Genomic DNA, 72,089 nt, shown 5'->3' on the forward strand with positions numbered 1-72,089 from the left:
TTTATGATCTTTCCTTCCTCTGAATCCAAAGAAAACTTTGCCCAGATCTGTGGCAAATTACAATCTATGTCCAACACGCAGTTTGTTCTCTTTTTTAATCACTATTTCTAATATGGAGAGATAATTTCCCTACAGAGTTCCCATCTTTTCTATTTTGGCAAACTTATCTATTGAGGAATTTTTAGGAAAACAGATTTTGGAAGGTTCAGAGGAAGGAGAGGTTGGTTCTTATAAATCAAAATTCTATAGATGAAGTAAGTCCAAGAGGAATGAAAAAGTCTCCCAAGAAAGAAATCTAGAAGACACAAACATAAACCTTTCTACTAAGGAGGAAAAGGTGTGTGTATGTGAGTGTGGGAGGTGTATAAAAAGACTGATATAGTCTGAAATAAAAACTAACCTCCTCCCACTCTTCATCTTTTGAAGTATAAAGGAAGAAAGGGAAAAAAGGAACATGGGTAGATATAAAGGGAACAGCACAATTTCTTTTTATTTATTTATTCTTCTATTATTTTTGGTGATGTAATTAAGTGACTTGCCCAGAACACTAATTCAATGCTGGTTGAATTGTGAAATGATCCATCCATTCTGGAGAGCAATCGGCTATTTATGGCCAAAAGGCTATAAAATTGTGCATACCCTTTGATTCAGTAGTTCCATTACTGGGTCTGTATCCCAAGAAAATCATAAAAGGAGGAAAGGGATCCACATGTGCAAAAATGTTTGTAGCAGCTCTTTTTGTGGTAACAAATTAGGGTGAACAAGTTGTAGTACATGAATGTAATGGAATATTATTGTTCATTAAAAAAAAAAAAAGGATGAAAAAGATGATTATAGAAAGACCTAGAAATATTTACTTAAACTGATGCTGAAGGAAACAAGCAAAACCAGGAATACATTGTACACAATAATATGTGATAATCTACTATGAAAGGCTTGGTTCTTCTCAGTAGTTCAGTGATCCAAAGTAATCCCAAGAGACTTGGGACAGAAAATGCCAGAACTAAGAAAAAAGAACTAAGAAGACTGAATGTAAATCAACACATGTTATGTTCACTTCTTTTTTCTGTTTTTTAAATCTTTCCCATGGTTTTTCCCTTTTGCCTCTGATTTTTCTCTCCCAACATAATTTATAAAACAAAATATTATTAAAAATTAAAAATAAACTAAAAAAAAGGTGGAAAAGTGACTTGCCCAGGCTCATCACAATTTCAAAAAGAATTGATTTTTCTTCTATCTCGAGTATCTAAGAAATAAGGATTCTATTTCCTATGGTTAACAATATACTAATGAGATAAAGGTTGCTAAACTTGGAGTGAGATAATAATGAAGCAAACTACCTACCTTTTGGCAGAGATGTAGTAATGTTCTCAAAGTACAGAATGTGTGTGTGTGTGTGTGTGTGTGTATATGCATATATGTAGACATTCACATATATATTACACAACACACACATACACCTTACTACAAACATACATATTTGAAACAGATATTTGAAGCATAGGCTATGTCCTATCTATGCAGGAGTTTATTTCAATTGTCTATGTATATTTGTAGCAGGGATTTTGTTTTTGTTCTTCTTTTTAATGGAGATTGGGAGATAAGTTTTTGTGGGGAGTAGTTTTTGTTCATAAATAAAGAAAAGTGGAATTGAAGCCATACATCCACTACTTTCTAGCCAGTTGTGACCTTAAATAAATAAACTTCTCTAAGATCCATGAAATAGTGATATTAATTTCTTCCTTACCTTCTTCACATGATTATTGAATATAGGATGCCTTTATGCATCTATAAACTTTAATGGCTTAAATTTGTATATAACAATCCTATTATAGGTCTCAAATGTTGTAATGCGGTTTAAGGCTATTTATTAAAGCTTTAGTATAAGCTATTTTTAGGCAGGGTGAAATTCTCCATATGCCCAGGAGATGGGGCCCTCGGTCAAACTACAGTATTAGTTCTGAAAAATCTATTCCAAAAGAAATTCATAGAATGTTAGAATTGGAAGGCAGTCTAAAGGTCATTTTCAATCAATTCAATAAACATTTATTAAGCAGTCATGCACTTTACAGATGAAAAGTCCTAAAGACTTTCCTAAAGAATGCTTTTCTCTACTCATTCATATCTAAATCGAACAAAAGGAAAAAAAAGAACTGATAAGTGGCAAGAAGTAAAGACAAATAGGCCCTTTTTTGAGGGATTCTGAATATCACTCTGGGGGCACAAATCTTGAAGACTGACAGGTTTCTAATTAATAGAAGAAGGCACAGCTTCATTTACTGATAATAGCTGATATGGGATGATAGAAAAAGAAACAGGCAGCAAGAGGAATTTGAGTAGGGGAAGATCAGTCAGGAAGGCTTTTCTTGGAAAAGTGAGATTTGGATTTGATTTGAGAAAAAGAACCTGTGTGAAGACATAAAAGTAAGAGATGGGATGTCCAGTGTGAGGACCAGCAATAAGGCCGGTGTATGGAATGCACAAAGGGATATTAATGTGTAATAAATCTGAAAAAGTAGTTTGGATTCTACCTTTAAATATCAAAGGTTATAAACACCCAAGATAGGAGTTTGTATTTGATCTTAGGTGCAACAGGAAACCACTGGAACTTAAAGGGCAGTAGAATGATGTAATCAGAACTGGGCTTAAGGAATATAGTTTTAGCAGCTATGTGGAGGATGAATCAGAAAGGGAAAGACTTGGGGCAGAGAAATTGTTTAAAAGATTATTGCAATAGTCTAGTGCTGGGGGTGTTAAACTTGCTGCCCAGAGGAAGCTGAACCAGGTTAAACTATAATTGAGAAATATTTAACAAAATAAGTCAAAATATAATACAGTGAAGATAATGTTAGTTTTGGTTTCCTAAATCAATATCTGGCTTTCAGGGATCTGTTTCTATCTGAAATTTGACATCACTGGTCTAGGCAAAAGTTACTGAGGGCATGAACTTGGATGGTGACCAGATGAGTGAAGAGGAGGATACAAGAGATGCTGTCATGTTAAAATAGACAAGATTTGGCAACTGAATAGAGGAGATAAAGTAAGGAATCAAGGATGTGTTTAAGGTTATGAAGCTGGATGACTACAATCATAACGGGAAGGATAATGAATTATACTTTGGACACATTGAAATTGATATATCTACATGGAATCCAGTTGGAAACATCCAATAGGCGGTTGTTATTTTGAGGTAGGAGCTCAATAAAGATAGATAGATAGATAGATCTTGAAGTCATCTGCATAGGGATGATAATTAAACCCATGTGAGCTGGTGATGTCACTGAGAAAGAATGTTGAGAGAGAAAAGTAGCCATCCCCAGACAGATTCTTGGGTTATGGACCCACTTAGGGAGTAGAACATGGATGGTGATTCAGAGAAAGGAAATTGAGAAGTCACCAGGAAGGAAGAGAAGGTAAAGGACATAGTGTCTACTGTGTGCTAGGCACTAAGCTAAGTACTTTATAAATATTATTTAGTGTGATCTTCACAACGACCTTGGAAATAGATGTCATTATTATTCCCATTTTACAGTTGAGGAAATTGAGGCAAACAGAGGTTTTGATTTTCCCAGGGTCATAAAGTTATTAAGTGTTGAAATTTGGATTTGAACTCAGCTCTCCCTGACTCAAGACCCAGTCCTGTAGCCATTGTGCCACTTAGGAAGAGAATTAAGAGTGTTTTGCAGACATTAAAAGAGGAGAGTGGTCAACAGCATCAAATGCCCCTGTGTTGAAGACTGAGAAAAAGGTCATTAGATTTGGCAATGAAGATATCTTTGGTAACTTTAAAGAGAACAATTTTCACTGAGATATAAGATCAGAAGCCAGATTGACAAGGATTGAGGAGTTAGAGAAAAGGAAGAGGGGTTTCTTTGGGTTCAACTTTGAATAGGAAAAGCATGATAGCTTAAGTGTCCAAAGAACAATTTTTAAAGATAGAGGAGAGACCTGGACATATTTATAGGAAGCAAAAGATAAAAGCTCCAGAAAGGCAGATTTTGGCTGGATACAAGGAATAATGTTTCACATTTATTTTAAATTTATGGAATAAAACAAGGATTTCCATATTAGAAACAAAAAGATGATTGCACATGAAATTGGAACTCTATTGTATATAATTTACTATTCCTTTTAAATATATGATAATCAGGTAAATTTTCTTTTCTCCTTTTTTTCTTCCTTTTCCTTCCCCCCTCCCAAGATGGCCACCATTAGACACACAAAACACACACAACACACACATACCATATATATGTGTGTACATATATATATACATATATATATGTACACACATATATATGTAAAATTATTCTGAACATACTTTTATCATACTTTTTCTCAGGTCTTTCTCTACATACTGATAGCATTTTTAAAATCTGTCCTTTATAGTTAATTTGGATATCTATAATAGTCAAAGTCATTCTTAAGACAAAATTGCTGTTATTGTATACAATATTCTCTTAGTTCTGCTCATTTCACCCTTCAATACTTCATGCAAATCTTTATATGTTTTTCTAACGTCATTGAGCTCATCATTTCTTATATCTCAGTAGTATTCTAACATGGTCATTTAACTCCCCCAATTGATGGGCATCCCTGAAAAGTCTAGTTCTTTGCCACCACAAAGAGAGCTGTATAAACATTTCAGAACATTCAAGAGGGGCAGCTAGATGATGCAATGGATAGAACGCTAGTCCTAGAGGCAGTTGGACCCCAGTTGAAATGTGGCGTCAGATACAACACTTATACTAGCTGTGTTGCCTGGTGAAAAAAAAAAAAAGCCTTGTAGAATCCTCCTCTCCTCCCAGTAGTTTACCATATTAGTTTTAAACTTAGTAAGGATATCTGATCAGTCTTACCCACTTCAGACCAGAATTCCTGAATTCAAGTGGTCCATCAGCCTTAGCCTTCTGGGTATCAGGCATGCTACTGTCCCTGAAGCTGTTTAGATAATATTTAAAATTATACCCAGACTTTCCCCAGGACAGGTCGTAGGCAACATTGTGAAGTAGGTAGAGTTTCACTTTCCAGATTCCAGCCTTCCTTTTTGTGCCCCTTTTTCTCTAAAGCACCCACTTCTTTGTATGCTCATGAACCTCTGTTTCTCTCAACCTTCTTTCCCCCATGTTTTTAGCAAATGATTTCATATTAGTATGAATGAGTTCAAGACAAAGTTTCTTCCAAGGGACTGGCAATTTTAAGACTAATCCTAGATTTAGGAATAGCCTTTCATCTGATGAACTTATTTTTAATATTAGAGAATAGATGGAAAATTTTGATGTCAGCTGGAAGGCCTTTCAAAACAACTCCAAAGCATACAAAGAAACTAACCATTTCCTTCACAAGACCTGATCCTTCTAAAGGAAACAGTCAAAGACACAGATTTCTGTAACTACTCCTAGAAATTACCAACTCTCAGTCTTCTAAGGGAGACAGCAGATGGATGGAAGGCCACCATGATCGATGATGACCAGGAAGTAGAAACCATTCAGAATTTCCAAACTAACCAGTGCCCTCAAGGAAAAAGATTAATTCCTTCTGACTTAATGGGTTGCTTTTCCAAGACTTTCAATAAAATAAATCAAAGACACTAGTTTTCAATTTTAAGTACAGTACCATCTGTCCTAACCTATTTCCATGCTCATATTTATTTCCTCCGTGGTGATAGTTAAGAATTGTAAAAGGCATTTCATGGCCACAAACTAAATGTTATTTTGGTGCCCAGCTCCACCCTGAATTAATTATACAGTTTTCCCTCCCGCCATTATTTAGTTATTATAAATTATTGATAAATTAAATTTGCAACTTACACTTAAAAAAATAAAATTAGTGAAAAAGGGACAAACAGAAAGCTTCTATTAAAAATTTGCAACATGACATAACAAGCTAAATATTCATCTTTGAAATTTTCAGTTAAAAAACCTATCAATATAGAATACAAAAGACATATTAATAGATGAAATAATATTACTCTTTGGAGTGATTCCCAGAACCTTCCTTACAACATGGAGAATTGAGTCTCTGGCTTATGTTCTATTGTCTGGAAGGCTTTGGCCTAAAAGGATCCCTCAGGAAGCAGTTTCTTATTCTGCAATCATTCTTAAGTGTTCTATAACTCCAGAAAAGTTTTAGTTTCAGGAAATCCACAACAAAGAAATCCATTCTTTGTTAGTTAATTTTATTGGGTGGTACAAGAAAGACATAGAAGATAGAATTCTAGCATGTCTATTACTAGATTACTTCAACCTGTGGCAACTAGTATCCCCCCAACTTCTTATAGCACCTTACAGAGGAAATAGGAAGATCTTGGAAGAGAATATCAAGGATGCAACTGTTGTTGATTTTGTGACATAGAGTTATCATTGTCAGATACTTTGGTATTCCCTATGCCCAAGACTTTATGTAGTTAGTAGCAGAGCTCAGCACAGAAGACTTTCCCATGAACACTCACATGGAAGGGGAACGCAAATGAAGGAAAGAAACTGAGACAACATATTTCTTCCCCCAAAGCTATATTACCTTCTCAAGATAAAAATAACACCTGTCACTCTAACTTTCCTTCCTTTGAAGGTCACCCCTTCTGCAATCTCATAATGAATCAGATTACAACCAATAGTAGTCCAGAAGCTCTCGCGTTCTCTAGTGCCTACAAACAGCTTCATCAAAGGAAGGAAAAGCCTGGCACCCTTCCTCCATGGGACTATTGGCAGGAACTGCCTTCTTCTTGCCCTCACATATCAATTGCTCTGCATCTGCTCCTTCCCTTGATTGTGGTAATCCTTTGAAATGCTTGAAGGAAAAGTGCCAAACAAAAACAAGATATGGTCATCTAGGTTTTTGTCTTCTTCTTGAGTTCTGCTATCTGTCAATTGAGGGGCTAGTAATATTAGATTGGACATTTAAAAAAATAGACCAACCCCATTCATCCCATTTTTCTTCCCTTTTCTTCTCATTCTTTTCCTTCTTAAGTTTTCCTAAAGTACAAGAAAAAAAAATCATACCATATCTTAACTCAACAAACTTCAGTGGTTCCCTGCTACTTTCAGGATCAAATACAAAATGCTTTGTTTGACATTTAAAGCCCTTTATAACCTAATCCCCCCTCCAACTTTTCCAAGTTTCTTACATTTGCCTTTTTTTGTTTGTAATTTGTTTCTTTCTCATGATTTTTTCTTTTTTGCCTGATTTTTCTTGTACAACATAAGAAAGATAAAAATATGTTTTAAAAGACTGCACATATTTGACCTGTATCAGATTGCTTGCTGTCTTAGTTAAGGGAGGGAGAGAGAAAAATTTGGAACACAAAGTCTTACAAAAACGAATGTTGAAAACTTATCTTTACATATATTAAAATACTATTAATTTTTAAAGAATAATAAGTCTCTTTCCTTATCAAAGACCTAAAAACAGGTATGTCCTCCAGAAATATTTTCTTCTCCTGGCTAGTCATGCCCAGTTCTTTAAACTGTTTCTCACATGTTATGATCTGAGGTCCCTTCATTATCTGATTACTTCCTTTGGACATCAAGTTATGCCCTTCTTAAAGTAGAGCCCAGAAAAGATACTAACAATTATAAGCATGTTATTTTTCTGCCCAATCAATCTTCATTAGCTCCTTGTTGCTTTAGAATACTTTAAGCCATTCATCATTTAACACTGGTTTACTTTTCTAGACTTATTTCACTTTACCCTCCTTTTCCTATCTTTCTTAGAATCCTTAGTTGTTTGTGTTTTTTTTTTTTTTTTGTTTTTGTTTTTTTTTTCCCCACAGTTCACATAATGGTACACAGAGCCACCTTTCATATGAGGCTTTTCCTAATCCCCAACCTGGCAGCATCCCACCCTAAATAGTCATATGTTTTATGTGTACACATATACACATATACATATACAGACATAGATTGATGGATCAAGAGATAGATGGATGGATAGATAGTATCTGCTAGTAGGTGTACATGTTGTTTCTTCTGATTAGTTGGTTGGTTATTTTCTTTCATTCTTGAAGAGGACCAAAGTGATATTATGTTGGAGTCAAGGTGCTGTACCACAAGTGAGGTACAAATAGGCCACATGAATATTTAGAGTGGAGATGTCTCTAAACTTGTACATCTCACATTTCTTTTGAGCTACTGAAATGATTGGCTCCATAGAAAGAATCCTAGTGTGGCAAACCGTCTTCTGATCACCCTGGTACCTCCATTATTTGTTTATCCTTAGAATGTGATAGAACATAAGTTCTTTGATGGCAGGAGCTATTTTATTTCTTAAGTGGAGTTTATATCTGAAGTCCTTCCATTTCTATTTCCTCTGAGGAGGGAGCACAAAAGAGATATTGTCACAAACAACACTTAAAATGGATCTGTGATCTTATTCATTTGGATGTTCTCAAGACACTCAGGCTTTTTCATCCTCTTGGGACTCTTGTCAGTCTCCTATAAATTGAACATTCCTGGAGGGATGCCTCATGGATAGCTTAAAAAAAAAAAAAATTCTAAAAATCCAGATTTTAGATTTTGGGGAGGAAGGAGTAAATTCAGAAATTTTTAGAATTTCCTGAGGAGAAAACTGGGATCTCAGACGAAGTGATTTGCCTGTAGAAATTTGCAACCATTTAGTTGCAAAATTGGGATTGGAACCCAGTTATCCTGATTTTTAGCTCAGGGGTCTTTTTCTTCAATGCCATATGCATTGTTTTCCTAAAGCAAAGAAAAAATGGGAGGGGGGCTAGAGGAGGGAACTGGAATGGCAGGCTCGGAATCTTCTGGGGCTGTATGGAAAGAAGTGGTTAAGGATCTAGATGATTTAATCCAGTTTTAAGAAAAGGGTTTTACAGTGAGCAATTACAGAGCGGTTAAGGAATTAATCACTAATGGGTCATTAACTCTTACTACCATTGTACAGTTAACAAGCTGAGGCCGGATTATTAGAGCCGGCACCCAATTAAGGAGAAGACATTCACAACAAAGCGAACCATTGGCCTCTTGAAATGTTCGGGCGAGCCAGCTTGGAGGAGGGCAGGGTCCCTGGTTCCCACGTAGGGTTATTAACTGCTCCATGCTCTCAGGGGCCGCCTCCCAATTCACCCTCCAGAACTGACGAGGAAAGGGTGAGGGAGGGGGAGCGGAGATTTACTTAATATCATTATCTTCGACACAAGGTGGGGAAAGACTTTATCTCTCCCCCTTTGCTTTTCCTGGGACTTGGCTCCTCATTATGTAATAAGATTTCTGTTGAGAAAAAAAGTGTGTAGAAACAAGTCGGTGGGGCAGGGACTATAGACTGAGGCTCGAACTGGTTACAAACAGCTGCCGAACAGGGTTTCCTCCTTTTCTTGGTCCTCCTCTCCCCAAGTGATATGATTGTGTTTACTCGGTAGTAACTCGAGGAGAAAAGGGGGTGAGCATGAGTCGTTGAGGAGGATGGAGGGGTGAGGATGTAGCTCCTCTGATTGTCTCCGCCCTCTGCTGCCTTCATTTTTGCCAGACAGAGATGCCCCGGCTGTTTTTCAACTAACAGAAGAACCTCAGACCGGGTGTTTGGGAGTAGGTGGATGGAATTTGGATAAAAGCTTTTCCATATCCCACATCTCCTTTCCCCATGAATAAACTAGATTCGGAGGGAAAAAAAAAAAGACTATCAGATACTACGAGCTTTCCCTTCTTCGAGGTTTTTCCTCCTTGCCACTCTCATTATTCCCAAGTGCCTAATCAATAAACTCAAAAAAAAAAAAAAAAAAAAAAAAATCCTGATCTATAATGTCGAGACTTCCAGACTAAATCACTGAAATCCATTTCCAACCATCCTACCCCTCTCTACCCTTCCTCCTAGGAGCCTACCTAATTAAAACAAAACAAAACCCTAGATCTTCCTTCTCTGGCCTGAACGCAGGTGGAAGATTTTGAAGAAGGATCCAGGAGACAAGACAGAATAGTTCTCTTCGAATCTCGATTAGAAAACTTGTTCGGGCAGTTGGCCGGCAAACCAAAGCAGAAAGGGTCAGCCTGCTTAGCGGGGGAGGAGAACTGCCTCCAACCGGCCCTTAGCTGACGCAAGGGGGACTCAGAAGCAGCTGTTTATTAGGAAGAGTTTGGAGTCGCTGCTGGTGGGACTCTCTTTGTCCCGCTTCACTGAGCCCGCTGGGATTCTCAAAACTCAAGGCTCCAGCCTCCTAAACAGGCCAGCGACTGGAGCACTCGGTTTTTCCATGCCTAAAAGTGGGTTTGGCCCAGAAGCGAGAGTTTTGGAGGCAGATGACGCCTGAGATGCCCTCGGGAAGATTATTGTCTCCGCAGCTATTGGGGGTGGGGAAGGACTCCAAAAGGGAGAGTCATTGGTCTAGACTGAGTGTTCAGCAGTCTATAAGAAGAGGGGATCCCAGCACCAGCGGAGAAGCAAAATTAGTTCCTTGTAGACTGTGTGACCCCAGAATGTCATAAGGGGGAGGTGTAGAGGAAGCTATTGAAATTGAGAAGAAAAAAAAAAAAAAAGTTGAAGTCAGTCTCCTCCCCAGCAAAGAGTTAGGAGAGGGAAGGGAATAAGATTTTTTAGGATTCATCTAAATAAAATCCACATAACTGACTCTTTCTACCTGAATTGGTGGCTCAGGGAAAGGAACCCCTTCTGCATTTAATCTTTAGCCAGGCTACCCTAATCTTTTCCCTCTACACCCGTCTTACTCTTTCAGTTCCGCTTTGTGCTTGCTTTTCTCCTCTCCCCCCCTTCCCCACCCCCTTTCCTCACAGGAAAAATTCTTACTCTCCTTTGCCTAGCCTCATCCTTCTACTTCTTCCGGGAAGCCTTTTCAAACAACCTTACAGTAGAAGTGGTCTCTATGCAATTTGGAACTATGCCCAAAGGACTTTCAAACTTTCATACCCTTTGATCCAGCAGTGTCTCTACTAGATCTATATCCCAAAGAGATGAAAAAGGGAAAAGAATATTTGTAGCAGCTTTTTTTTTTTTTTTTTTTTTTTTTTTTTTTTTTTTTTTTTTGTGGTGGCAAGGAACTGGAAATTGAGTGGATGCCCATCAGTTGGAGAATGGTTGAATAAGTTATGGTATGTGAATGTAATGGAATATTATTGTCCTATAAGAAACAATCAGCAGGATGATTTCAGAAAGGCCTGTAAAGACTTACATAAACTGATGCTAAGTGAAGTGAGTAGAACCAAGTTCTTTGGACCTTTGTACTTTATGCATTATACACATCAACAGGACTTGGCTCTTTTCAACAATGAGGTAATTCAATCCAATTCCAATAGATGGAGAGAGCCATCTGCACCCAGAAAGAGGACTGTGGGGACTGATGTGGCTCAAAACAGTTTTTTCACCTTTTTGTTGTTGTTTGCTTGCTTTTTTGTTTTCTTTCTCATTTTTTTCCTTTTTGATTTGATTTTTCTTGTGCAGCATTATAAATATGGAAATATGTTACAGAAGAATTGTACACATATGTTTAACATATATTGGATCACTTGCTGTCTAGGGACAGAGGAAGGGGATAAGGGAGTAAGAAGCATTTGGATACAAGGTTTTGCAAGGATGAATGTCAAAAACTATCTCTGCATGTATTTTAAAGATTAAAAGCTATTATTAAAAAAAAAAAAGTGGTCTCTCTCCCTTCTCTGGACATTGATAATCACAACATCACTTATTTCACACTATTTACTGTCTTTTATTTAAAATCACTTCTTCAGGTCTTCTTTCTCCAACCAGGCTGTCTACTTTTTGGGGGATGCCCTCATTCTTGTCTCTACACATGTTTATTACCAAATTTATAATTAATTTATGAAAACAAAATGGTAGAGTCAAATCCTTCAAGAACAAGTTTATTGATGACTGTGCTGAAGCAAACAGATTCTATAATGTGAGAATAGGGATGCTTATTCTTCTTAGGGATGGCATGGTAAAGTGATTAGAATTGGAGTGTGTGTGTGTGTGTGTGTGTGTGTGTGTGTGTGTGTGTGTGTGTGTGTGTGTTGCTGGAAAAGCACAGATTGGTCCTTCTCCAGTGTTTGAGTGATATTTCTGAGGAAAGGGTTTAAGGGTAGAGGAGGAATCAGAATAAGTTTGATTTCAAAGATTTTTTTTTTTTTGGTTGGCCTTGAAGTCTAGAAGATATAGAAGAGAAGAGAATTCATTATAGACTTGGGGAATGACCAGTGCAGACTATAGGAAATGTCTGTGTAGAGTGAACAGTACAAAAGTCAATTTGATTGAACAGTAGTATATGGAAGTGAAGTCATCAATGAGTAATATGGCTAGAAAGGTAGGTTGGGGCCAGGTGATGATAATTGGTGGTAATGATTGAGTTTCTTCTAATTTGATCACCTGATTTTATGCCAATTCCCTGAGATGATTTTGTTTCTTCTTAACAATAATGTCTTGATAGAGAAGGTCTTGGAGGAGGACATAGTTTAAAAAATAAAAAAAGGTGCCTCTAAAACTAGTACTCCACAATAAAGTCAAAAGAAAGTTCATTTCTAATTCAATTACCATCAGGTTCTGACAGTCCAACAGCTATAATATTTCTTCCATCCATTTCTCCTCTTTATTTGTATGTTAGGATGGATTCTTGAAAAACCTATTAACAGTTCTTTCTTTTTCCATTTCTTCTCCACACACCCTCCAATCTATTTTTTGTTACTACGTGACACACAAATGCTTGTTTTCTTTCCTTTTGTAATAAAAAAATTTTTTAAAGAGGAAAGACAACAAGATGAGTCAATAGTCTAACAATATGAGCAATATTTTATACTCATGCAATAGAGAAATGGTGGTATATTTTCTTTCTAAGCTTCTCAGACATTTAATTATACAATATTTAGCCACTTGCTGTTCTGAGGTTTCACTCCTCCTGTTTTTATTATTATGGTCATTGTGCATTTTGTTTTCACTTCACTCTTAGAGCAGTTCATGTCTTTCCATGTTTGTCTATAGCCTTAAAAATTAATCATTTCTTACAGCAAAGTGATGTTCTATTAAATTCATGTATCACATTTTATTCAGTCATTCTGTAATTGATAGGTATCAACCTTGCTTTCAGTTCTTTGCTGCTACAATAAGTGCTGCTATGAATACTTTGATGTATATGGGACCTTTCCATCTTTGACCTCCTTGGTGTATGTGCTTAGTATGATATCAGTTACTTACTTTTGTGCCTGGGAGTTATGGAACACTACATTTATTAATTAAAAATTAATAACACTGTGTGAGGCACTAGGGAAGATTCCATGTTCAGGTATAATGTAATCTTTGTTCTCGTAGAACATATCTGGTAGAGGAGTACAGTGAGCATGAATAGGGCATGACACTTTACAAGTAGGAAATGATAAAGAAGTAAACAATGTCATTAGTAGGAAAGGACATAATTAAAAACATGAATAAGTGAAAATAAAGATAGATAGTGTTGTGTAGTGAGAACAAGAAATCAATGAAAAACCCAAGTATTCCACTTGTGTCTTCATGCTGTCAAGAGAAAGAAAGGAAGGTTTCATGCAGTTTGGATGAATCTCTGTTAGCAAACCTATGGGAAGGCATAGATAATAATTTCGCAGGATAAGCAGACATAAATGGATTGTGATCTGCATCCCTGGAGAGAACACCCATGTCAATAAGATCTATGTAAGCATTAATTATTTCTCATGTCCAGACATAAATGTTACCACATGTTGATGTCTCCTTCTACTTATTTCACACAATAAAATTCTAGATATGACTTTTTTTTGTCCTGCTTACTCCCTTTCTCTTTTCCCCTCTCTCTTTCTTCCTCCCCACTCCAATTCTCATTAGGGTGAAATTGATTACAGAAATATGGGGTCAAAGACCAGAAGATCTTACTTCAGAGTTATCTGGTACTGTGAGAGTCACCCCATCTTCTCTTATGACTTCCTGGAGATCCTCCTTCAGTAGAAGTCACATCTGCTTCAAATTCTGGCAAATGATAATCATGTGACCTAGGTAGGTGACTGTACTGGAGGAATCTATTTTCTCCTTTCTTCCTCAAGCCTACATCCTATATGTTTTCATAATGAGATAGCTCATAGGCAGCCTCATATTTAAAACTTCCTAAGGATAGACTAGAGAAATTTCATGTTCTCTTGAAAGGCTCAATATTTTGTGTTTGTGGAAGTGAAAGCTTTCATCTCTGAACCCCGGGCTTCTATTTGCTTACCTGGATTTTGCAGACAGTACTGATTCTTGCTTCAACCCAGTCTCAAAAACTTGCTTGCAATAAAGTACCAGCCTAGGAATCAGGAAGATCTGAATCCAGTGTAAGTAAACACTTACTAGCTATGTAACTCTGGGCAAGTCACTTACCCTGATTGATTAAAAACAAAAATAACTTATATCAAGCCCAAGCTAGCCCTAGATATACAATATCTGAGCTGAAGACTCTAAAGTATTTTCTATTCCTGTTGATTGTAGCTTGGCTTTTTACTAATTGAAGTATAACATTTTTCACATTGTTATCCACTTTGATCTTATATTTACCTCCTCTGAAGATTACTCCCAAGAGGGCTGCATCTCTCTAGGTGAGAAACGACTAACCATAGATCCCAAGAGAAATTTCTTATTCTTTAGATTGACATTCAAAGCCCTCAGCAATCTAATCTTAATTTTCTTTTCTTACCTTATCTGTAGCATGTAGCTTGGAATCAAAAGGAATGGAGATCTAAGGTGTGTCAGAGTTTTATCAATTACTATTTGGGTGTGACCTTCTGAATCTGAACCTATATTCATTTATAAAATAGGTACAGTAATGCTTATGTTACTTCATTGGATTTAGAATTGGGTTAAAACTCCATTTATTCTACTTTCTCATTTTAAGGATTTCACTTTCAACAAACTTTTGTTTAGCATCTATTTTGTGCAAAATACTTATTGTTCTAAGCATTAAGTACACTAAGATAACAATTCCTACCACCAAGCAACTTCCTATTTTGTTGTTCAGGTGTTTTTAAGTTTTTCCACTCTTCTGACCCCCTTTTTTTGTTTTGTTTTTGTTTTTGTTTTTTTGTTTTTTCCAGTGGAAGGGGATGTTTCTTGACAAAGATGCTGAAGTGCTTTGCCATTTCCTTCTCCAGCTCATTTTACAGATGAAGAAACTGAGGTTACATAAGATTAAATGGTTTGCCCTGGGTTATACAGCCAGTAAATATCTGAGGCTAGATTTCAAATCAGGAAGATGAGTTTTCTTGATTCTAAGCCCATTCTGTCACCTAACTGTCTTTAATTATTAGGAATAACAATAGCTGACATTTATATAGCACTTTTAGAAATTCATAAAATTCTTTATATATATGATCTAATTTGATCTTCATAAAAACCCTATGAGGTCGATAGGTTCTACAAGTGGTCTCATCTGGCTTGTGATTTCATAAGTATAGAGATGAAACTCCTTTTACTAATGCAGACCTGAAATTGCCCTTCAATTTTAGAGTTACCTGTGGCACTCAGAGGATAAATTACTTTCCTGGATCATACAAGCCAGTTTAATATGTCAGAGGAAGGGCTCTAACTCTTGTTAACTTAGAGACACACCCTGTAGCCACATTATTTCCATGTCCATCCGTGATAAAATTAAGACTCAGAAACCTACCATAATCACTCATCTCATAAGACAGCATTTAAACCCACATCTTGTGCATCCAAGCCCAGCACTCTCCATTACACTGTGATGCCTCCACATAAAGAAGCTGAGACCCAAAGTCACAGTGCTTCAAAGCTATGGATTCTGATTCCAAATTCACCCCCAAATCTCACTGCTTTGTGGGATTGTTGTGAGAATTAGACACGATAATATATTTAAAACCACTCTGTAATTATAAAGTGTAACATAAATGTAAAAAATTTACTACCTCTTTTATATCATGGCAAACTGTATTGTAATAATTCTTGGAACATTCCAACTCTGTGCTCTTGGTCATACTGTTTCTTACCATAGAATGCCTTTCCCCATTTTTTATGTTAAAATCTACCTATTCTTCAAGATCCAGTTCATATTCCACCTCATCTACAAAGCTTTCTCTGATTCCTCTAGGAGAAAGTTATCTTTGTCTCTCAAATCTCATAGCATTTTGTTGGGATTGTACCTCTATTATGACATGTGATGGATCCTACCTTGTAAAGGGCTTTACCTATATATCTTATTTTTCCTACTAGATTGTAAGATATTTGAGGGCAGGGACCCTATCTTATTCATCTCTGTATTCCAGTCATTGTTTAACAAATGAATAGACTTTTAGTAAGCCCATAATAGATATTTAGAGAAAGAAAGGAAGGAAATCGAAAGCATATTAAAGAGTTTAGAAAAGCAGGAAAAGAAAGTGGGGAAAAGATGCCAAAGGGGAGAGAGAAAAGGATGCAGGCAGAGTGATAAGAAATGAGAAAGAGGGAAAAGGAAAAAAGAGAAAAGGAAGATGCCAGTGACACATATGTAAGAAGTAGTGGAAATAGAAGGAAGGAGAGTATTAAAATGTGATAAAATACATAATAATACTATATCTATAGTTGGATTGGGAATTTTTAGAGGGCAGGGCTGGCTTTTTACCTTTCTTTGTTATCTCCAGCACTCAATATAGTGCCTGGAAAATAGAAAGCACTTAATAATTGCTAGTCAACTGACTGAGGTAGTGGGAGAGATGCAAAGAAAATAAACTGAAATTAAAAATATATCTATTTAAAATATTGTTCCTTAACTTTTCATAACACTTTTCTGAACAAAAACTCACATCACAGAATAACATCAGACATTTGGAGCTCAGAGACCATCTAGTTTAACCTTGTTTTACAGATAAAGATAAGGAAGCTGAGGTCAGGGAAAGCCAAGTGAAGATCAAATAGCTAGTCAGTCAGTAACAGAGCCAAGATTTGGTCTCAGATTCTTTGATTTCAGACTAATGCTCTTCTTACTACATTATTTAGTCTCTTCAAATATTTATTGAACCTGTGTTATGTACAAAAGACTGAATGTGATGCTCAGTTCTCCAACACTCTGACCCCTGTCCTGAAGCAGCTCACAATTTAGAAAATAAAACAAAACCTAAAATAAATATATACAATTAAAGGCCCTAGGTGATAAGTACCATCTTAGTGAAATAGATAAGGGTTTCATCCCTTCTTTATACTCAGGATCTCTATTAGAACACTGGTACCATCTTTCCTATTCTTCCTACCTCAAACAAATCTCAGGAATAGGCTATTGGCTTCTCCTTCCCAATTCCAAGGTTATTTCTCCCTTTCCTATTTTGACTAGCCAAGTAGTTAGTGTGCAGAGGATAAAAACAGTAGAATTGGAGGCAGAATGATCTGAGTTCAAATCCTATCTCAGACAATTACTATACATATAACCTTGACATCTCTTATTGAAGTTTCTTCATCTGGAAATTGAGGGAGTTAAATGATGGTCTTCAAGTCCCCTTTCAGTCCTACATTTATGATCTTGGGAATTGATGGAATATCATTTTAAATAAGAGAGTATGAAGAAATAGCATCATTATCAGATTCCCCCTATATGAAGAGATGCAGACTTCCAAAGGGAAGAGCATACTCCTAGGATATGCTTTAAGAACATTTACTGGGGAAAATGATGGATAAGATGGAGAGGAAGAGGGACAAAAGGAACCAGAGAAAGGTAGATGCGTCAGAGAAGTTTATGCTGCTTTGTCTTGTGGCAACATCTGTTTCCCATGATGCCTGTCATCTGGTTCTAGAGACAATGCAAGATTAGTAACATCTCTTCTGCATTTAAGATGAATGAGACTGCTCCAATGACTTGTTTTTTTCCTGTAAGCTTCCATCTCAGCCAGAACTCTCAGTAGGCCTCTTTAGTACCAACTGGCTGGGCTTATTTTGAAGCACTAAAGTAAAACTAGAATTATATAAATAATTAGCAAGTTCTCAGATATGGGTAACAGATAAATTCATTATGTACTTAGGACTAGAAGGGATCTTAGAAAGCAACTAAATAATATCAAAGATTTGTAGCTGGAAGAGGCCATAGGACGATCTTAGATGAGGAAATTGAGGTGCAGAGATATGAAATGACTTATTCAAGATCACATAGATAGTAAATGGCAGAATAAAGATTTAAAACCAGCCTCCCAACACCAAATTCAAAACTTTACCTCATCATGTTGCCCAAGCCCTTCATTTGACAGATGGGGAAAATGAGACTCCAACAGTCATTCGAATAATATCAAAGATGAAACACAGGTCCTTTGACTCTTTAAAACAATGCTCCCCCCCCCCCATACCATGCTTCCTTTATGTAAAAGCAGTTATTTGTTTTTGAGTTTCTGTGTCACCCAATTCACAATTCCTATGGATCTTCTCAATGCTACCCTCATATGGTAAACATATATCCGTATCATATCTCCAAGACTACACTTTAATGTTTTCTTACTCATCTTTGCTTCTCCAACATCACTTATCATGATTCTTTGCATAGAATAGGCTTATTAAATGAAGAAATGGATATCTCTGTGTTACACTGACTGGAACCAGGTACTGAGAAAAAGAAGATGGCCTCTGTTTAGATTCATAGCAAAAGCAGTCATTAGTTTAACTTGTTATATACACAAGTGAATGGAATGACAGGCAAAAACTCTTCGTGGAATCAATGCATAGTGTCTGGCAGGAAGCCTGGGTAGGAAGAGGAAGGAGAAAAGGTTCTTCCAAAAGAAGATACAATACCACAGAATCCCCATCTGAGATGCTAACTGATGCTAACTCCTACCAAGGGAGAAAATTCAAGGAGTCTGACAGTGCATGTTTTGAATATAGTGCTGGGGGATGTGCTATTAGAACCAACTCAGAAATGGATATAACCAAGACTTACTTCATTTGCTCTCACAGAGGTAGCCAGGACACCTTCTAGTTAATGTAATATAATGTAAAGGTCATCAAAGGCAGCAATTAGGCAAAGAAGTATAGATAATAAATGAATTGTGAGTTTGCCTGAAGATAAATTCTTCTTGTACTCCTTTCCCTGGGCTCTCATAGGAAGAGGGAGGAGGAAAGGAATTAGTTTCTGTGGCCCTTTAGGAATTAGGGAGCTGGGGAGAAGAGCAGCAGTTTGCTTCCTCAAGAGCCAAATCATTGGATGGTTTCTGGAATTCCCACTAGACTGATCAGAAAAATCTAGGGTCTTCAGCACTGTCAAAACATCCTAATTCAACTTCTTTAGATTTTGCCAGATTCTCACCATCCTTTTCTCCACAAATTATAGTCTCCCAAACCTCACTTTCAACCTCATACAACCCAGTAAAATCACAGAAAGTAGTTTTTAATTCTCTCCAATGATGTTTAGAAACTATTCTATGTATAAACAACTTCTTAAAACCTACTTTCCTGGTTCTGCCCTTCTGCTTCTCCCCCCAGCCTTACTGCTTGCCCCAGTCAATGTAATCTTGCAGAGAAGTCAGCCACTGGTAATGCAGAGAACTGGTGAAGAAGGAAAAAAAAGCCCCAGTGCTCGCTGCAACTTTCCAACTCTTTGGTGGATTGGTTGAGACCTCTAGAAGTCAGTAAATGCCAGGGTCAGTGTTGGGGATTGAATGAGTTCAAAATACCTTATTTCCCTCCAGCTACTTAAGAGAAGAAGATCAGCGTTTGCTTGCTTGTTGTTGAATTAGTGGAAAAAGATAGAATGGTTCCAAATAGCTTTCAGTTATTTCTTCTGCAGAGACTTGGAGGATTTCCATCAACTCCATTCCATATGATTAGTATCCCCTTGGGACAATGAGTGTGCTCTAACACTTTCCAGTCTGGAAGCAGTCCGGTTTCCTGAGGCCGAAGTAGAATCCTTGCTTGGAGGACAAGTGACAGGAGAGAATAGTCAAAGGGAAGGAACATCCTTATAACTTCGTATCCTCTCCATCAGCTTAGGGGATCCAGCCACGAAATGAGTTTGAAGTGTGTTAGGGAAAAGCAGCTCGATGTTTCATATGGGAGGAAAGGCTACAGCCTGAGCCCCTGTGGGGTCAAGAGGAGAGAGAAGAAGGCGGTGACCTCATATGGTCTGCCAAGGCTTGCCAATGGACTGGATGTGCTCCTTGGCCTTCATACGCAGCGCTGCGATGCTGGTATTACGGGGGTCTGCTTCCTCCAGGGAAAATTTGTCCACAAAGTTAGCTCCGCACTGGTAAGGAGGAGGCGGGGGAGGCCCTAGTGGCTGCAAGCTGTGCCCTAGAGGAGGGAGTTCAGGAAGGGTGGTGGGGGCGTGTAGCTGGCTGGGAGGCTCTGCGGGGAGGTCACGAAGCCGGGCAGGCTCTGTAAGGAGGTGCCGCCGCCGCCCGGCAGTGGTGGACTCAGCCACGATTCCAGCTGAAGGGTCGCCCCGCCACCGCCGCCACCGCCTCCCACGCCTCCCCCAGCTGCGGCAGCGCAGCGGCTGGCGGAGAGCGGTTGAAGGAGAGGATGGGGGAGTCTTGTAGTTTCATCGAAGTCACTTCGAGCTTCTCCTGCCTCCTCCACTTGGCCCTCCTGTTCTGAAACCACACCTGCGGACACACAACGCGCCAGTATGGTCAGAGAAGGTAGAACCCGTACCGCGCACTGCTCCAGTGCCTCCCAGCCATAATTTCCCGAAATGCTGGCGAAATGTGTTATTCTCTTGTTTATTCTATATTCTAACGATACCAATTTTTGTGTAGTCCCGCTAAGATCCTTTTCGTTTTAGGATGATAGCTTCTAGGGTAGGAAGGAGGCTTAGAGATAATCTAATCCAAGGAGACTAGTAACGTTTTTCTGGCAGTCTAGAGAAAACGAGGAATCCCTTCTCACATTAAAGTTTTTCGATGCAAAAAATAAAACCTATTGATTACAAAAGAAACCCCTTCTAATTAAAATGGATACACACACACACACACACACACACATATATATATGTGTGTATATATATATACATATACACACACACACACACACACACACACACACAAATAAATGCTCACAGATCCTTGAATCTGTGGACCAGATCCATAATTTACTGAGAAAAGAATTTAGGCCTGGGGAAATTAAGTGCTTTGCCTAAGAAAATATAAGGTCACAAAGGTAGTAAATAAGGTTTGGCGGGAGAGAGAGAGAGGGTTAAGATCTTCCCACTGCAAATCTAACTTTTTTCACCATAATTTTCATTCTCTTTTATTCCTCCCCTTTCTTTCCCCTCAATAACCATTTCTTCTTTTATCTTCTTCCCCCCACACTTCTTCCATATGCCGTGTCCTCTCTTCCTCCTTTTCCCCAGCTAATCTCAATCATTTTTCTTCTAGGTTTAGTTCTTATTTTTCCCCTTGTCAAGCTACTTGCCCAAACTTTATGTTACTGAACATGGTAGTCAGCGTGAGGTAACACACACCACACCGTATATACAATATGTATATACTTAAGTGCATGTACATGCACAGATAATTTCAACTCTAACCAAGGATCTGGAAATTAACACAAAGTGACTTTTAAAAATATAGAAGAAGGGCCAAGTGTGAAACTTTGTTCCTGAGAGTTTTGATTGTCCTAAGAATAAACAAAAAAGTCCCATTTAACCCAGAAATAAATTGAAAATCAAGAAAATCATTAGAGAGAAAGGATGGTTAATTGGGAGTCACTACAAAAAAAAAAAGGACATCAGGACTTGGGGTGGGGGAGAGATGAGACACAGCTGAGACTAAGCACAGAAGAGGCAGCTAAGTAAATCTAAAACTAAGTTTACACTGAGATAGCACAGCAAAAGAACACATCTGCATTTAAAGTAGACAAAGAGAGAACATTTCTCTCTCTCTCCTCCATGATGCTTTAAGATCTTGGGACATCTTTGTTTCCTGGGAACTCCAAAACATAACAGATTTTGCCTCCCTCAAACCTTTCAGACATTCATTTCCCTAGAAATAGCAAAAAGGAATAATACCTTTTTTTGGAACTTGGCTTTCCTCCACACATACAGTATCTTTGCCATTGCCTCAATTCCCTTTACCCTTAATAAATAGAATCAGAGGGTCAGGAAAAGGAATTCAAAGTTTCCAGGTTACCAGGAGGAAACATTGGGATGATACTTCCCTTGGGAAGTTCAGTAAAGTTTCTACAAGTAGGCGAATCCTGTCCATTTCTTCTCTTCCTGATCCTTTCCCTCCCATCCCTTGTCTCTTTTCCCTCTTTTTCTCATCAAGCCACTCTCATTCTATACTTCTGACCACACACACACACACACACACACACACACACACACACACACACAAATGAAATCAGTTTAGGCCTTATCTATGCTTTGGTACCCTGAACTGACCTCAATGCATACTTTTAGGTAACAAGCAGACATTGTGAGGTCCTTTTAAATGACTACAAACTAATATTCTAACCACTTGCAGGCATTTTGCCTAAACTCCAGTTTACCTGTTTTATTTACAAGGAAAAAATTAAATATTTTAAAGCAACTTGGTCTCCTTTACAGAAAGGTACTTGGTGTACTTGGACACCTAGAATCCCAAATGTTAAAATTCAATGAAATTGTTTCCCAATTTCTCCTCTTCAGGTTTGACTTAAACCCACACAATTTGGAAACCCTCCCAGATTTTTCACAGATGACTAGCAAATATATAAGGCTTTTAAATATTTTAATGATGGGGATTAAAGATAATTCAGCTCTAATTAAATAAAAAAAAAAAGTGCCATACAATGAAAAGAAAAGCTCTCTGCACTGGGAATTGGAAGGATTTGAAACAGACATGGCAAAGCAATATTCTTAAACAAAATCCCACTTTATGTCTCAACTGAGAAGTGCAATTGAGAAGAATATGACCCAATTTCAAAGTAGAATTTTTGACGGCAAGACTGACCAAATAATCAAGGGAGGATGTATCCAAGTTGAGGCTTGATTTATACTATAATTTAATTATCCTGAATGGGTTTGTGTTTCCTCTAGCTGTGGAAGCCTTCCCCAATTCCCATTACACCACACTCTCAAGCCTTTAAGGGCCATAAGGTGGAGAATGTGTATATTAGAACTCTAATTTAGACACAATTTCCAATCTCTCTCTCTCTCTCTCTCTCTTTCCCCCTCTCTCCTTCCCTCTCTTCCTCTTTTCTTCTCCCTCTCTCAGTCTCTCAGTGTGTGTGTGTGTGTGTGTGTGTGTGTGTGTGTGTGTGTGTGTGTTTCTTCTGAAGTACGGAGGCCAACGAAGACACCTTCTACCAAAGTTTTTAGCTGAGAGGTGAAAGGATTTCACGTCTAGTTGCCGCGATAGTTAGCTCGAGAAAAGAAAACCTCAAAAGTTCAATATAGTTCATAAACCCATTCTACCGCCCGCCACCCACTTTCAGCCCGGATCAGGAATCTATGCATCCTTGGGCACCTAAGGTGAGCCCCTCCTACTCTCCTCAGGTACAATGAGTTCGGACTAATCCCCCACTGTACCTGGACTCGGACCTCTGGCAGGTTGACCTTGACTGCCAGCTCCTCGCGGCTGTAGACGTCTGGGTAGTGGGACTTCTCAAAGGCCCTCTCTAGCTCATGCAACTGGTAGGTGGTGAAAGTAGTGCGATTTCGGCGATGTTTCTTCTTGGGCTGTTCCTCGTCTGATAGTTTCCCATCGCTGGGGGTGTGGCAAGCGGGCAGCTCCGGGCTTAGACATTCTTCCCCCGGCTCCTTAGGACCATAGGAGCAAGCATCTGGGGGTGGGGTGGGGGTGGGGTGGTAAAAGAAACCCGTTCCGTTAGTTACTATGTTCAAGGCACTTCCTTGCTCACCTCCTTCTTTCCTTTCTTTCTTCCCTCCCCATGGCTCCAATCGGCCTCTTCCCCTCTGAATTTTGGGTTCCAAGGCTGTCTAATGGAGGTTTTGGGAGAGTATGTTGCCTAAGGGGTCTTTTCAGTTTTCCTGGGAAGGGAGTTTCTTAACCCCTCTCTCAGAGCTCCCAACCCCAACCACACATCTGGACTCTACCTTTTTGTTTAAAAAGCCCCTTAAGATCTCGACAACTAAAAGAGTCTAATGAACATTCCTCCGAAGAAAGTGCCGCTCTGAGCTTCGGATAACACAGCCTTCTTTTCTCCTTTGGGCTCCCTCTAAAGCAACCTTGATGGCCCTGGGATCAGAATTTCAACTTTCACTCACTCACCTACGAACTCCTCCGGCTGGGCCTGGCCCAGAGGCAGCATCGGACCAGGGAGCTGGGGCGGCGGCGGGGGAGGCGGCGGCGGCGGCGGCGGCGCCTCTGCCTCGCTCGGCGCTCTGGGTAAGCTGAGGCGGGCTCCTGTCCTCTTATCCTGATCCTTGGAAGCACGGGAACTTCTGTCTGCAGGGAAGGAGCCGAGGAGCCCATCGTCCTTGGTAAATCCCAATATGGCTTCGATGCTGTGTAGCCGCGAGGGATTGGCGGTGGGACTCCGGACCAGGTGTCCAGAAAGGGAGAAGCTCCCGTCTGCCATGGTCAGAGCGGAGCCTGGCAGGTGCATGAGGAGCAGGAAAGATCCGGGGAGTGGCCGGGGTGTACGGGGGTAGGGATGGGGAAAGAACGGGAGAGAGAAAAGGAAGAGGACCGCTCTCTTTTTCTTTTTGCTCCTTCAAAAGGGAGAGAAGCTTTCTTTCCCGTTTGAACAATCAAAATTAAGAAGATCCCAAACTAACTTTAAAAGGTGCTGTGGGGCGGGAGACAACACTTGCCTCTTTCTCCCGCCGAGTAAGTAGTGTTCCTTAGCCTTGTAAGTTCCCTCCTTTTCTTCGCAAGAGCCAAGAAGAACCAACTCCTCTCCTACGCCAGTAGCAGCAAATGCCCTCTGTCTCAGGGTCTCTCCCCCCCCCACCTCCAGCTCCTCCTTCTCGCTCACCCCGGGGCGCCAGTTCTCTCCCCCATCTCCGTCCCCCAGCCCTCCAGCTCCTCCCTCCCCAGCTGGGTTGGTCTTGTTCTCTCTGAACCCTTCCCCCCGGCAAGCTCTGTCCGAGCTGAGCCTCTAGGATCATCGCTCTGTCACTGGGATGGAACGGGGAAATGGAGAAAAGCCTAGAAGATTTCAGATTCCCCTAAGATTTAGAAGGCTTCCCCTTCCCTAGATAGCGCCCTCCACTTCCCCCTAACCCCTCCATGAGCCCTAAGTTGCAGATGGAAGTGGAAGGAGTGCTCCCTTTGCTATATCTCCCTTGCTTGTTCTCTTTCTCGGGACCGGCAGGAATTTGTCCCTGGACTTTGCCGTCCCTAGGTTGCCTTCATCTCGCCCACTCTCAGGAGTCAGAGCAGTTAGAGGCCTGCGAAGCCTATGAGGATCTTGCCGGAACAGGCTGGGTGAGCCTCGGAAGAGACGGGGGTGGGGGGGATGGAGGGGAGGCGTCTTTCCAACTTCGGAGAGTGAAGGTGAACGAAATACAGAGAAAGCCACTCGAAACTACATCCTCTGAAATGTCTCTTCTGATTTCTATGAGTCCCACGTCCTGGGCACCGGAATTGAACGTATGTTTTGAGCTAATCCTGCAAGTTCCTCTCCGATTTGAGATTCAGCAGGACCTCCTCCCCCAACTCTTTCCCCAGGAGAAGGTGGGACTTTCTGCACCCCCTCCAAAGTGGGAGAAAAGCTGGGGGAACCCACCTTTCTTTGGGCCTTTGTAGTAAGAGTGGGAATCCTTTTCAGAATAAATTGTGGGGCAACACCAACTACTTTTCTGAGTCACCAGATGATTGATTTACTTCTGTTATATTCCTCTGAAGTTCTCCCAAACCTGCCAAAATCATCTTCTTGTGCAATCTATAGGGAAAGGGCAGAGGGAGACTTTGCTACACGTTTGGGGAACATCCCTGATATTAACCTTCCCTATTTTTTTCAAATTTTTGGTATCTTGGATCCATTCAAAATCTTCGAATTGATTCTAGCAGGAAAGGATGCAGAACTTCCTAATGTAGTGTCCCAAGACTTCCAAATGCAGTCTCTCCTCCATGGGGACTCTTGATTCTTCAAGCCCAATCTAGCTCCCATAAATAGAAAGGTGTGTGTGTGTGTGTGTGTGTGTGTGTGTGTGTGTGTGTGTGTGTGTGTGTTTCTGTGTGTGCTTGCTCTGTAAGTCCAAACTGGAAGTTGCTTTTGTAGAGATTGATACCTGTTAGAAATCAGAGACCTGAGCCTTGGAGCATAAAAAAGCTTTTAAAAGGTGAACAATTTCAAGAAAAAGATTTTCAAAATCTTTTGTAATTTGGTTTCTCATTGATGTTGATTTACCTCTTTCTCTCATCATTTAGTAAATTTTTTCAAGCTTCCACTCTGTTGTAAGTGGCCATAGTTAGGATCTTAGAGTACAAACAATAAGTTAGGGCCAATGACATAGAAGAGCTTAAACTGTAGACAAGCAGAATCATGAATCTGGAAGGAAACCTTAGAGATAATCTATTTTTTCATGTCCTCCCTTCCCCCCATCTCTCTCATACACTCATGTTACAGATGAGAAACTGGATCCCAAGAGAAGAGAATACACTTGCTCTAGGTCACAGTGGAATAATTAAGTCAGAATTAGAAACTCAGTTTCTCCTGACTGGTAGAGTCCAGCCTTTTCCTGCAACACTATATACAATACCTAATCATAAGTATCAAAATGAAATCTCAATATACATCTGATTTACCTGGATTCAAGTTTGTTGCAAACAGATTATTAAAATAAACTTTTGAATTCATTAGGTGAGATTTCACCTTTGAAGTCATGGAATATTTTTAATTTTCAAGAAAAAATTAAATCAATTCCCCCCCCCTGAGGCTGGAGTTAAGTGACTTGCCCAGGGTCACATAGCTAGGAAGTGTTAAGTGTCTGAGACCAGATTTGAACTCAGGTCCTCCTGAATTCAAGGCTGGTGCTCTATCCACTGTGCCGCCTAGCTGCCCCTTCAATCCTTTTTTAAAAAAAGATTAAAATAGAGGCTCTGGAACTTTCTTAAAATTTTTACCTCAAAGAAGTAGAAATTTCCATCTTTAGATAAATTTGGTTTTAATATACTAATATATTACTGATTTAAAATCTCGAACAAGTTGTTATTAGTCCAGCCTTTGCCTCAGTGCCTACTCTTGATTCTTATTAGCACGGTCACTTCACTTTTCAGGGCCTCAGGCAACCCTCTATGGCTGCAAGTTATAAAGGAGTTGCCAGTTGATGAAATCACAGGTGTCCAAAAATATTAATACCCATTATAGCAAATAAGAACATATCCTTTAACTCTACCCAGACTGAATTATTGAACACAAAAAATTAAGGCTAATGTAAGCTTAGTTCCCCTAAAAACTGTGATAAAAGATCATAGATGTAGAACTCTATCCAGAATATATAGATCCAATGCCTACCATAGTTCCTAAAATATAATAGGCACTTTTTAAAGGGCTTACTGATTGATTGAGAGAATCCTATGCAAATGGGATATATAGAATCTTAGAGGTAATAAGGACCTTAGTGATATCAGTTCAAATTCCCTATTTTACAAATAAGAAAACCAAGATTCAGGATATTGAATTGATTCTTCCAGACTTTAAAAGTTGGTTGAAGGCAGAGCCAATACTAAAATTCAGACCTCCTGACTTCAAGCCCATTGGTCTGTCTCCTGCATATAATCTACACTAAGATGAAGTAGTCTTGTTACAGTACTCTACATCTTTGTATTCCATGATGGACTCAGAAATTCTGGAACAAAAATTATCATAAGGGAGAATTTTGTGCATTAGGACATTCTTGTCAAGACCATCCAATACGATTTAAGTGTACCTACCAACTATACAGAAAAGGTAGTAAATACAACAGCCCAAACTTTTAGCTCCTTAATTTAGTGTGTTTGGTCACTATAGAATATGGTCAGAGTATGATAGTGAGGTGACTAATTAGTATTTGTTCTTCCTTGTCTGAATGAGAATACATTATTTGTAAACTTCCCCAGTATTAACTTGATCTCTGTAATCACTCCTAAACAAAGATTGGCCACATTTTCTTAAGCTCCTGCCCACACGCTGCTAAGGGGCTTATGGTCTTGTTTTCCAAAGTTAATTCCCTTTGGAAATATTCAGTTCGCCCTCATAGCTCCAGGTGAGGTTATTTACTGTTTATTACAGAGTCTCTGGAGAAAAGCAAAAAAAAAAAAAAAAAGAAAAAGAAAAAAGAAAGAAAAAGACTTCAACAGTCACTGGCAGGGCCCTATAGGGAAAACAGGGCAAGGAGGGACAAGAGAAGGTTAGGGCATCTTTTGTGTTCAGTATAAAAAGCAAGTCAATACCATTGTGGGTGCGCTGGAGAGTACTCAAAGCAATCAGCCGGGGGTCATTGTGAGGGTCTAATCTACATGTGTATTTCCCAAGAACTCTATTAGTGAAGATGAATGGACTTTGCCATGTCCCTAATTCTTCTAATGGGGAGCAGCATTTTTACAGCAGTTACACCAACATACAATCAGCCCTGCTTTTCCAGAAGCATGGAGGCTGGCTTCTGAACTCGGCTTTTTCTTTAATTCATTATTTCATTAGACTGATGAAAAGAAAATGTCTTTCCCCAAGCCCTCTCACATGGCTGCTCTTGGACACAGTTGACCATCTCTTAAAGTTGCCTTTAGGTCAGGTGGGTTTTTTAATAATGGTAAAAATTTCTGGGCACCCCCCAAAACCGAAGACCCCATTGTGAATTGTAGGGAGAAGAGAAGATGAAGCCTGGGGTGGTATTGGAGAAAGAATTCTGAGAGGGAGGGAGATGAGGAAGAAAGAACTTGAGATAAAGAGGGAAATTTTTTTGAAAGCTTAAGTAGGTCCTACTATATTGCATAGTTCAGCATGAAATAGTTTTCTTTATTTTTATTTTCATATAGACAGGATCTTTACAGAAGTGACAGAAGGATTGTCTTGCTTATTATATACTACAGAAATAAATCCTAGAATGACATAATAAATTCTAGGGAAGTAAAAAATAATTTGTTATATTTTATCAGAACAATGCCTAATCATGGAGTTTAAAGGACCTAATCCCACCTGTTTCTTTCTTCACAATATTCTTGACAAGTGGCTAGCCAAAAGCACTGCTTGAAGGACTCCTGGGTGGTGGAACTCACTATCTCCCAAGACATCCGAAAATTCTACTTGCTGGGAAGCTTCTCCTTCTATTAAACAGAAATCTATCTGTGCTTTGTAACCTCCACAAACTGTTCCTGGTTCAACCATTTGTATCAAAACAAAAGAAGTCTAATCCTTCTTAGGAGACAATTTGGCATAGTAAAAAGGGTGTCCTTTGGAGTCAGAAGACCTGAGTTCAGATTCTATCTTGAATGTTTATTACTTTTGCCATTTTAGGCAAGTCTCACCTTTTCTGCCCTCAGAATGAGAAGATTGAATTACATGGCTTCAGAGTGTAGAAGGGAGCTCATCTTTTTAATTCAGCGTATTAGTCTTTCAGAACCATAACGATAATTAATATGTAATCTATGGAGTCTTCCTTTCCTCACTTTCAAATCCAATTCTTGAATGAATAAAACTTTTAAGTATTTAAATGTGCAAAAGCATTGTTCTAAAAGCTGTGGGTAGAAATAGAAAAAGAGCAAGTCTCTGCTCTAAAGGAAGAGGGACACTAAACAGTGTGAGAAGTTTTAACTGCCAATCAGATGGAAAGGTCCCATGCCCCTTGTGGTGCAGTGACAAAATAAGTGATAATGCTTCCTTTTTAATGCCGTTTCTGCCATTTCCCCTGATGAAATCATATTAATTTGTGGTGTTGAAGCATTTGACATTGTGCTGGAAGCATTTCTATTCTAATGACTTCAGAGTTCAGGGTCTTGGATTGTCTCCATCAGGGTCAGAAGAGAGATGGTCCTGGAGGTGTTTCTAATGGTTTGACCTGGTTGGCACACTCTTGTTTTTCCTCAGGGTTCCTTGCTTTTTCAGCTGGGCTGGCTTGCCTGCCTTGTGAGGCAGTTGGCTGGCAGTTGGTGGAGATGGCTAGCCTCTTTTCCATAGGAGCTGCCTCCCAAGATGATGACTGTGAGAGCTGGACTTGGAAACAAGATCAGGGCTCTGGGGGAGGGGGTGCTATGGTTTCCAAGGCTCCTGTGCCCCTCTGCCTGTTGGTGGCTGTTGTTCAGCAGTTGCTGCTGGTAGGTCTCTTCTCCATAACAATTTCTTCTCTCAATGAGAAATACCTATCAAAAATCTAGGTTGAATAATAAATACCCTATGCAATCATATCATCCTCTTTTTATCACTCCCCCTTTATTTCCCCATCAGACTAATATATTTTCATTATTAGAATTATGATCTTGAAAGTTTCCCATCCTATTATTTTTCCTTCTTAATTCCACATTCCTAGGGTTTGCACAGAAGGTAAATTACTCTTTAAGTGGTCCAAACTCTAAGACTGAGAAGTCACTTTCTTTCAAGTTCCCATCAGTTTGGTAAAAACAAAACAAAAGAAAAGGTTCAGTATAATCATTCTCCCCTTATCCTCCTTCTGTATTTATTTTTTAGAATTCAATTATCATTCATTTAAGCCATCAGTTGCTTTTTTTTTTTTTTTCTTAGAGAACAGTCTAGCTAAAGACTCCTAATAATAGTACACATAGAAGTTTTGTGATCTGGTTCCATTTCTTTTATTTAGTCTCTAGTGCATTCCCAAGAGGATTCTGAATATGTTTTCATATGATTCTAACAAAAACCTTCTTGAGAAAATGCTATTATTTTCCCCATTTTACAACTGAAGAAGTTGAGGCTAAATTATGTGATTTGCCTAGCTAATAATTACCACAGCTAATAATTATCTGAGGCAAGTTTCTGACTCCAGAACTACATGGTTTCTTATAATAGTCAGAAAGCATTTATTAAGCACCTAATGTGTGCTAGGTATTGTACTGGCAAAGTGACCAACCATCTCTTGATATTGCTTCTGATTTTTCACTAAAACTCACACAAAGCTTCTCCACTGTACTTCTCTCTCTTGGGTTTGGGGATTTTCCAACATGATTATTTTGTTTTTATATACAATGCTGTGCTATAACCATTTTTATCCATTCTATTCATTTTAAATAAGGCTCTGATAGCCAGTCAAGTTATGAGTTAGTTATATCTGTCAAGTATTTTCCTCTCTTTATCAAGATTTCTAGTTCATCTTGAGCATTATTCCTATTCAGCATGTTTGCTGAGAGATATCTGAAACCATGTATATCACCTCTTTCTTGGATGTTGCCTCATATGAATAAATTACTTGTCCCTGTCATTGATTTTTTTTTATGTCACACCTACTTCCATCTATAGTATTTGTCTTGGTGAATAAATTTGGGTAATTTTCTTTATCTTATTCTAAATGCTGGGATACAGTTAGGAAAACTGCACAATGATCCCTGTCCTCTACCCTAAGACCATCTTTTAAAAATACCATTATTCTCACAGAAATGCTGCATGTCTAAGAATCATGGATTTCCATAATCTCAGATAAATCATAATTTCAACTGATTCTCAAAATATGATAGAAAAATGTGTTGCATGTGCAAATAGGTTATAGCATATTATCAACAATGACTTACATGGAAGAAAGACTGTGAAAGATATGATCAAGGATTTGTATGATGAGAAAATAGTGTACTGTTTATGTAAAGAGTGAGGGATAAATATCCTTGGTGCTACCCCTTGACTCACCAAATGTTAAATTAATAACTTCTCTCATCTGGGCTGGAACCTCTATAAAAGACTTATGGAAAGATATGGGCAAAAATCATACAAGATGAGAAAGTGTACTTTGGTTGTAGTATATAGCAGGGAAGGAATACTCAAAGGGATTATGTTAAGGATTCTTTGAAGATGTTATAACTGAGAAAAATAAAAATACATGCATGTATATGCGTTCTCTGGCATATATTATATAATTCTCTAAACAAAATAGAAAGTAGTTCATGGACTAGTTTGCTGCTCTGCATGACCTTCCTCACAAAACAGAGCAATTCATGGTGGCAGGGACATATTTTCCCTGCCTCTGTCTACATAATGCCATTATTGAAAATTTCCCACTTCAATTATAGCCTTTGATTCTCAAGCCCAATGCTAAATAAAAATCACAATAACAGGTAATTGTTATCAAACAGCTCATAAGCCCATGAAGTGATAGGTTCATGTTATAACTATTCTATGTGGAATTTGGAACACCTCTCAGAAGAGCACAGATGGAAATACATTTCAACTGCAAAGGGGATACAAAACCAATTTGGAGCCTTTGTCTTTTCCGGGAATAACTGTTCAGTTTGAAAGGCATCCTTTATTCAAATTCAGGCACCACAACTCTGTCAACCACCAGCACTTAAAAAGAAGTTTCTTCTCTTTTAATATTTCTATTGTCTGTCAATTAAGAAACTTGGACAAAGCACAATGACTTAAATTTTAATGTTAATAGTTTCATAGGCTCATAAAATGTTAGAACCAGGTTGGAGATTATCTAGTTCAATTTTTTTCATTTACAGGTAAAGAAACTTAAGTTCTAGAGTTGAGATCCTATATTTGACATTTACCAACTTTGTGACATTGGACAAATCACAAAAATCACTTCCAGGCCGCAATTTTTTTATCTGCAAAATGAGGATGGTAAGATCTTACTTGCCTCACACATTCGTTATAAAGGAGTTAACATATAAAAGTTCTTTTCAATCTTTAAAGTGGTATGCAAATTTCACCTATGAAATTTCTAAATATTGGGCCAAAAATAGACAGGGCTCTGAGCATTTTTTTCCCATACTATGTTAATACCTAACAAATCAGTTTCTTTGTAGCAAAAGACAAAGCTACAAATTTTCTTATGTTTTTCTTGAGTGTCAATGGAATTACAGAAGATTTTGACCACACTTAATGATTTGAATGTATTTCCTGCCAGATTCTTGGCACCCTTCTGTTTCTCCAGGGAGGAAGAAAACTAGATGTGGGTTTTCATTAACATAGAAACACTTAAACTTGGGGAAAGACTAGCAAAATATATATTTGCAAAGTAAAATGGCACTTTAAACTTCTCCTTTGGAAGTGTAAGGGGAAGGGAGTTTCAAAATCCAGAAACTGGAATATTGAATTTCCTTGGAGATAGTGCTTTTTTTTTTTTTTTTTTTTTTTTTGGTGGGGGTAGTTGAGTTGCAAAAAGTGAAGCAATGTAATTCCTCTTTACTTATTTTCTAATTAGTCTAATTGAAATCAGATTGTCTGGGAGGAAGCACTAGAGACATTTATCTTGATGGGATGACAGTTCTGAACTTTGTCTATCCTATTAGTATTAAGAAGGCCAATCCTAGGATACCAATTCTTCAACAGCCTTGCCTCTTCCTGGGCCCCAAGGCCAGAGTGCCCTGGTAATCTGCTTGCCCCTTCTTTTGGAAAGAAGATTTACCTCTCTGTCAAGCTAGTCATTTTTACCCTCTAGGCCTGTTTTAGTCAAAATTATGAAATAGGTGATTTGTCTCCAAATTATCCTTTTAATGTCCTTCTCATTCTTTTTTCTATGGTCTTCCTTATATCTCATAAGTATCTAGGCTAAAACCAACTTTGGCATCGTATATATGTTATTTCTTATTTACTTACTCACTTGTACAGGCCACCTAATCTCTCTGGGCCTTCTGTATCTGTAAAATGGGAACGATAGTAAAGGAAGGATTGAATAATTAATGTATTTTCTTTTTAGTAGCATGGCCTTGACAACCCTCCTAGAGTTGTCTTTTTTTATTGTTTACTTTTCTTAAAAATGGTTTTGAATTATGCACATGATTAGAAAGTTTTCTAGCATATGCTGAATAAGTCATTTGAACTTAGAACATTAACATACTAGTATTTGGGTATGCACATATCAGTGCCAGGAACAATAATGTTTATAACTTCTGATAAAAAGACAGGTAATACATGGAGAATATATACATTCTACAACTCTGTGTTTATACATACACAATGATAAAATGATTTGGATTAGATATAATTAGCTCAAATCTTTCATTAAAAATGGAACAAATTTACATGCTAGATCTCATCTCTTAAATTTGGGAGGATTTTTGGTGGGTTTTTAAAGGAAGTTTGAAGAATGCCTTTACTTGTAGACTGAGGCAGGGGAAAATACTTTATGTCAACAAGTTCTGAAAACTCAGACAGACTGATCACATTGGAGTAATAGATGTAATGAGGTATGAAACACATTGGACTAAAAGAAGGCATGAGTTCCAATTCTGACTGATCTTTATTAACTGAATGACCTTTGGCAAACTACTTAATTTTCTGAACTCTAGTTTCCATAGCTCTCAAATTGGGATATTAATATTTGCATTAATTATTTTACAGGGCTGTTCTGAAGAAGGTATTTTGTAAACCTAAAAAAATGCTATGGAAATGTGCAATATTATTATCAAAATTATAAGTACTTTGAGGTCAGAGATGATCTCCAGATTTGTTCTTTATTTTTCCCATAGATGATTAGATCATAGATTTAGTATTGGAAGATAACCTTGGAAGTCATTGAGTCCAACTTCCTATTTTTACAGATAAGAAAACTGAAGCCTGGGGAAGTTAAATGAGTTGGCTAAGATAAGTATTTGAGGCAGGATATGAATCCAATTTTTATTGGGTTCTATCTGCTAGAGACAAGGCACAGTGGATGGAGTGCCAGACTTGGAGTCAAAAAGGCTCATCTCCCTGAGTTCAAATTTGACCTCAGATATTTACTAGCAAGTCACTTAACCCTATTTGCCTCTGTTTCCTCATTTGTAAGATGAACTGGAAGAGGAAATGGCAAACAATTCTAGTATCTTTACCAAGAAACTCCCAATGTGATTGTGAAGAATAGGACACAACTGAAATGACTGAAGAGCAATAAATGAAATCTGCTAGGGTTGTATCTTTTATCATTATTGATACTAAGAGATAGAACTTTTGGATAATGATAATAACTGCTATATAATGTCACACCCATATTCTTTTTTAAGATTTGCAAAGAACTTTTATATAATTTTCTCATTTGGTCCTCATTATAATCTTGTGAAGTAAATATTTTTATTATCCCCATTTTAAAGATTAGGACACTGAGCCTCACAAAGTTTAAGAGATTTAGCCATGGTTATATAGCTAATAAATGTCAGAGACACAACTTGAATTTCTTGACTACAAGTTTATCCATTCTATGCATTGTGCCAGACCCATAGTGTGAAGCATATATTTGATGATTGAACCATATAACATCCTATAATTACCATGTCAATGAGAGGAAAAGTATGAATAATCCAAAGTGTCAAATAAGGGGGGGGGGAAATCACCTAGTTTTATCTTGGATGATTGTCATTGTCAACTTTTCTTTATCCACCAATAATGGCATCCTTCTGCCCTTCTGCAAGTTTTTAGGAAAACTGGTGCTTATTTCCTGCATCTCTTCCATTGCTCTTTTCTTCATGTTCCTTTATTTCTACACAGTTGCCTTGCTTACAGATAAAGCAATTTTTTTCCAATTTTGATTTTGTTTTTATAAATTATCCATCTTGCAACCATTTTCCTTTTTTAAAAATGATAATCACTCTTTATTTTTCAAAATACATGCAAAGATATATTTCAACATTTACCCTTGCAAAACTTCATGTTTCCAAATTTTTCTCCCTTCCTCTCCCTCCCCTAAACAGCAACTAATCCAGTATAGGTTAAACATGTGCAATTCTTCTAAACATATCTCCACATGTCTTGCTGATCAAGAAAAATCAGATTGAAAGAGGGGAAAAAAACATGAGAAAGAAAAAAGCCAAGCAAATAATAACAACAATTTTAAAAAGTGAAAATACTACTTGAAACCATTTTTCAGCAGTGTATATTAAGAGTATTGGATGGAAATTAAAAGAGGAAAATATAGACTGGATATCAGTTAAATCACCTCATACTTATCAGATTGGCTAATGTGACCAAAAAAATGACAAATGCTGGAGGGGATATGGAAAAAAATTGAAACACCAATGCACTATTGGTAGAGTGTAAACTAGTCTATTCTGGATAACAATTTGCAACTCCTTCCAAAGGGCTATAAAACTATGTATACTCTTTGACCCAGATACCCCTAGTAGGTCTGTATGCCAAAGAGATCAAAGAAAAGGAAAAGGACCTATTTAAACATAGATACTTATAATAGCTTTTGTGATAGCAAGGAATTAGAAATCAGAAATAAAAGGAATGCCATGAATTGGGGAATAACCTAACAAGTTGTGGTATGAATGTGATAGAATATGAATATGTGATATAATGCTATTATGCTATAAGAAATGATAATCAATGTGGTACATGAATATAATGGAAGAAATAATGAGGAAGATTTCAGAAAAACCTGGAAAGACTTACATGAACTGATACTGAGTCAAGTTAGCAGAAGCAGGAAAACATACAATACTGTATGATAATCTACTATGAATGACTTAGTTCTTCTCTGTAATTCAATGATCCAAGACAATTCCAAAAGACTCATGATGGGAAACACTATTCACATCCAGAGAAAGAACTGATGGAAGGATACTATTTTCACTTTCGTGTGTATGTATGTGTTTTCTTTTGTTCTATTTTTCCTTTTGCAACATGAGTAATGTGGAAATGATTGCACTTGTATAACTTATATTGCTTATTGTCTTGAAGAGGGAAGAAATGTGGAACTTAAAATCTTATTTTTAAAATGAATGTTGATAATACAAAGTGAAATGAGTGGAACAAGGAAAACATTATATATAGTAACAGCAATATTGTATGATTATCTACTATGAATGTCAAAATTATAGTTATATATAATTGAGAAAAGTAAAATATTAAGTAAGATTTAAAAAAAATGAATGTTGAAAACTATCTTTACATGTAAATGGAAAAAATAAAACTCTATTTACAAAAAAAAAGGGGGGGGGGAAAGAAAAGGAGAGATAGAAGGACAAAGAGAGAGAAATGAAACCAAAATATTTCAGAATATGAACTCATGCAAAGTGAAGTGAGCAGAATCAAGAGAACATCATATCCAGTAACAGCAATATTATAACGATGATCAACTAGGAAAGACAATTCTAAAGGACCCATGATGAAAAATGTTATCGAGGAGAGAAAACTTATGAACTCTGAGTGAAGATGGAAGTATACTTTTTATCTTTCTTATTTGTTTTTTCATTGTGTGTTTTCTTTTGCAACATGACTAATATGAAAATATGTTTTGCATTACTTGTATAATATTGCTAGTCTTCACAAGGGATAGAAGAGGGGAGGAGGAAGGAGAACTCAATTTTTTTAAAAACTGGAAGGTAAAAAAAATTCATGTATTTGGGAAATATTTCATGAAATAAATAAAAATATATTTAAATAGGGGAGAGAGCTAGAGAGACAGACAGACAGACAGACACACACACACACACACAGATCAGTAAGCAAAAATCATTTGGTCACCTTCAAAAGGTATTTAAAAATATTCCAATGCTGTTAGCATCAGACCTGACTATGGTTTTATCTGTCCTCTTCCATTAAATAAGGAAATGGTGCCTCCCCCACCAACCTCTCCCCTCTGCATTCCTACTAGCCAACACCTACATAAACATCTCAAAACTTTCTTCCCTGCTCAGTGGACTGTCTTAGAGTATATTAATTATTTCCAAAAGTAGTTGTTGCAATTCTCCTGAAGACTCATAGCTTCAAATTTTTTCCAATTAAATAAAATTGCAAAATTTTATTGTACTTTCTCCATGGATCCTTTAAGTCTTAAAAAAAAAAAATCATAACCCTATATATATGGATGAATCTAATTAGCCTCATTTAGCTACCAAATACTCCCTTAAATCCACTTCATGTAAATATCAGAAGCATTTCATGGGCTTCAAAATAAATGAACTAAGTTTAAAAATGTATACCTCAAGGTTATTTAAGGTCTGCTGAAATAATAATAATAATAATAATAATAATAATAATAATAATAATAATATAACTAACACTACTTGTATCTTTATGGTATTTTTCAGGTAAAAAAACCCCTAAATCTCTTTCTTAGCTAATCTTTCTGATGTTATGGGTCCTAATTATCATCATCCACCATTTCTAGTTGAAAGTGGAGACATCCATGATGCCCCTAGAATGATATCACAATGTAATTTGTTAGATTCTTTAGAATAGGGATTGTTTCATTTTGTTCCTGGATGCAGGGCCTAGAGCATCTCCTAGCAATGAGCTTAATAAATGCTTATTGATTAGTTAATTAAAAGTTTGACAGTGCTTCATAAATTGAGTCAGAAAGCCAGATTTACTGACTTCTAATCTGTTTCAGATGATTATAAACTATCATTAAGTATTAATGGATCTTTAAGATCAATGTTAGAAAACTGCAACCACTAATCCAAATACAGGTAACTTTGGACTATGCAGTTTCCATTACAAGAAATAATACAAGGTGAGGGGAAGTCAACATTCAGGTCAGGTCCAAATGCAGTCAGTCATGGGGAACTAACCACATTCTTTTATCATGCTGAATATTGCTACAACTGTACTGAATAGCTACACTGTTGGCTAGGGCTTGTAAATCTTTCTGTTAGGGAAATTTCTGTGGTAACTGTATTGTATTAGGATTCGAGCTACATGGTACTGAAAGCTATTTCCATGAAACCTTAAAGAAAACATTAGTTTAGATTCAGAGTCATACCAATCTTCCTGAAAACCTGAAATAGCCATTCACTTGAGGAGGGAAAAGAGGATAGAACTTTCTTAGGGGACCAATGAGGAAGACAAATAAGAAAGCAGCACTGGGAATGCATGTATAGAAGCAGCATGGTATTGTAAAAGAAAGGCAGATTTAAGAGTCATGCCTCCTGAGTTTGGATTCTAATTTTACCTAAGTGACTTTGGACAAATGTTACTTTGACTCTCGGGACTTTTATTCGTAAAATGGGCTTGAGAGGTGGTTGTATTAAATGACCTTTGATCTCCCAATCAGTTTGAAAGCTAAGATATTATGATCTTTCAGTTAAACATTTTGGATTGAAAAATCTATGCCAAAGAACTAGAGAGCAGTATGAAATGCAAAATGGATAACATTGATTACATTAAATTAAAAAGTTTCTGCACAAAAAAAGCAACACAAACAAGATTAAAAGGGAAGTGCAAAGCTGGGGAAAAAATAGCTAGTATCTCTGATAAAGATCTCATTTCTAAAATATATAAATAATTGTATCAAATTTATAAGAATGCAAGTCATTCCCCAATTGATGAATGGTCAAAAAATATGAACAGTTTTCAAATGATGAAATTAAAGCCATCTATAATCATATGAAAAAATGTTCAAAATCACTATTGATAAGAGAAATGCAAATTAAAACAATTCTGAGGTACTACCTCATACTTCTCAGACAGAGTAAGATGACAAGATAATGACAAATGTTTGGGGGGTGTGGGAAAACTGGGACACTAATGAATTGTTGGTGGAGTTGTGAAAAGATTCAATCATTCTGGGGAGCAATTTGGAACAATGCCCAAAAGGCTATAAAACTGTGCATACTCTTTGATCTAGCAGTGCTATTACTGGGCCTGTATCCCAATAAAGGAGGGTAAAAGACCCCATGTGCAAAAATGTTTGTAGTGGCTCCTTTGATGGTGACAAAGAATTGGTAAGTGAGTAGATGCCCATCAATTGGGGAATGGCTGAATAAGTTACAGTATATGAAAATAATGTAAAATTATTATTACATTATACACTATATTATTGTTACATTATACAATGTAACATTATAATTATATTATTAGTCTATAAAAACTAATGAATAAGCTGATTTTTTAAAAGGCCTACAATGATTTGTGTGAACTGATGCTGAGTGAAACAAGTATAATCAGGAATACATTGTACACAATAATAGCAAGATTGTATAATGATCAACTGTGAAAGACTTGTTTCTTCTCAGCTGTTTAGTGATCCAAGGCAATCCCAATAAACTTTGGATAGAAAACTCCATCTGCATATAGAGAGAGAACTATGGAGACTGCAAATCAATATATGCCATATTCACTTTTTTTTCTCTCGTGGTTTTGTTCTGATTTTTTTCCCAACATGATTCATAAAGAAATATGTATTTTTAAAAAATTAATAGGGGAAGCTAGTTGGTGCAGTGGATAGAGCAGCAGTCCTGAAGTCAGGAGGACCTGAGTTCAAATTTGACTTTAGACACTTAACACTTCCTAGCTGTGTGACCCTGGTCAAGTTACTTAACCCTAATTGCCTCAGCAAAAGAAAGAAAAAAAGAAAACAATAAAAAATCTGTAACAATCATAGTTCTTGATTTGAGAGTCAAGAGGCAATTCATTTTTTGATATGCCTGGTAGTCTGCCTTATGAGGACAGGAAAGGAAAGCCAGCATTCTCCTCATTTTATTTGGTGGTTCTCTAGTTCCTTGATGGGGGTACATGCAGAAATGTTCTGAAGATCAAAAATAATATCAGATGATTAAGAGAATAATTTATTTTTTCTCCATCTTAATAGTATTTCCCCCCAAATACATGCAATGATAGTTTTCAACATTCACCTTTGCTAAATCTTGTGTTTTAAATTTTCTACCTTCCTCCCTCCTCCCCAAGACAGCAAGCAATCTAATATAGGTTAAACATGTTCAATTGTTCTAAACATATTTCCATATTCAACATGGTGCACATGAAAAATCAGATCAAAAGGGGAAAAAAGAGGAAAAAAAACAAGAAAACAAAGGTCAAAATAATATACTTTGGATCCACATTCAGACTCCATAACTTTCTATCTAGATATGGATGACTTTTTCCATCCCAAGTCTGTTGGAATTGCCTTGAATCATCTTATTGTTAAAAAGAGCTAAATCCATCACAATGGATCATTACATAATCTTCTTGTTTTTGTGTACAATGTTTTCCTGGTTCTGTTCACTTCATCCAGCATCAGTTCATTTAAGTCCAGTCTTTTCTGAAATCAACCTGTTCATCATTTCTTACAGAACAATAATATCCATTATATTCATATATCATAACTTATTCAGCCATTTCCCAACTGATGGGCATTCACTCAATTTAGAACAATTTATGAAGAAATAAGACATAGAGACATTATGATGCATAAAATGGCCAATTAAAAAGTCTTTGTACAAATAAAACCATTGTAGACAAGATTACAAGGAAAGCATAAAATTGTGGAAATTTTTTTTACAGACAGTCTCTCAGATAAAGGTGTCATTTCTCAAATACATAAAGAATTTCATCAAATTTATAAGAATTTGAGTTATTTCCCAATTGATAAGTGATCAAAGGAGATGAAAAGGCAGTTTTTCAGAGAAGAAATAAAACTATACATAATCATATAAATAAAGTCATTGTTGATTGGAGAAATGCAAATTAAAACTATATAAAGAGATGTATGTATATATTCATTTTTAATTGTAACATTCTTCCACCCCTCCCACAGGCTGGGGTTAAGTGACTTGCCCAGGGTCACATAGCTAGGAGGTGTTAAGTGTCTGAGATTTGAACTCGGGTCCTCCTGAATTCAAGGCTGGTGCTCTATACACTTCGCCACCTAGCTGCCCCAATTGTAACTTTCTCTAAGGCTGGGGGAAGAGAAGGAGGAAAATAGTGCACAGTGGAAAACAAAAGAAAACAGAAGGAAGCACAAAAAAGCTGGGTAGTTTTGAAAACAATGTGTAGCATTTATTTCATAGTTAAAAAAAATAAAGTCTGAAGTGGAAATTTATGATTTTATATTGAATCTTCTCATTATATTTAACTCTGTGTATAGAAATTTTTTTTCATTTTGTATTAAAGTTGAAAATGATTTTTAAAACATTAAAAAAAAAAAAGAAAATTTGTAGTCAAAGTGATGGTGAAAATGACATTTGGTGATACAAACAAGTGATGGGAAAATTTCCTTTATTTTCTTCTAATGCTATTTCTGATGCCTTTGATCCCTGGCTCTCAATGAATTTAGATTTTTTTTTATTGGTGTTGAGAGTGGCATTGATAAATTTTAAAGAAAATTTGAAATTTTCAAATGAAAAATCTTCCCAGTAGACAAATGCCAATCATCTCATGTCCATCTAAGTTGATGAATTACAGAGAGATCCTGGTTGACAGTATAGTCATTTCATTGAAAGAAATTTGGTGGAGGCGGGGGTTTTCCAGGGATCAATCTATGGATCTGTGCCCCTCAGCATTTTTACCAATGTTTTCAATTTAGAAGTGACATCTCTGAGAAGTATGAAAAGTTAGCTTTCTACAAATATTGTCAACACAGGATAAAGGGAGGGGTGAAATGTCTTGTTAATTATCTCCAACCAATCACCTTGTGGGTCAAGAAACTGGTTAAACAACAGTTTCTGAAAAAAGGGACCCAGGCCCAAACTGGTTAGGGTCAATGAAGAAAGCAAGTTTTTTCAAAGTATCTCATACATATTAATTGATACACCCTGGGGAAGGAGACTACAGACATTTTCCCACTTATGAAAATGGGAAGATAAGGAAGCTTGTAACTCAGATTATAAATCCATTCAATTGTAACTAACTCTGGTTATAAATTGAACCAATCTGAATCTTGAAGGGATAAGAAATCCAACTAATAGTATAAAATTAGCTCCCACTTCTGTAGTTGATATGTGTCTCACTCATGAGCACATCCATTTCTCATGAGAATCACTGAATTAAGGATTCTTCACTCTAAAAGTGTGTTGCTTGTAACACTACTCCTGGACTAGTTTGCAACTGGGGATGCAGTGGGCACCAGGAGCTTATCCTGGGTTTGCTGCCCAACACTGCTGAATTACATGGGATCTTTTGATAACACATTTTTAATCAAATTTTCAGTGACCTAACCTGGCAGGGAGAGCTAATAATATACACTGAATGATAAAATCAAGATCCCAAAAGAATTTGACAGCTAGAAAATTGGACTAAAATGAGTTCCTGAAATTTAGTGTAGATAAATATAAGTTTTGAAAGAAATGACTATTTCTTTTATATTAATAATCATTAATGAATTAAGACCATAATTATTTCAGAAACCAGTAGGTTGTTCAGTTTCTGAAGTACATTGTTGATGGAAAATACTGCCTACACACACACACACACACACACACACACACACACACACACACACACACACACACACACATACACACACATACACAAAGATACATTTTTTTTTTTGATCCTGGGTAGGAGAACCCACCCAACTAGAGAATTTTACATAGAATTTAATCCAAGGTGAACTACAGCCCATTGTGTTCCACTCTGGCAGGTTCAGATGGGGAATAAATCCTTGTCTAGATTGCCCAAGACTGGGGGTAGTCTAGGAGGAAGAGTGATGGAAGTCACATACTCTAGTCCTTCATTAGATTGAATCTGCCTCTTATTATAATATTCATTCTTCTCATCAGTTATTAATTAAGCAGAGTTGATTGCAACCCTTCCAAGGGCATTTAAGCACTGAATGTGTTTCATGAGGGGGTCTTTAGCTTTCAAGAGTGCCACAATCCCTTTTATTATGTATCCCTAGCATAATTAATATAATTATTGATTACCCAGAAACTCTCCCAAACTTTTTATAAGTCACAGTTCTTACCATTGGGTTCAAGAAATCTACTCTGCAAGTATAATATGGGAGAGGAACCAACAAATGTGCTAACCAACTTGGGGTCTTAGTTGACTGCAAACTCAATATTAGTAATGGGATATTGCTGCCAAAAAAAAGTTTTATGTTTCATTAAGAGGGGTATAACTTACAAGAAGAACTTATAAAAAATAGTTATTGTGCACTTTTTTTTTGCCAGATCACAATTAGACTACTGTATTTGGTTTAGACCTCATATTTTAGGAAGGGTACTGATAATTTTAGGAAGTGATCAGAATAATGAAAGACATTCATTTCATATTTTATACAGATCACCTAAAGGAATTGGGGATATTCAACCATGTTTGAACGGGGTAGCTAGGTGGTAAAGTAGATAGAACACTAGGCTTAGAATCAGAAGGACTTGTGCGACCCTGGGTAGGTTACTTAATTCATGTATAAAATGTACTAAAGAAGGAAATGGAAAGAGTCAGACCCAACAACAACTGGGTTGGATTAAATGGCCACTAAATTCTGATTCTGATTATTTGAAATCCACAGATAATCAAAAAAGTTTTATTTCAAAGTCCCTTACTATCTCTTAGACTTTTGCCCTAATAGCTCCTCACAAGTACAGAAGAGGCCAGATTTTTTTGTGGTCTTGGAAAGTAATGATTCTCAGGTGCTGAAAGATTCAGGTGCTCAGGGAAAGAAGTAGAGGGCTTGAATATTCTACAAATGAGGTAAGTCAGCTCTTGAAAGATCAAGCACTAGTTAAGCCCTTTTTAAAAAACAAAAACCCTAACCTCCTTATAGGTGTAAAAGAGATTTGAGATCAGATGAGCATCTACGGATTTGTAGTTCAGAGAAACAGGTATTCCTCTCTTAACTTTGAGTGTGATTGATTTGGATCTATTGCAGTCTTTGAGCCAGGAGGCAAAATTGCCAAATTCCAAAGCTCTTAAAGAGATAGGTTGTAAAAGCCAGAAAGGAGAGAGACCTTAAGTGTAGAACAGCTGCAACAATAGGATCAATCTCTCCACCTCTGTCTGGTGATATAGTTATGTCACAAATATATGTCACCAATCTCTCCACCTCTGTCTGGAGCCCATAGATATTTTGGAGCAGAGGGCTCTGGCTGAAGCCACTTCTTCAGTGACTGAGTTCCAAGAAAAGATTTATTCTTTCCCCTATCTTTCCTTCTATTATAACACTCATGGTGATGTAAAATGTGTCTCCTTTAGCCTTTGGGAGAGCCCTGACGAGAACTGTGTCCTCTTTATTCTTTGGGGGGAGGAGTTGGAAAGGAATCTTTGGGGGGAGGGTGTTCCTGAGTCTCAAACCTTGGAAGGAGCACACCTTTCCCAGACAACATCCTTCCCATGATAAATAATCTCATTCAATTGGAAATTACAGCCCAGGGCATAATCAATGACCTGTATTGAGTGGCTCCAACTGCTCTCCAGCTCCAGGCCAACACTGGCCTAATATAACCATGGGTTTGTCAACTCATCTTTGCAGAACTCCTTACAGGACCCTGCCCACTAAGAAAGCTGTCTTCTTAGTGTAAATAAATCCCCTTTTGCCAAAAAACTTCAGGTTTGCGAATTCTTTCACAAGGAATCTGTGACAGACCTGAGGGGATCTCTTCCCTCAATTCTCCTTCTTCATCAATAGTAAAACATGCACCACTTGCTTCTTTACCCAAACATTTTTGGCAACATGAATTCTGCCTTAACTGTAAAGAGGCCATGGACTAGTTAAAAAGAAATCTAAACTTAAATTAGGTGGAGAACCAAGTCTCTGTTTAGATTTTAGAAATCTTCTTAATGAAAGTCACTCAGCTACTAACTTTTCACTTAATATAAACTTTATAAAGCAGCAGAGGAGAGGAACACATGGATCTGAGAGATCTTTATTTCTTTGGGGCTCAGAAAGAGCTAATAGTTATTTAGGCCATAGATGTTTAAATTTTCAAAGGAAGTTATCTGTTATCTATTAGGAACTGTATCCTTGATGGCATTACTTACAAACACTGGTGTTAACTTGTATTAGGAGTGATAACATCTTCTCCTCATGCAAATTAAGTTCACTTCCCCCTAGAACACATTGAGACATTCCTCAAGACTTGGTGGAGGGAACTAGGACTATAGCCATCACTTACTCATCACCTGAATACAACGTGGCTACAGGAATGCCAGGTGACCTCTAATGATTAGCTGACAAGTAATTTTTTTAGCTGAATCAACTTCAGGTATTTTCAGTTCCTAATTTTGTTGAGTATATTTCTCCCATTATGACTAAGTAAATCTTTTTGTTAGCTATAATTTTTCTATGAATTCTCATTTCCCTCTTCCCTCCCCATCCCAAATAGTAATTTTATACTATAAGTATTGGCTTAGTCAAGTGCAGTCTAGGATAATTGGCTTAGTCTTATCAGAATGGGAAATTGTTTGTCCTTCATTCTTCAAGAGAATCAATGATATCAGCAGAGTGACGTCTTAATTTGAAAGTGAATTGGATTTAACTGAGGCAGAGACTCATTTAAAAGTCATCAGTCACTCTCTTTTCTAGAGTTATGGAATCCAGTGGCAAGACAGAGGTCAGGACAACTAGCAATGGCCCCTGATGCAATGGGAGAGCTTGATCTTTTTAAGCTAATGTCTTTCCCATGTCTCAGTATATCTGAGATAATACCCATTCAGTGGCTAAATTCTAGCTAAGAATTGAGGTAAAAGATGGCCTTTTGTCTTCACAAAAGAATCAACCAAGAAGGGAAATGACTCTCAGAGTTTCTCAAGAATGGATTGGCAGCCCAGGGAAGGGTGAACCTGGGTTGGCCTTCATAATTTAGTGATACTTTGAGTATGGGGACTCCTTACTTTCAAGGAGGCCTCATTGCTAGGAGATTTAAGAGTAAACTGCTTATGGTCATCCAGAAAGAAGAGAAAAAGAGTAAATATATTCTGTGTTACTAAGAAGTAGACCCTGAGTCAAAATGAGTTCATGATTTAGACATAAAGGGTGATACATAAGCAAATTAGGAGAACAAGGAATAGTCTACTTCTCAGATCTGTAGAAAAGGAAGAGATTTATGGCCAAAGAAGAACTAGGGAACATTATAAAATACAAAATGGATTACTGTGATTAAATTAAATTTAAAAGTTTTTGCATGAACAAAACCAATGCAGCCAAGATTAGAAAGGAAGCAGAAAGCTGGGGGGAAATTTTATAGTCAGCATTGCTGATAAAGGCCTCATTTCTAAACTATATGGAGAATTGACTCAAATTTGTAAGAGTACATGTCCTTGCACAATTAATAAATGGTCAAAGGATGTGAATAATTTTCAAATGAAGAAATTAAAACCATTTTTAGTCAAATGCTCTAAATCACTAGGGATTAGAGAAATGCAAATTAAAACAATTATGAAGTAGCCCTTCACACCTCTCAGATTAGTTAAAATGACAAGAAAAGATAATGATAAATGTTAGGAAATGTGGGAAAATTGGGACACTAATGCATTGTTGGTGGAGTTGTGAACTAATCCAACTATTCTAGAGATCAATTTGGAACTCTGTCCAAAGAGCTATAAAACTGTGCATACCCTTTGATCCAGGAGTATCACTACTGGGTCTGTAACTCAAATAGATCATAAAAGAGGGGAAAAGACCCACATGTGAAAAAAAAAGATTGTAGCAGCCCTTTTTATAGTATCAAGGAACTAGAAATTGAATGGATACTCATCAGTTGGGGAATGGCTAGATAAGTTATGGTATATGAATGTAATGGAATATTATTGTTCTATAAGAAATGAGGAACAAGCTGATTTCAGAAAAGCCTAGAAAGACTTACATAAACTGATGCTAAGTGAAGTCAAGTGGTTTTCAGAACCAAGAGAACATTGTACACAGCAACAAGAAGATAGTATGATAACCAAACTATGATGAATTTTGTTCTTTTCAAATAAGGTGATTCAAGGCAATTTCAAACACTTGTGATGAAAAGAGCCATCTGCATCCAAAGAGAGAACTATGGAGATTGAATGTGTTTCCAAAGTATGGTATTCTCACCTTTTTTTTTTTTGGTTATTCACCTCCTTTTGATCTGATTTTTCTTGTGCAGCATGATGAATATATAAATATGTTTAGAAGAATTGCACATGTTTAGTCTATATTGGATTACTGTCTAGGGGAGGAAGTGGGGAGAGGGAGAAAAATTTCAAACAATGTTTTACAAAGGTGAATATTGAAGACTCCCTTTGAATGTATTTGGAAAAAAAATACTATTTTTTAAGAAAAAGAACTAGACCTTGAAATAGTTATAACAAACTGTGTTTTAGACCCTCCAGCTTTGTTGAACCTTCTAGTCTGGTTACTTAAATCTCCTTTAAGTTCTACAAAAGGAGTCTCTTTAGGTCTCACTTTACCTACCAAGATTCCTAGAAAGACTGAATTCTGGTAGGATGGACAAAATATTCCCCTTATCAGAAAAGGATAAATTCAGAAGAACTAGTTGTGTTCAGACCTTGTTGGAATTCATAGTCATATCATCCAATATGCCTATTGGAAGATATTCTGGAAAAAAAAAAAAGACTCCTCTAACTTTAAGGAAGTCATATTTGTGTAAATTTGTTGGTTTTCAGTAATTTTGGTGAAATGACAGTGCAGCTGAACTAGCAGTCCTTAGTCCTATATTTATATGTGGACATAGCCATTGAGTTTTAACCCTAGAGATCCCAACAATGTTATAATACAAATCAAATCAGATACCTGGGATTTTAGAATTATCTGAAAACTGCTAAAGAAACTTTTATTTTTGTTTATTTTAATTTGGATTTTTGTTATTTTTTGGTTCAAGCCAGTCTTTGGGGAATGCTCTTGAAATGACAATGATAAATTCTTCTCTGGAGCACTGATACATTTCTGGAAATGAGAGTGTGAACAGAAATACCAATTCCACCTAATTTAAATAGCTAAGGATAAACTGGAGTGCTGCTTCAGTATAAACAGTTTCCATTCTCATCCCTGAATTGTAAATTTTGAGCCCAGGTTGGTCGTTCCTAAGCATCACTAAGAAAAGAGGCTGAAATAGTCTCAGTTTTTCTCTCCCATGAAAGTGCTTGTTAATAAACCAGCTCTCAGTGTAACTCCACATCCTAATACATTTGCAGTAGAATAACTTTACTTTTAGAAATCACTAAGGTGCATTCAATTTTATCTTCTATATTACTTGAAATGAATTCAGCTTGCTTCTAGTATTAGATTTCCTGCTAATACTTCAGCCAGTTAGGTTTTCTGGGAAGAAAAATTATTTCATTGCTGTAGAAAATTGTTGAGGAAATTCCTTCTATCAGTGCAGGTCACAATGCAGTTTCCTACAGTCTTGAGAATCAGCTAGAGCACTGAGAATTTAAGTGACTTGCTTTGGGTGACACAAAAAATATGTATCAGAAGCATGATTTAAACCCAGGTCATTTTGGTTGGCTGTCCATCCACTATACCATACTTCCCTTATTTCAAATCCATATTTAAAAGTACTTCCTTCCTGCCCCCCCCTCCAATATTTTGGATTGTTTAACTCATTAACAATCATTTTTTAAAAAAATATGCCAAACTTATCTGTTCCTCCAAGTATGTCTCATTCCTTTCAGAGCTTATTCTCTTTAATCAAACACATTCTATCCCAGAAATAATGATTAATGTATTAGTCCTCTCAATAATACACATACAATGCAATACAATATCGTTCTCTCTGGAGGCAATAAAAATTCAAAGAAAAGAAAGGCTTAAAGTCCTGCAACAAGTCAATGAAGGTAATATTTATTGTTGAGAATGCCCTTTTGACAATAGTCTGCCTATTTGAATACCATAATCCTGTACAGGGGATATCTCTAGAAGGAGATAACTTTCCCTGTCCTCTTCCACACTCTATAACACAGGTAACAAAAAGACTACAAGTGAAACTTTGGCCTGATATTGTTAAATCTCTATAACTCCTTTGGAGAGGTAACTAAAGAATTAGATGTAGTGCTGGTGTCAATCCTACCTATTCTATGGATGGCCACTGCTATGCTTCTTCCAGGAGACTTCATGTTGTCTCTCAGGCAATGGTTTCAAGTGTCTGTCAATCACAGCATTTTCTTTTCCATTGGTAGAGGAAATTACCTCAACATCTTTTCTGCAACTTATCATCTTAGAGTTATCCAGAGCCTGGCTTCTTAAACTGTGAGTTGTGACCCCATATGGGATCATGTAACTGAATGCAGGGGTTGTGAGATTATGATTTATTATCAGTAAATGTTCAAAATTTATACATATTTTATATACCTATATACCTGGGCTCATGTAAAAATTTCTTGGGTGAGAAAGGGTTGTAAATGGAAAAAGTTTAAGAAGTCCTGATTTAGAAAAAATTAGGCATTGGAGCAGCTAGATGTCACAATGACATAGTACCTGGAGTCAGGAAGACAAGTTCAAATCCAGCCTAACACATTTACTAGCTGTATGATCCTGGGAAAACCATTTAATTTCTGTTTATGTATGTTTTTTTCAATGGGGATAAATGGGGATTAAATATAATGAAGATAAAATGGGGATAAAAATAGCACCTATTTTCCAGAGTTATGTGTATAGTACAATTTTTTTCTAATCATCTTCTACATTAGCATGTAAGCTCCCTGAGGGCAGGATCATGTTTTTATCCATCTTTGTATTCCAGTGCTTTGTATCCCACAGCACTTGATACATATTAAGTACTTAATAATGTTGTTTGACTTATTACCAGTATATTAGACAACTTTCTAAAACTATAAGTTAAGAGACAGGTTGCTGCTTAACTCTGAAGGGAATTTCCACCTTGGATATTCCCCTTGATCCTGCTGATTCCTAAATCTGAACTTTAGATTTAAATTTAGAATTCATTCAAAAACATAAAATACTTATTAAAAATGTATCATCTCAGAAGAAGGACCAGAGTCCTATTCTATCTATGGAAGTCATTTATATGAATTTCATGGCTAATGATGGGTGCTAGTTGGTGGAGATAGCGGGATAATCAGGAAGTAGGAATATACAGACCAATTAAGGAGACTGGAAAAATCTGCACACCATTATTAATTCCCAGCATAATTCATTTATGCCAAGGATTTGAGAAAAAAAAAATTGAAGAACCAGAGACTACTGGGATAGAAGGTCTCCTCCATTTGCAGACAAAGAAAACAGGAATCATAGTGAAGAAATAATTTAACAGAAAAACATAAACTTTGAAAGTTCACAAGACACACTTAATGTCTCCTTTTTTCATTCAAGGGGCCTTTTTTTGTGGTTGGGGTGACAGGGACAGTAGGACAAAGAGGCTTGTCAAAATAATGAAAAAGAGGGAACGGGTGTGAGAGAAGGGATGTCATTTCAAGAAATAACATCTTTAATATTCATCCCTGAACATGAGATCTGTTCTCCCCAGGGTCTTGGAGCATCCTGGATTCACATGGGCTGGGGGGATTCCTCCTGATCAAGAGCAGCTGCTCCTTCCTTCTTTCTTTCATCTTTCTTGGATGGTGATGGTGTGAATTGTACCTCAAATCCACAAAATCACAAACAACCTTCCATTTACTCCATGCTATAGGAGTCTAAGACAGCAAGATTATGTCTAGTGGGAGGAAGAGGACACTTCCCATCCAGTTTTGTAGCTAATATAATGACAAAAACCAGCCTGCTGAGATGGGAATAGAAAATGACACGGGCCTTCAGTGAGTTGTCATTTGCAGCATGATACTGAGAAATTATAGTCAATCTTTTTCTTACTCTGTCTACTTGACATTTTGTCTTCCTTTTAGGTTGGCATAAGGGACAATGCCTGTATGCCTCTGCAATAACAAACAAGGGAGTAAGCCTGTAGTATGCTTTTGTGCTTCCTATTTTTTGCGCTTTTTTCCAGGTCTTTTCAGCTGTCTACATTTGGTTTACAGTGAGGGATGTCAGACATTGAGACACAAAAACATACAAGTCACTGAGTAGGAGAGAACTTGAGAGAGAATTTAGTCTGTTGTCCCCTATGATTCACTAGTCATTCTAAGGATTGCTTCATTAAATAGGGTAGTTTCTGCACCTCACAAATTTCTAAATTATGCCTTTGGAATATATCCTCTGGCATCAACAAGGTGCTATATGATCTATAGGACTATGAATTTGTCTGATGCTTCAGTTCCTTAGTCTCTCTCACTCTAGTCATTATTTTAGGTAAATGTTGCTTTTTAAAATGCCACATGATAATCCTATCCCCTCAGCTGGATCTTAATTCTGTCTGTCATCAGACTATGCCAGTTCCTAATTTTTTTTTTTTTACATCACAGAACATTTTTGTTCTGCTGTTTGTTTAATTTCAGTGAAGGTGGTTTGGGCCTTTTCTTTGATTGTATCCAAGTCTATGTTCTGGAGGTTTTGCAGATGTCCAAGGATGGAATCCTTTTCTTCTTCTTCTTCTTGATCTTCATTCACCATTTTCCGAAGATCTTCAGGCAAATCCACATCATCTCCAGCCATCTGTATTTGATTCTCATCCATTTCACTCTAGATGAAGAAAATAAATATTCAATATTCAATGAAAAAACACTATTTGGTCTTCTGTTATTAAATAATATTTTCTGCATTAAAAACAAACCTCGGTTAGAGTAGCAAAGTTATCACTCTTTTTCTCTCTCTTTCTCTGTGTGTATGTTTTTCTCTCTGTCTCTCTCTGTCTCTCTGTGCCTCTGTCTTTGTCTCTGTCTCTGTCTCTGTCTCTGTTTCTGTTTCTCTTTGTCCCACTTGTCTCTCCCCCATATCTGTATATCTATCTATCCTGGATAGAAAGATACATATATCTACTTGCTCTTTGTCTCAGTCCTGTGATTTCATTATTATAAGGAACTCCTGCTCTATGGAAAATTCCTTCTGTGAAAGTAAAATAACAAGACTTTTATAACTTTTAAAGTTAAAGGAATTTCTGGGGCACTAAAAAGTTAAGTGAGTTGACATTGGTGACATAGCTAATACATGTCAGAATTAGGACTTGGACCCAGCTTTTCTGATTCTGAGGTTGGCCTTTGCCACTATCTTATGCTACCTCTCTATAAAGCTATATCATATTACAAAAGAAGCCACTTTTCCTAACCATACACAAAGTAGAAAGGGCAAGTAGGTGGTTCAATGGATAAAGTGGTAGCCCTGGAATCAGAAAGACCTGAATTCAATCCAGACTCAGACATTTACTAGCTGCATGACCCTGGGCAAGTCACTTGTTTGTTTTCTCAGTTACTTTATCTGTAAAATGAGAGGGAGAAGAAAAAGACAAATCAGGCCAGTATTTTTGCCAAGAAAACCCCAAATGTGGCCTTAGAGAGTTGAACACAACAGAAATGACGAGACAAGTCTATAGTATATAGTTAGAACTGGTGGGTTATGTGAGTTTATTTCCAAGTAACAAGAACACTTTTTTCCAAAAGAACACTCTGCTTGATCCCAGCTGGTTTAAATCCCGGTAATAAAGGATAATTCCTTCCATTCTGCAATTAGAAATCTAAGGCTTAATTTGAAAATCCCTCTAGGAGTGGTAATTGCCTTGCCTTTGATTCACACTAAGATATTAATGACTACTATTATAACTTGTTAAAGGTAGATTTTCAAAGAAGGATGGCACTGAGTGTTTTAGGTAGGGAAGGAACAATAAAAAAAAATGAAATAGTGGGAAGGAGGGAATATGGCAGGGAGAAAGGGCAGATACTTTGCCAATTTTGTAATTTGTTTAGCACCAGCTCTGAAAATTATAAAGATAATGCAGCTTTGACAAAGTAATTTTTCTTCAGACAATTGAAGTGTCTAGAAAAAAAGAGAGGTGATCATTTCACCATACTTGGTCCTGACAAAACCACGTCTGGTTCTGTCTATCTAGTTCTGTGTACTATATTTTTGGGAGACATTGATGATAATAGATAACATATATGTAGTTTTTTAAGGTTGCCAAGCATTTATTTTTATTTATAGTGTTTTGTCTCATTTGACTTATCACAATTATGTGAGATTAGAACTGTTAATATTCTTATTTTATGAGGAAGCTGCATTCATTGGTAAATTAAGTGACTTGCCCAGGTCACACAGCTAGTAAGTATCTAAAGCAGGATTTGAACCTAGGTGACAAGCTGCAGAACACTAACCAGTGTGGTTAGAGTCTTCAAAAACAAAGGTGTGAGACTTATTAGTCACAGGTATAATGTGACCATAACACTCTTGAGTGCAGCCTGAATCAGATTGAAATGGAATTGGGAAATATTTAACCAACTAGATAAAAATACAACAGAACATAGCTATATTTGTAGTTTTCAAAGTCAATAAGAAGCTCCCTGGGATCCATATGTATATATATTTTAGTGACCCCCATTTCTATTTCAGATGAACACCCTTGCTTTAGAGCATGATGGATGATGACTGGTTGAAGCAGCTGGTGATAGTCAGCCTGGCAAAGACTTAGCCAGGTGGCAGGATAGCTGTCTTGAAGTATTTAAAGGGCTGTCACATGGAAGAGGGATTAGTCTTATTCTCCTTGGCCCTACAGGGCACTACTGGAAAAAGTGGGTGGGAGTTTTAAAGAGACACACTTGATGTCAGGAAAAACATACCAAGAATTAGAGTTATCCATAAGTAGGATGAGTTGCCAGGGTTTGCAAAGGAAGACTGGATGACTAATTTTTGATGTGTTGTTAGAAAGCATTCTTAGTTTGGTATTAATTGGACTACATCACTCTTGAGGTCACTCCCAACTCTGAGATTGTGGTTCTTTGTCAAGAAATACCTTCAAGCTATCAGCCAAAATTGTTGTGGCTTTGGGAAAATATGAGCCTTGATTGATTTACAACATTGTTCTGGGGATAAATGTATGGGCAGCTGGGTGGTACTATGGGCAGCCAGGTGGCAAATGCACAAAATGCCAGGCCTGAATACAGAAAGACATCTTCCTAAGTTCAAATCTGGCCTCAGACATTTACTGTGTGATCCTGGGCAAGTCACTTAATCCTGTTCACCTCAGTTTCCTTATCTATAAAATGAGCTGGAGAAGAAAATGGCAAGCCATTCCACTGTCTTTGCCAAGAAAACTCCAAATGGGATCATAAAGAGTTAAACACAATTGAAAAATGACTGAAAAAATAATTTTGGGAATTAGACTTCCAGTAAGAGGGGAGTACATTTTGATTAGATGGTGAAAAGAAATATCTTCATTTTCTGACAGTGTGAAGAGTGACTGTCCCCATCCTCATTTATAAAATGAGTCAATGAGTTCTTAGTAAATTAGTAAATGAATTCTAACCCAGTGTGGTACAGGGAAGAGAGAGGTAACTGAGTTAGACACACCTGAATTTATTCCCACCTTTGACATTACTAGGTTTGATGATGAGCGAGTCATTTGCACTGTTTGTAAAATTATTACAATAATACCTGAAGTATTCTCACATGAGAGAATCTATGCACTTGGGGAAACTTAAAGTGTTATATATAATGGTTCTGTGACTTACCAATTAAAAACTACATTTGGACCCAGAAAAATCAAGGTTCAAATCCTTGTTCTTCTATATGCTATTTGTTCACCCTGAGGTAAACCATTTCCTCTCTGTGTTTCTCAATGATTTATTTTGTTTGTGAAACAATTGAAATTATGTGACTTTCTTAAGGTCACACAGCTAGAAAGTGAAAGAAGGAATTCAGATGAGGCTAGATTTGAACTCAGGTCCTCCTGGTTTCAGAGCTGGTGCTCTATCCACTGTACCATCTAACTACCTTATCTAAATGATTTCTAATGTCCCCAAAGACAACTAGGTGGCACCACAGTGCACAGAAAACTGGACTTCTTCCTGAGTTCAAATCTGGTTTTAGCTATTTTCTGACTCACACTTAGTTTGTTGGAAATGGCAAACTAGTCCTGTATTTTTGCTTGGAAGACCTCAAATGGGGTCACTTGAAAAACTGAAAACAACAATATCCCTTTAAGCTTGAAATTCTATGAAACTTTTAACAACAGTAGATCTTTTAAGGGGGATATAAAGGAATGATCAGCCACATGCTTCCCTCAAGCAGTTTATGTTTCTCCTGGTTTAGCATGCAAACTCAAAAATAGTGACTCCAGAAAAATACTGGAACAAGATTTCCTATTATAAGGGTAAGAACAGTTGCTTTGAGAAAGAGAAAGGTGAATGATGGAAAAAGAAGTTCAGAAGGCTCTGTTCCCAGGGGAGCTCTAAGAAACAATTCAATTAAAAACAATGAAATTAAATTAAATGAAATCTGCCTTGGGAAAAGAGAGACATGAAATAATAACAGTGTCATAACAAATGTTACTCTGGCCCAGGCCAAGATTTTTTGACCCTCTAAATGCTTAAAAGATTAATTAGTTCTTCATCAAACTGTTGTGAGGATTAATTGGCTAATCCTCACAATAGCCCAAGCTAGGCTCCTAGCCAATCTTCCATTTTAAAAATGTATTTATGTCTTTATTACTTTATTACTAGTGGCTTTCCTATGAGCTCATGAGCCTCTGGGTATTTTTTTTTTCATTAAGTATAGAAAAAGATGTTTTTTGCTGATGTGTTTTATAGGCCAAGTATGTACTGAGCATGTTCTTACCCTTAAACCCTCTCGAAATTGGGGTGTTTTCAACCCTAAGTAAGAAAAAATAAAGCAATTGCAAAAATGACTTATGATGTGTTTCTGAAATTGGCAATAACAGAGTATTGCTCAAAAAAAGCAATACAGATTCCAACACAATGTCTCCTGTGTCTTCAGTGTCAGGAGTGGTGTCCAGTGATAACTGAGTCTGTTCAAAGGCTTCAAATGCATTCTTTGCTTCTTAGATTTTATTTTCTTCTAGTTCATAGCAGATTAAATTATAAATGCTTGTTAGTTTATTGATTAATTTTGCCACACTTTTTTTCCTGAGAGAACTTTAGTATCTATTTTCTTTCAATAATCCTCTTCACTCACCAACCTCTCTAATCACTTTGTTGTCATAAAACTTAAAATTGAACTTTGTCCATTACTTCATTCTTATTCCCATTAATGAAGGAATTGAGGATTTAAGAGTTAAAAATCACTGACCTAAGGCTATTTTTTCCAAAGATTAATATTAATATGGAATACAGGGAGAATGTGCAAGTCAAACAATGGGACTTAACATATTATTAGATATAGGAGGTGAAGGAGAGGAAGGAATCAAAGTTGAGCCAAAAATTTTGAGCTTGAGTGATTAGGACAACTATACTGACATGAAAAAAATATGGAGAAATTAGGGGAAGGAGAAGACTTAATAAGTCAGTTGGTCAATAAGCATTTATTGGTGGCTTGTCACTATGCTAAGCATTGGGGATAAATACAAAGAAGACAAAAGACTTGGTCTTGAGAAGCTCACAAGCTCATGGAGATGATACAGAAAAACAAGACATATATATACAAGCTCAATAAGAAATCATCAACAAAATGAAGGCTCTAGAATTAGATTAGTAAAGGCTTCCTGTAAAAGGTGGATTTTGGTGGGATTTGAAGAAAGCCAGGAGATATGAAGAGGGATAGTATTCCATTGATCGCATGTAAAAGCAGTGAAAATACCTAAAGTTAGGAGATGGAGTGGTTTGGTGCAAAGAGAACCAGGAGTTGGGTGACAGTGGATCCCAGAGTGCATGGAGCCAATGAGATAAGGTTACTGAATTATAAGAAGCTTTGAATAACAAGCAAAAGATTTTATATTTGATCTTAGAGGTGATAGGGAGCCACTAGACTTTACTAAGTCATGGGAAATTATATGACTATACTGTGCCTTAGAAAAATTACTTTGGTGACTGAGTGCAGAATGTATTAGAGTGGAATTTTGTCACAGGCAAACCAACCAGAGAGAAGATGGAATATATTTGGGACATGATGAGCCCCAAGGTGCTCCTGGAAAAACTAGGTGAAAATAGTCACCAGGCATTTGAAGATTTATTTATTTGGGAGGGAGAAAAGTAGAAAGTGGACAAGGAATTCAGAGGGCTTTTCCCCCAAAGGAGCTCTAAGAAACAATTAGATTGCAAAATAATGAAATGAAATCTGCCTTGGGAAAAGAAAAACATGAAATAACAACTGTTTTATAACTAATGTAATGGGGTGGGCCCAGGTTTTTTGACCTTCTAAATGCATAAGAGATTAATCGGTTCTTCATCAAACTGTTGTGATGATTAATTGACTAATCCTCACAATAACCCAATACAGGCTGCTAGCCAATCTCCCATTTTACTCGTTCTATTGGTTTTCCCACTAGTTCGTGAATCTTTTATTATGTGCCAATATGCCAGGTTCTGGTGATACTGAGACAGTGTGTGTGTGTGTGTGTGTGTGTGTGTGTGTGTGTGTGTGTGTGCGCGCTCACATATGTATGTAAGTGTAGGGGATCAAGGATGGGAGTTTCAGTGGGAGGAATCACAGGGGTGGTGGATGCAGCCAGGTGTCTGACCAATGCTCAGACAGCCAGGAAAGAATAGAAAGCAAGGGAAGAGAAAAAGATGCAAAAAGAGGCAGGTGGTTAAACAAGTTAAATATTACAGAAAGACTTATGTGGATGAGGATTAAGAAAGGTCCAATGGAGATAGCAATGAAAAACTCAATGGTGATTTGTCATCATTTGATTATGTGGTCAATTGAAAAGTGTTTCCCCAATAGTAAGCAAAAGACATGAATGGATAATTTATAATACAATTAATGAAAACTAATTATTATTGATGTTAGTAAAATTAATAATCATATCAAAAATTCCAAATTACTAATGCTGTAAATTAAAACAACTCTAAAATTTCACTTCACCACTGTTAAATTTACAAAGATAATAATTTAAAAACAATAATGTTGACAATGTCTTCTTTGAAGTGTCTTGGGATGAAGGAAATCATAAAAGAGGGAAAACGACCCACATGTGCAAAAATGTTTTTACTGCAGCTCTTTTTGTGGTAGTAAAGAATTTAAAAAGGAGTGGATATCCATCAATTGGGGAATGGCTGAACAACCTGTAACATGACGGTACTGGAATATTATTGTTCTATTAAAATGATGAAAAAGTTGATTATAGAAAGGCCTAGAAAGATTTGCATGAACTGATGCTGAGTGAAACAAGCAGAACTAGGAACACATTGTATATAGTAACAGCAAGAATGTGCTATGATGAACTATGAAAATCTTGGTTCTTAGTGGTTCAGGAATCCGAAGCATATAGATTGTTCAAAGTCATAGACTTTGGATAGAAAATGCCATCTGCATCCATAAAAAGATCTGAGACTGAATGTAAATCAACAGGTTTAGATTGTTAGGACTGTTAGTCCTATTCAATGAATTGACTCATACATACATACATACATACATATATATATGTATGTATGTATGTGTGTGTATTGTATTTATGTATGTGTATATGTATACATATATACATACATACGTATACACATGTATACACACTATGTTCACTTGCTTTTTTCTCTCTCCCATGGTTTTTCCCATTTGCTCTGATTTTTCTTTTCTAACATGATTCAAAAAGCAATGTATATTAAAAATAAACTTACTACAATAAAAAAGAAGGAAAGAAAAATAGACTTGGGTGTCATGGGCCAGAACGTAGAACTTGAAACAAGGATTCTTACAAGATGTTAAGTCAGTGGAATTGATAAAAGACAATGGTTATCTAGTTTAGGATGGTGATTAATAGTTCTCCAAGTTTAGTATGATTGATTTAATCTTACAATAATTAATGGTTTCCTAGTGATATAATGATTAGTTTACACTCATTGTAGAGCATATAAAGTGGGATACACTGCCAGACTCAGAAGACCTAGAGAAGAGAAGCCTATTAGAGGCAGGAGCTCAAGCTCTTGGAACCAAGGAGAGAGAGATTCATTTCCACCTTCATCAGCTTTGTGGTGCCTGGCCTGTCCTCCACTGAAACCTAGTCCCCTCTGAAGGCCATGAGAAAGCTAGCTGAGCACCAGGCAAAGGAGACAATAAAGACTTCCTGGCTATTCTTGTGGTGATTACTGAACTGAAATAAAGTCTGCCCCAAGACCTCTAGAAAACCAAAAAGAACATTACACTTGAGATGGAAAATACTATTATAAAAAAAAAAAGAAAAAATATTGGAATGGTGATAGGAAATCAAGAATACTAATACATTCTTGGTGGAACTGTGAATTGACCCAATCATTCAGGAAAACAATTTGGGATTAGGTGAGAAAATCATTTTAAGGTGGTAGGTAATTGAAACAATGTGTGTGTCCATTCATTTTGGAATGCTTACACTTACTGGGGTGTGTGGATATAGTGAAACACTATTGTATCATAAGATATTATTAATATGAGTTCAGAAAAAACATGGGAAGATTTGCATGAGCCAATTCAGAATTGAAGACCAAGAGAACAAGATACAACATGACTAAAATAGTGTAAATGAAAACAACATTGAAAGAAATTAGAATTCAGATTATACACAATCTCTAGTCTTGGTTTCCAGGAATTGATGGTGAAAACAACTCTCTCCTCTTGGTAAAAAAAAAAAAAAAAAAAAAAGGTGGATTTCAGGTTTAGATTGTTAGGACTGTCAGCCCTATTCAATGTATTGACTGATACATACATACATACATACATACATGTGTGTGTGTGTGTACATGTATTATGCTGAAGGAATTGGGATTAAGTGATTTGCCTAGGGGGTCACACAGGTAGGAAGTATTAAGTGTCTGAGGTCAGATTTGAATTCAGATTCTTCCTGACTTTAGGGCTGGCACTCTATCCATTACGCCACCTAGCTGTCCTCTTGACTGATATATATATATATATATATATATATATATATATATATATATATATGTATGTATTATATAATATTGATGTTGTTGTATATAATGATCTCCTGCTTCGTGTCATTTCACTTAGCATCAGTTCATGTAAGTCTCTCCAGGTCTCTCTCTAAAATCATCCTCCTGCTTGAATAGACAATTTTCAGATGATGAAATTGAAACTATTTCCACTCATATGAAAGAGTGTTCCAAATCACTATTGATCAGAGAAATGCAAATTAAGACAACTCTGAGGTATCATTACACACCTGTCAGATTGGCTAAGATGACAGGAAAAAATAATGAGGAAAGTTGGAGGGGATATGGGAAAACTGGGACACTGATGCATTGTTGGTGGAGTTTGTGAATGAATCAAACCATTCTGGAGAGCAGTCTGGAATTATGCTCAAAAAGTTATCAAACTGTGCATATCATTTAATCCATCAGTGTTACTACTGAGCATATATCCCAAAGAGATACTAAAGACGGGAAAGGGACCTGTATGAGCCAAAATGTTTGTGGCAGCCCTTTTTGTAGTGGCTAGAAAGTGGAAGATGAATGGATGTCCATCAATTGGAGAATGGTTGGGTAAATTATGGTATATGAAGGTTATGGAATATTATTGTTCTGTAAGAAATGACCAACAGGATTAATTCAGAGAGGCTTGAAGAGACTTGCATGAACTGATGCCGAGTGAAATGAGCAGAACCAGTAGATCATTATACACTTCAACAACAATACTGCAGGAGGACGTATTCTGATTGAAGTGGATATCTTCAACAAAGAGATGATCTAATTCAGTTCCAATTGATCAACAATGGACAGAATCAGCTACACCCAGAGAAAGAACACTGGGAAATGAATGTGGACTACTTGCATTTTTGTTTTTCTTCCCAGATTATTTTTACCTTCTGAATCCAATTCTTGTACAACAAGAGAACTGTATGGTTCTGCACACATATATTGTATCTAGGATATACTGTAACATATTTAACATGTATAAGACTGCCTGTCATCTAGGGGAGGGGTGGAGGGAGGGAAGGGAAAAGTCAGAACAGGAGTACAAGGGATAATGTTGTAAAAAATTACCCATGCATATGTTCTGTCAATAAAAAGTTATAATTTTAAAAAATTATTAGATGTACTATAAGAAAAAAAAAAGAAGACAGAAAGAATTTTTTTCCTGGGAGGTATGCACCTCAATAAAATTAAATTTTCTAAAAAAAATCATCCTCCTGATCATTTCTATAACATTCGAATACTATAACAATTCAGCCATTCTCCAACTGATGGGCATCTACTCAGTTTCCAGTTTCTTGCCACTATAAAAAGGGCTTCCACAATCATTTTTGTACATGTATGTCCCTTTCCCTTCTTTTAAGATCTCTTTGGGATACAAGCCCAGTAGAAACACTACTGAATCAAAGGATATACACAATTTGATAACTTTTTGAGCATTAATTCCAAATTGCTCTCTAGAATGGCTGGATCTGTTCATAGTTCCACCAACAATGTATTAGTGTCCCATTGACTGATATTTCTTAACTGATTTTTATTGTAACACAAAAGAGGTCTACATTTATGTGTGGATGTTACTGAGATATGACCATGGTATAAATAAAGATTTAATAAAACTTTAAAAATAAAATCAATAGTTACTTTAGAAAGAATAGATTCTCTGAAGGGATGGAGTCAGAAGCCAACCTGCAAGAGTCTTATTGACAAGGAAGTGGAAGGAAGATACAATAGTCCAAGCTTTTTTGGAGATTAGCTATACTATGGCAGAAACTAAGCATTGACACACACCTAATACCATATACCAAGATAAGGTCGAAATGGATTCACAATCTAAACACAAAAAATGACATTATCAACAAATTAGAAGAACATAGGATAGTTTACCTCTCAGATCTGTGGAAAAGGAAGGAATTTGTGACCAAAGAAGAACTAGAGATCATTATTGATCACAAAATAGATAATTTTGATTATATTAAGCTAAAAAGATTTTGTACAAACAAAACTAATGCAGACAAGATTAGAAGGGAAGCAATAGGACACTTGTCAGATTGGCTAGAATGACAGGGAAAGATAATGCAGAATGTTGGAGGGGATGTGGGAAAACAGGAACACTGATACATTGTTGGTGGAATCATGAATTCCACCTAGCCATTCTGGAGAATGATTTGGAACTATGCTCAAAAAGTTATCAAACTATGGGTACCCTTTGACCCAGCAGTGTTACTACTGGGCTTATATCCCAAAGAGATCTTAAAGAAGGGAAAGGGACCTGTATGTGCAAGAATGTTTGTGGCAGCCCTCTTTGTAGTGGCCAGAAACTGGAAACTGAGTGGATTTTCATCAATTGGAGAATGGCTGAATAAATTGTAGTATATGAATATTATGGAATATTATTATTCTGTAAGAAATGACCAACAAGATGATTTCAGAAAGGCCCGGAGAGACTTACGTGAACTGATGCTGAATGAAATGAGCAGGACCAGGAGATCATTGTATACTTCAACAACAATACTATATGATGATCAATTCTGATGGATGTGGCCATTTTCAACAATGAGATGAACCAAATCAGTTCCAATAGAGCAGTAATCAACTGAACCAGCTACACCCAGCAAAAAAAAACTCTAGGAGTTGACTATGAACCACTACATATAATTCCCAATCCCTCTATTTTTATCCACCTGCGTTTTTGATTTCCTTCATAGGCTAATTGTACACTATTTCAAAGTCCGATTCTTTTGGTACAGCAAAATAACTGTTTTGACATGTATACATATATTGTATTTACTTTAACATATGTAACATGTATTGGTCAACCTGCCATCTGGGGGAGAGGGATGGGGGGAAGGAGGGGAAAAATTGGAACAAAAGGCTTGGCAATTGTCAGTGTTGTAAAATTACCCATGAATATATCTGGTAAATAAAAACTATAATTAAAAAAAAAGGGAAACAGTAAACTGGGAAAACATTTGTACATTGTAAGATCCTGATAAAGACCTCATTTCTAAAATATATAGAAAATGAACTCAAATTTTTAAGAATTCAAGCCATTCTCCAATTGATAAATGGTCAAAGGATATGAGCAGATAATTTTCACATTTGTCTGTTGAACACATTGGAATACATTTGTCAAATGAACACATTTTCATTTTCTAGTCATATGAAATATTTCTAGTCATATAAAAAGGTGCTCTCAGTCACTATTGATCAGAGCATTGCAAATTAAGACAACTCTGAGATACCACTACACACTGTCAGATTGGCTAAGATGACAGGAAAAGATAATGATGGATGTTGGAGGGTATGTGGGAAAGCTGACACACTGATACATTGTTGGTGGAACTGTGAATGGTTGGATTTCTGGAGAGCCATTTGGAACCATTCTGAAGAGCAATTTGGAACTATGTTCAAAAAGTTATCAAACTGCAAACCCTTTAACCCAGCAGTGTTTCTACTAGGCTTATATCCCAAAGAGATCTTAAAGGAGGGAAAGGGACCCACATGTGCAAAAATGCTTGTGGCAGCCTTTTTTGTAGCGGCTAGAAACTGGAAACTGAATGGATGCCCATCAATTGGAGAATGGCTGAATAAATTATGGCATATGAATGTTATTGAATCTTATTATTCTGTAAGAAATGAACAACTGGTTGATTTCAGAGAAGCCTGAAGAGATTTACATGAACTGATGCTGAGTGAAATGAGCAGAACCAGGAGATCATTATACATGGCAATTATAAGACTATGTGATGATCAATTCTGATGGACATGTACCTCTTCAACAATGAGATGATTCAAACCAGTTCCAATTGTTCAGTGATGAAGAGAGACATATACACCCAGAGAGAGGACCATGGGAACTGAGTATGGACCATAACATAACATTTTCATGCTTTCTGTAGATGTTTGCTTGCATTTTGTTTTTCTTCTAGGATTTTTCTTCTTTCTACATCTGATTTTTGTTGTGGAGCAAGATAACTATATAAATATGTATACATATATTGGATTTAACATATATTTTAACATATTTAACATGTCTTGCACTACCTGCCATCTAGGGGAAGGGGTGAGGGGAAGGAAGGAAAAATTTGAACAGAAAGTTTTGCAAGGGTCAATGTTGAAAAATTACCCATGCATAGGTTTTGTAAATAAAAAAAAAACCTTTAATAATAAAAATAAATAAATAAAATGAAAGAGGCTACAGTCAAAAAAAGAGAAAGAAATTAGCTATACCATGGTGGAAAGATGTAGGACAATAGTTGGATGGAATGGCAAATTCAAGGGAAGGATTTTTTGAGATGTTGGTGACCTCAGCTATTAGAAGGAGAAAGATTGAAGATGAATGAGGAAGGAGATATAAGGAGAAGGAGGAGAGATAGGATGAAGAAGAAGTGCAAGGGAAAGGTAGAGCATAAGGAGGGAATGAAAGAAAAGGAGAAGATAAAAGGGAAGGACTAGAAAAGGAAGAGGAAGGGAAGGAAAAGGGAAGAGAAGGATAAAAAGGTGAGAAGTAGAAGAGAAAGACGAGGAGGAGAGGGAAAGAGAAGAGAGAAGAGGAGAGGGAAACAGAAAAAGATTAAGAGAGAGAGAAGAAGAAGAAGGGAAGAGGGAGGGAGGAAGACAGACAGACAGATTCAGAGAAATAGGCAAATAGAAAGAGAGAGAGAGAGAGAGGAGCAAATGGACTGTTAAGGACATGGGGGAAAGGAGATGAAGCTGATAATGGATGGCTTCAATCTCTTCAGGAATGTAGCAAGCAAAGGAAATCTGCTGAGAGAAATGAGATGGGAATAGAATTGGAAGCATGAGAAGAGAGGAAAAAGTTTGGAAGAGCTATGATAGAGCATCCAGAGGGCTCAATTAGAGATGGATAGAAGAATTGCTGTGTAGTGTTGAGGTGCACAGATGATGTCAAATATTATAGATTTGTTTTGGACTTAGCTCTGTTTTGTCACTTCCTTCAGCAGTAGGATGACTAGTGATTCCTGTTGATGTTATACACTTACCTTGTAAAGTGGGGAGAGTAGATTCACATTATGTGATAATAACAATTTTATGTAGCACTTTAAATTTTGCAAAATACATATGGTAACTCATTTGAATCTTACAACTCTGTAAGGTAAGTACTACTATTATCACCATTTTTCAAGTGAGGAAACTGAGACACTGATACATTATAGGATTTGTTTAGGGTTCCACAGCTAAGTGTCTGAGGCAGGAGTCACACTCGGAGTCCTGGGCTCTACCCCTAAACTAATTGCCACTGTTTTCATTATAGTTGTAATTAATACAATAGCTAGCCTTCATGTAGCACTTTGCAGATTACCAAGTACTTTCCCTCAGGGAGGGGATAATGTTAAACTATAGTGAGAAGAGCCAGTTTCAAATGCCTGCTACGCCTCTTCCTTCCTGTGCAACCTTGGGCACATAATGTCACCTCTTCAGGTCTCTTTTTTTCCATCTGTGAAATGAAGTGATTGGTCTAGATAATCTTGAAGGTCCTTTCCAGGTTGAAATCTCTGATCCTTTGACTATGAGATCTAGTAGCTTAATCCAAATCTTTTTGAGGTGCTCACCTGGCAGAGAATTTCCCACCATAAGAAGTACTCCCTCTTAGTTCAACATATCCCTCACCCACTTGCAATCTTTGCTTTCCTTTTATAGACTTGAGTTGGCATGATTGGCACAAGTGAAGGTGCTTCTTACTAGGTAGTGTGCCTAGAATTGCAGTAAAACAAAACAAAAAACAGCTTTCAACAAAGATTTGTATGATAAAATGGTGTCATTTCATGTGCCAGCTAGGTGATCGAATGGATAAGGGTGCAGGAAGACTTGCTTTCAAATCCTACTTCAGACACTTACTAGGTGACCCTGGGCATGTTACTTAGCATTGTCAGTCTCAGTTTACTCATCTGTAAAATAGGGATAATTCAGTGCCCTTTTGTTATAGGGATCAAATGAAATGATATATGCACAGTGCTTTGCAGATCTTAAAAGTACTTCTTAACTGCTAGATTTCATTAACAAAGATGGTGACACTGAGCTACCAATAGCAAGATATGCTTCAAATTAGTTTTTGAAGTCACCCAAACCCCCCCCTCTTCCTCTGTTCCCCTTTCCTCTACCCTTAGCCTAGACAGAGAAAGACATGGTTAGCCTATGATTATGAAATGGAATGAAGCTAATTGGCTCACATTGGGATTAAGCCTATGGCTTCATTGGGTTCATTGGCTTGGCTTCATTGACACCATGTCATAATTAACCTGTAGTAGACATAACAATGTAATTAGAAAAGATTGTGAGGCTCTAGTTTTCCTATATTGATAGTCTATATAGATTACTCATTTGTTCTTTATAATGAGGTATTTTATTAAAATTTAAGATTGAACATCAATACAACCAGCTAAAAACTCTTTTAATTTTTTAAAGCTTTTTTGATAACTATTTATGCATCAATCAAATTCAATGCAAAATAAAAGTTTTTCAGTCATTCAAGTCACATCAGCATTCTTTGCCTATTCATTCTCATTCATTTTTCATCTTATGTGCTCATAGTTAATGTTTATTCCATTCTTCTGCCTCTGTTTTGATCACTTTGTATAACTTCATGAATATGTATTCATATTTCTTTATAGTTTGCTTGCTTGTCAGCTTAAATTTCATTATAACACCCATGATTCACTTAAGCATCCTCTTGTTGGCCATTCAGATTGCTTTCAGCTTTTTGAAATTATATATAATGCTGCTATGAAACTCTCTATATTTTTGCTTTCACTAATACTTTCAAGGTATATTGCCAACAATGGGAATTATTGGATCAAAGAGGCATAATTGTATTTCTAACTTTAACCACAAATATTTTCAGCTTTCTTTTTACAAGAAATCAACCAATTAATCAATATTCAATTATTAAATATCTACTTCGTGCCATAGACTGTCCTAAGCACTGGGGATATTTAAAGAGCCAAAGGACAATCTTTGTCCTCAAGGAAGTCACAATCCAGTGGGAAAAAGAAAACAGCATTGGACATTTTAAGAGACCGAAAAAGAAAACAGCATTGGACATCTTAAGAGACCTTAGTTGTTCTTGCTCTTGATGATAGCTCCTTTCTGTAGTATTTTAAGGTTTTCTCAACTTTTCATATGACCAAATCAAAACTAAGGGAAGTACAGGGATTTGCTTTACCATGTGACTAATAAGGATTATTGTATAAATTCAAACCCATGTCTCTTGATTCCATGTCAAGCATCCCTTCTAGTATACTACCTTCTGCTGAATGAGTCTATGGGATAAAGTATACAACAAATAATAACATGGAAATGGAACTAACCCTGGAAGAAGGAACCAGAATAAAATAATTAGAAGAACAGAGACAGAGTATATATAGTGAGCATCACTCAGGCCTATTTCCTGTTTTCCTGCTGAACAGCTCTCCTGATGGGGATAGTGTTGGTAACTCAAACAATGACTGTTTTGTCTAAGTTTTCTGGTGTTGTGGACCAATCCAGTGCTGGGGAAACCAGGATATTTTGACACAGCTCACACATCAAAGATCAGCATTAATGCCTCATTACATCCCTAAAATGAGACATGACAGTGGTTACAAGCTGATATGAGCCAACATCAGTGCTAGCAGCAGGAAGTGTTCAAGAGGGGATGGACGTCCCAAGTCTGAATAAACCAATGGATGAATGAATGAAAGACTGGCAACATCAGGGGGCTGGTAGCGCTTCCCCCCTAAAGTAAGAGTGGGATGATTAATGTTAACCATTTATTTACCCATAAATACTGGAGTCCCACAATATTTTGGTGAATTCCTATTCTTAATCTTTGTGTTTGGAAACAATCTGCATTTTGTTTAACTAAGCTAATAAATGATATTTTTTTGTGTCTATTGTAGAATTAGCATGTATTTTCCTACTTTGTCCTATAAGTGATAATATTTTATAGCCAACTCCAGATGCTCTGTTATTTAAAAAAAAATTTTTGAGTTAATATTGTACCAATCAAATTTCCAAAGGTATAGAGCCATTTGGGGAACAAAAAATATCATATCAGGGGAAATAATGAAATTAATGAAAGTAAAGAGAATTGCATTTTCAGATCTCTATATTGTTAGGTGCCAATCATCAAAACCATTTAGCATTAGTAAATATAAAATTGAGTTTTCTGATTCATATGACAAGAAAAATGAGGAACTAGACCTTTTCTCTGATTCTCATAAGCTCTCCAAATTCTCAAAAATAGAAAGTATGTTCATGAGATAAAGCATTTTTAGCTGTATCCATGGTTTAAGAAACTGCCCTATTAAAAAAAAAACTATTTTTTTCTCTTTCGGTTATTTATTGTCATTTTTCTCCTTAAGAGTAAAATAACTGCTTACTGTTCTTGTGCTGTAAATTTCAACCTTTGATACCTCACAGATCTCTGAAAGTGACATTAGTCTTTGCACAAATTTTGAGCTGGGACTCTAAACTCGAATTCCATCATGTTCCAATGATGGTATCCATAGCTTCCTAAAGTGGGGAGGGGTCTCAAATCTTTTAGCAGACCCTTGCATATACCATATCTCACTTTCTATATGGTAGAGTTTTGTCTAAAAAAAAACAGTTTGACTAAAACAAGAAAAAATATATTTCAGTAAACAACTGGGATTGTGGTCTACATGGTGACAAGTAACTAATATGATGGATTTTTTTGTTTTGTTTTTGTTTTTGGTTAGGTATTTGGTCATTGTAGAGCTATAGCCTCAATGGGAATTGCCTTTGTCATTAATGGAAAAAATATTCATCAAATACTTGGTTGTGAATCATCCTGTTAAGATGAAAAAACACCTTAGATTGTGCAGGGGTGTAAACAGATATGGTTTCTACCCTTAAGGACCATGCAATCAAAGACATAGACACTGATATACCCAAACATAGAAGCATACAAATAATATAATAAAATTCTTCCAGAAAACTTAAATAAATAGTGTTTCATTTAAATATATATTAAGAGAAAAGTTATAATATATAGAGAAAGGATCTCAAAGTCATCCTGATGCCCACAACTGTGGACAAGTGATTTATCCTATCAGTGTTCCAAGCAACTGAGACTCAACGATAAAGTGGAAATTTTACACACCTATGAAATCAGAGGTAAGAGAATTTTTGGAAATGAGCTACAAAAAAAAATTGATACATATATTTGATTTTAGTGGGGGTTCTGTGAAAGATACATCAAAAATATTTGTTTTCGAGAAGAGAGACAGAGGTTCACTGCTGCCATTGCTGTTACTATTGTTCTTCCCCTCCTCACTCAGTCACCACTTTCCCACAATGGCTTAGGGTTTGAATTATTAGAAAATAGATTCTGATGATCTGTGTTTACTGAGTGTCTGTCATGGACTAGGCATTGTATTGAATAATAGACGAGTCCAGTTCTCCAAGATTCAAGCTAGGGACATCTGGGACTTTTTTAAAAACAATTCAAGGATTAAATTGTGATAATATACATCTCTCTCTCTCTCTCTCTCTCTCTCTCTCTCTCTCTCTCTCTCTTCTAAATGTATACTTTTAAAGACAACTATTTTATTCAATACATTTTCAATTATATTCAAAGGCCCATGGCAAAATCCAAATAAATGATGCCCTACATAGAAGAGACAAACACCAGGTGTAAATAAATCATATTCCTCAGTGGGGGGTGAGACTTTTTTTTCAATGACTAACCAAGATTGACAATTCTGTTAATAGGATTAAGGTTCATTATGGAACCCTTTTCTCTTATTAATTTGGTTTGACTTGCATATGGATTTGGGGTTTGCTAAGAGGAGGGGCACATTTTAGTCTCAAAATAGCCTGATGGTTTTGTTCAGAAAATAATTCTTTATTTTAGTTCAAGTGAAGAAAATGATATCATTCTGATGTGAATCTTAGCAACATTGCTTCTCCCTTATAGCAAGAACATCATTTACTTTAAAATAATGATTAATCACTAAGATTTGTAATTCTTATAGGGACTAATTTGAATATGATAAGACAGAAAACTTATTTCTACTGATTTTATATTCTTCTTTTGGGGGTGTTTGAGCTTCTTTGATTATTTACAATATTCCATTGGACAAATTTTTATAACTAGTTATCTTTTCAATGATTTGCAAAATCCTTTTTAAAAACATATTTGAAACAAATTATTAATCCAAAGAAATCCCTATAATTTGCTGAACCTCAAACAAAACCAAATAAATTTTTTTTCCTAACTGATCCAGGGATGCAATAAAAAATTCTGTATGTTTTTTTTAAGTGTCTAATGAAGCTGTGCCAATCAGAATTGAATCTCTATCTTTTCAAGTACTATACAAGGCCTGCACTAAACCTAGTTTGGAAAGAGGGAATCTCTATTGTCCCATCCCTTCTTTCTGGAGGAAATAATTTGATCAGCAACTTATCCATTAGGCTTTTTAAAGATGTTAGTAGGAAGTGGAATCTAAAGAAATGAAACTCTAATAGTGACTTTTAAAAACATTTTGGAGTGGAGGATATTTGGGACAGTGTATTCTCTCTAATCATGCCATTCAGAGAACCACAAGCACATTTAGATGTCTTGCTAGGATAATCCACTGATCTTTAACTAATATATACTTCAATCCTTCACAGAGCCATGATTTAATTTTTGTGAGCTATTTCAACTTTGTAAATGATCTTCACGAGTTGCTATGGCTAAAAGAGTCTTCATTCTTTAATCAAACTAGTGATGCCTTCTATGAACTTAGGTATAGTTAGTTCTTGATATACAGTCCTATCACTAAGCTTATATTGTTTTTTGGGAAGATTGGGAAGGCTAAGTAGAGTTTGTACTCCATTGACATTGCCTCTGGTTGAACCTCAGGTCATCTCCATATCACAAAGAATAAGAACTTTAGTGAAAGTTGGAAAACACATATACAATTATATCCTTCCCATTTTCTTCCTTTTGTAAAAGTATAGCTACAATTATAGAAATTGTATACTCTGGGATTTCTGCCTGGGTACTTTTTAGAAACTTGCTTATTTCAGGAGCCAGAGTTCAAAATGTAATGTCTTTCTCTTTCAAATTTAATTGGATGGATTTTCTACACAGCTAGTCCATCAGTACTTTTTTTTTTGACAGATATTGCAAATAGATGATGAATTGTTCTCACCTCTACTATTTCCATTAGGAAAGTTTGAAGTCATCTATTTAATTGACTATCTTTTCTCCTGAAAAAATTATGTTCAATTTTGCAGGGTAGTTGATTCTTGGTTGTAATCCAAGATTTTTTGCCTTCTGGAATATATTTCAAGCCCTCCAGTTCTTTTTTTTTTTTTTTTTTGAGAATTATTTTCTTTTTCCAATTCAGAAATCTTATTTTCTTGGGACTTTTTTATCTTCTCCAATTCAGAAATCCTATTTTCCTGTGATTTTTTTACCTTTTCTAATTCACTAATTTTGTTTCCCTGCATCTCTTGTGAATTCTTTATTTTTTCCAACTCCAATTTCAGGATGTTGTTATTCTCTATCATAGCTTCCCTTTCCTTTCCCCATTTTTCTTCAAACTCTCTTAACTTTTTAAGAGTTTCTTCTAGGAGAGAGTTATGTGATGGGGGGCAGGAATCGTTCCCCTTTAGGTTGTTATCTGCTGTCTCTCTGCTGTTAACTTCCTCGGGGTTGGATACCCGCTCTT

General features: G+C 36.7%; 2 protein-coding genes across 2 annotated transcripts in view; both read right to left on the minus strand.

Annotated features, from left to right (window-relative positions):
• Positions 1 to 16,657: 16,657 nt before the first annotated feature.
• On the minus strand, positions 16,658 to 24,797 carry RAX (retina and anterior neural fold homeobox). Its single transcript, XM_074279464.1, is given in 5 exon segments — positions 16,658 to 20,199; positions 20,202 to 20,369; positions 20,372 to 20,501; positions 23,408 to 23,661; positions 24,111 to 24,797. Coding segments are annotated over 5 exon segments (1,077 nt in total). The 5' UTR covers positions 24,448 to 24,797; the 3' UTR covers positions 16,658 to 20,011.
• A 26,974-nt stretch (positions 24,798 to 51,771) lies between these two features.
• CPLX4 (complexin 4) overlaps positions 51,772 to 72,089 on the minus strand; it is a 42,917-nt gene continuing 22,599 nt past the window's right edge. The window contains exon 3 of the mRNA XM_074279467.1: positions 51,772 to 52,087. Within this exon, the coding sequence (XP_074135568.1) occupies positions 51,860 to 52,087 (228 nt within the window). The 3' untranslated portion in view covers positions 51,772 to 51,859. The remainder of the gene's footprint in view (positions 52,088 to 72,089) is intronic.

Source organism: Sminthopsis crassicaudata, chromosome 1, assembly GCF_048593235.1.
Source record: "Sminthopsis crassicaudata isolate SCR6 chromosome 1, ASM4859323v1, whole genome shotgun sequence".
Lineage (NCBI taxonomy): Eukaryota > Metazoa > Chordata > Mammalia > Dasyuromorphia > Dasyuridae > Sminthopsis > Sminthopsis crassicaudata.